Source organism: Cannabis sativa, chromosome 7 (genome assembly GCF_029168945.1).
Source record: "Cannabis sativa cultivar Pink pepper isolate KNU-18-1 chromosome 7, ASM2916894v1, whole genome shotgun sequence".
Classification (NCBI taxonomy): domain Eukaryota; kingdom Viridiplantae; phylum Streptophyta; class Magnoliopsida; order Rosales; family Cannabaceae; genus Cannabis; species Cannabis sativa.
In genome coordinates this window covers 16966999-17039087 of record NC_083607.1, presented here as the reverse complement: position 1 = coordinate 17039087, position 72089 = coordinate 16966999, and the positions used below count along the sequence as shown (strand labels likewise).

At 32.4% G+C, this 72089-nt stretch overlaps 4 protein-coding genes across 10 annotated transcripts; 3 read left to right on the top strand and 1 right to left on the bottom strand.

Annotated features, from left to right (window-relative positions):
- Positions 1-27703: 27703 nt before the first annotated feature.
- LOC115696654 (14-3-3-like protein B) lies at positions 27704-28293 on the bottom strand. The gene is made up of 2 exons (XM_030623545.2): positions 28135-28293; positions 27704-27886 (listed from the first exon to the last, which is right to left on the bottom strand). The coding sequence occupies exons 1-2, from the start codon at positions 28291-28293 to the stop codon at positions 27704-27706; spliced, it is 342 nt and encodes a 113-aa protein (XP_030479405.2).
- Positions 28294-29618: 1325 nt separating this feature from the next.
- Positions 29619-30041, top strand: LOC115696656 (uncharacterized). Its single transcript, XM_030623546.1, has one exon. It carries the CDS (start codon positions 29619-29621, stop codon positions 30039-30041), a length of 423 nt encoding a protein of 140 aa, XP_030479406.1.
- A 14086-nt stretch (positions 30042-44127) lies between these two features.
- On the top strand, positions 44128-48162 carry LOC115697702 (suppressor protein SRP40). 4 transcript variants are annotated; one of them, XM_061101879.1, is made up of 7 exons: positions 44128-44623; positions 44728-45133; positions 45212-45738; positions 46028-46222; positions 46332-46465; positions 47341-47451; positions 47638-48162. In XM_061101879.1, the coding sequence occupies exons 1-7, from the start codon at positions 44459-44461 to the stop codon at positions 47696-47698; spliced, it is 1599 nt and encodes a 532-aa protein (XP_060957862.1). In that variant the 5' UTR covers positions 44128-44458; the 3' UTR covers positions 47699-48162. The 4 variants fall into 4 exon arrangements, with proteins under 4 accessions (XP_060957862.1, XP_030480658.1, XP_030480657.1 ...); XM_030624798.2 differs by having other exon boundaries at positions 46311-46465; XM_030624797.2 differs by having other exon boundaries at positions 44728-45738.
- Positions 48163-49487: 1325 nt separating this feature from the next.
- LOC115697246 (beta-amylase 8) lies at positions 49488-67082 on the top strand. 4 transcript variants are annotated; one of them, XM_030624175.2, is made up of 10 exons: positions 49488-50032; positions 50238-50465; positions 51343-51423; positions 51501-51704; positions 63529-63723; positions 64430-64594; positions 64819-65079; positions 65621-65833; positions 66073-66286; positions 66698-67082. In XM_030624175.2, exons 1-10 carry the CDS (start codon positions 49610-49612, stop codon positions 66724-66726), a joined length of 2013 nt encoding a protein of 670 aa, XP_030480035.1. In that variant the 5' UTR covers positions 49488-49609; the 3' UTR covers positions 66727-67082. The 4 variants fall into 4 exon arrangements, with proteins under 4 accessions (XP_030480035.1, XP_060957861.1, XP_030480034.1 ...); XM_030624174.2 differs by having other exon boundaries at positions 49489-50032; positions 50235-50465; XM_061101878.1 differs by having other exon boundaries at positions 66073-67082.
- Positions 67083-72089: the final 5007 nt, after the last annotated feature.

The window sequence follows — 72089 nt, the reverse complement described above, 5'->3', positions numbered from 1 at the left end:
GGCCGGCCATGGTGTATGTAATGGACCCCACTTGGTTTTGCAGTTTTCACAAATTTTATTTCTATTTTCTCAAAAACGCCAATTTTCCAATTCTAACCATTTAAATGCCAAAACTAATTATTTAATAACTAAAATAGATTATTAAATAATATTGTCATTTAATTTAATTATTAATTAGACATATAAAGTCTATTAATAAATAAATAAACCTAGAATCTCTTTTCTTTATAATTTCGTCCCTGCTTAGTGAAAATTCACAAATTAGACATAGTCTAACTTTAGAATTATAATTGATTAATCACAAATCAATTATTGAGTCTTACAAGCAGTATATTCTCAACTAGAATGGGGACCATGGATCTATATGCTGAGCTTCCAATAAGTGAACTGAATTTACTAAGTAAATTCCTACTTATTAATTCTTCGTTGAATCCACTCTAAGAACTTAGAATTGCACTCTCAGACTTATATAGAGCATATTATATGTTCCACGATATAGATATGCTATCTCATTTAACCATCATTATAATCTTATTGTGATCAAAGATCCTCTATATAGATGATTTACATCGAGATGGGATAATTTTACCGTTCTCACCCCTCAATGTATTTTACCCCTTAAAACGCTTAGCTACCTGTAAATGATGTTTAGTGATCTAACAATTAGTCACTTAAACAAGAGCTCATCCATTTACTTCTATTTGCTAAGCTCGAAGGGAATCATCACTTGACTTCTATACACCAGTAGAAGCTATAGATTCCATATTTATGTTCAGCACTCCCACTCAATCATACTATCATGTTCCCAAAATATACGTATCACCGTGACCCAAAAGTAGGCTTAACTAATAAATCAAAGAACATGAATAGTACTCCTGAGTTAAGCCTAAGCATATAATGATTTAGATTCTTTTAATCTTAAGATCAACTACTGATATTGACTTGGAAAGATATAACGGTAAGTTTATAATATCTTAACTAAGTTGCAATATCGGTCCAGTCCAATGTATACTCCATACATTCAAAACAAGTATACTTTACTAATGTCCTGGAAAGAACATAACACTTACTCCAAGTGTAAGTACACATCATCGCTGATTATCACATTAGTGTAAATCCAAAACACTGATAAAACATGGACTTAGTCTTTTGATTCATATGATCACAATCACATTTCACTGTGTTGACGATACTGTAATTGTGAATAAACATATGATCTGGATTTAACTGATTTTGTGTGTAAATGTAATAAACATATTAAACCATTAGCATGAAAAACTCATGCAATTATAAATCACTTCAAATTTCTTATATTGATAACTAATCAGATTGTAAAGGGTTTTATTTAGGGCACAAAACCCAACAGGTACTTGTTCCAAGAACCTTAAAAATCCATTACACATGCCCTCAGCATATCCTCAAGTATCTGGATAGTCTTTTCAGATTGACCATCGGTTTGAGGATTAAAAGCTGTACTAAATTTTAGTTTGGTACCCATTGCTTGTTGCAAGCTTTCCTAGAATTTGGATGTAAATTTTTGATCTCGATCTGAAACTATCGGCTTTGGGGCACCATGAAGCCGAACTATCTCCTTGATGTACAAATCAGCATATTGATCCACTGTATATGTTGTTCTCACTGGTAAAAAGTGTGCAGACTTCATATATCGATCCACTATCACCCATATAGAGTCATAATACCCTACTATTCGGGGCAATCCCACCACAAAATCCATGGTGTCTTCCCATTTCCATTCAGGAATCTTTAGTGGCTGAATTAAACCTGTCGGCCGCTGATGTTCTGCTTTAATTTGTTGACAGGTTAAGCATCTTGACACATATTCAACAATATCCCTCTTCATACCCGGGCACCAGTATAAAGCTTTCACATCATGATACATTTTGGTTGTCCCTGGGTGTATGGAGTACGGTGTAGTATGAGATTCATCAAGAATCTCATGTCTGATATCCTTGTCAACCGGTATACAAATTCTATTTTTGTATCGTAATAGCCCATCAGATGAAAATGAAAAGTTTTTTGCCAATCCGGCCTCTAACTTCTCCTTATGCACCTGTAACTTAGAATCACTTTGTTGAGCCACTTTAATTCTTTCCAACAAATCAGACTGCAAGGTAATATTGGCAAGTTTTCCAATTACAAATTCAATTCCCGTTGTGGCCATATCCTCAGCCAACTCTGCTGAAATCTTCTTTAGTTCACAAACTTGCCCTGGTCCTTTTCGACTTAGAGCATCTGCTACCACATTTGCTTTACCAGGGTGGTAGAGAATCTCGCAGTCATAATCTTTGACCAGTTCTAACCATCGTCGTTGCCTCATATTTAAATCCTTCTGAGTCAAAAAGTACTTGAGGCTTTTGTGATCAGTATAAATCTCACACTTCTCACCATACAGATAGTGACGCCAAACTTTCAATGCAAAAACAATTGCTGCCAATTAAATATCATGGGTAGGATACTACTGTTCATAGTCTTTCAATTGCCTGGATGCATAAGCAATCACTTTCCCTGACTGCATAAGAACACAACCTAACCCTTGTTTGGACGCATCACAGTATATCACAAACTTTTCATCACTTACCGGTAAGGTTAATACAGGAGCGGTAATCAACCTTTGTTTCAGTTCCTGGAAACTACCTTCACACTTATCGGTCAAGACAAACTTGCAGTTCTTTCGGGTCAATTCTGTTAAGGGCGTAGAAATCTTTGCAAAGCCCTCAACAAATCTCCTATAATACCCTGCCAACCCCAGGAAACTTCTAACTTCAGTTGTTGACTTAGGTCGAGGCCAGTCACGTACTGCTTCAATCTTTACTGGATCCACTAGAATACCATCTTTACTTACCACATGCCCCAAGAAACTCACCTGAGGTAACCAAAATTCACATTTCTTAAACTTGGCATACAACTTATGCTCCCTGAGACGTTGCAATACCATTCGAAGATGTCTTTTGTGAGTTTCTTTTGAATCTAAATAGATTAGAATATCATCAATAAAGACAATAACAAAATCATCCAGAAAGTCCTTAAACACTCGGTTCATCAAGTCCATAAACGCTGCTGGGGCATTTGTTAATTCGAAGGACATTACCAGAAATTCATAGTGTCCATACCGGGTTCGAAAAGCTGTCTTGGGAATATCCTCTTCTCTAATCCTCAACTGGTGATAACCAGATCGAAGATCAATCTTAGAGAAGACGGTCTTCCCCTGAAGCTGATCAAATAAGTCATCTATCCTTGGCAAAGGATACTTATTCTTCACTGTCAACTTGTTTAACTCCCGGTAATCAATGCACATTCGTAAAGTTCCATCCTTCTTTTTCACGAACAAAACTGGTGCACCCCAAGGTGAAGTACTAGGTCTAGTAAATTTTAAATCCATCATCCCTTGTAATTGAACTTTTAACTCTTTCAGCTCCGCAGGTGCCATCCTGTAAGGAGCTCTTGATACAGGTTCTGCTCCTGGTATTAGATCAATTTCAAAATCAATTTCACGTTTTGGTGGTAACCCCGGTAACTCCTCTGGAAACACATCCAAAAATTCTCGAACCACTAGGACATGCTCCGGTCCCGCTTGTGGTTCCCAGGTAATATCCACAACATTTGCTAAAAAACCGATGCACCCTTCACACAACAAATCTCTTGTCCTAAGCACTGAAATTTAGGGAATTCGGGATCCCTACATCTTCCCCACAAATACAAAGGGATCCTCGCCCTCAGGCTGAAAAGTTAACATCTTTCTTTTACAATCAATGGTGGTGTTGTGTTTAGCAAGCCAATCCATCCCCAAAATAACATCAAAATCCTCCAGATTCAATTCTATCAGATCAACTGATAACTCTCTTCCTTCCACAAATACTGGAAGGTATCGAACCCACCTGCTGGAGATAACCAACTCCGCAGTAGGTAGCAAAGTTCTGAAACCTCTAGAAAGCACATCACTAGGTCTATTCAACTTCTCAATTATTCTACTTGAAATATAAGAATGTGTCGCACCAAAATCAATTAGAACAGTCAATAAAGTACCAGCAACAGAAAGCTGACCTGTTACAGTAGAAGGACCAGTATCAGCCTCAGCCTGAGTTAGAGCAAACACTCGGGCAGGAGCATGTGTATCATCCTTCTTTTGCTCTAGTCGTAGCAGCTGTGGGCAATTCCTCTTCATGTGACCCACTATCCCACAATGAAAACAGGCCCTGGCCTGACACTCGCCCTGGTGGCGCTTTTTACATCTCTAACATTCAGGAAAAGTCCCCCAATTTTCGTTCCCACCACAACGAAAGCCTTGGTTACCCTGGAACCTTTTGTTTGAGCCTGCAGCTGATGATTCACTAGGCCTTTTCTTCCCGTCACCGAGATCAATACCCCTACCAGAACCAACACCTGATGTTTGCTTTTACGAATCCCTTCTGGCAATATTTTTCTTCCGTATCTGATCTTCTGCACCCTCAGAAAGTAGGGCCAATTCAACTATCTGGGAATAAGTTCGAGCAACCCCAGGTTGTTTAGAAGCAACAATCACATCCCGTGCGATATGTTCATCCAACCCTCGAATAAACTTTGCTTTTCTAGCAGATTCTGTAGCCAATTCATCTGAAGCAAACTTTGCTAGTCGATCGAATTATTGGCACACTCTGTCCTGTCACGTTGCCCTGAGTCAATCGTATAAACTCTTCTGCCTTTGCTGCCCGAATAGACTCATTATAATACTTCTCATAAAACAAGATACGGAAGGCATCCCAGGTCATGTTATTCAGATCATGACCGTGAGATACAATCTCCCACCAAATACGGGCATCATCTCCCAGCATATAGATACCACACCTGACCCGGTCATTATCTTCGACCCGCATAAAATCAAAAATGGATGTTATCATTGTTGGGAATATTTTACTAAGATCTAGATTTACTAACAAGTATGTTTCATTCACATCCTAATAGGAATTCTAAAACAATGAAATAAACACATATAAAGTTTAGTAAACCTTACATTGGGTGCAGCGGAATATAATAATGACTCCTTCCGTTCAGATCTCTAGCCCTTGATTCCAAACTGTAGCAGAGCATCACCAAGATCTGAACCTGGATCTCTTTCTCTCCTTCCTTGATGCTGATTCTCCTTCTTGTTGATTGGATTCTTCACTATCTTCCACACTATGATTGAGATGCCACTTGATGTGTGTGGGCACTCACCCATTCACTCAAGGTTCGAAATTATTGAAGAAGAAAAGAAGAGAGAATGGTTTCGGCTATAGAGAAAAGAATAGGAGGCTCAACTTTCTGAAGACAAGAAATTTCATCAACTTTAAGTGTGAGCCATCACTATCTATTTATAAGTAACCACCTAGGTTTAGGTTAGAATTATTTGGCATTAAAATAATAGAAAAATAAATGGTAAAATACACTAAGTGTGGCCGGCCATGGATTGTGGATTGGGCCCACTTTGCAATTTTGTCATTTTGTCATTTTTCCTTCCCATTTTCTCAAAAACGCCAATTTTCTAGTTTTACCACTTAAATGTCAATTTAAATTATTTAATAACTAAAAATTAATTATGAAATAATATTGTCATTTAATATATTTATTAATTAGACATATAAAGTCTCTTAATTAACAAATAAAACATAGAACTCTTTTCTTCACAATTTTGCCCTTGCTTAGTGAAAATTCATAAACTAGACATAGTCTAATTTTAGAATTATAATTGATTAATTAAAATCAATTAACTGAGTCTTACAAGGAGTATGGTCTCAACTAATATGGGGACCATGGACCTATATAACCGAGCTTCCAATAAGCAGATCAAGAATTTACCAAGTAAATCCACTGACTTATTAATTCCTTGTTGAATCCACGCATAGAACTTAGAATTGCACTCTCGGTCATATAGAACGCTCTATATGTTCCACGATATAGATACGCTATTAATTATCCATTTTTATAATCCTAATTTGATCAATGATCCTCTAATAGATTATCTACATTGTATAGGGATTAAATTACCGTTACACCCTTTCAATGTATTTTATCCTTAAAACACTTAGCTCTGTATAAATGATATTTCAGCGAAGTGAAATGAGTACTCAACCATTTATCTCTATTTAGTCAAGCTCGAAGGAAGTTATCGTTTCACTTCTAAATACCTATAGAAGTTATAGATTCCATATCTATGTTAGCACTCCCACTCAATTATACTATCATGTTCCCGAAATGTACGTATCATCGTGACCGAAAAGTAGGCTTAACTAACAAATCAAAGAACATGTATAATACTCTTGAGATCAAACCTAACCATATACGGATTAAGATCATTTGATCTAGGATCAACTAGATGATATTGAATTGAATAGTTATTACGGTAAATTTAACATATCTAATCAAAGTTCAATATCGGTCCCTTCCGATGTATACTCCATACATCTGATACTGGTAAACTTTGTCAATACCCTGGAAAGGACATACCACTTATTCAAGGTGTAAGAATACCTATCGCTGGTTATCATGCAAGTCTAAATCCAGTGAACTGACAAATCAGGAAAGTAAACTTTTGAACATATTATCAAGATTATATTCCACTGCGCTGACAACACTATAATCATTAACAAATACATATGTTCTGGACTTAATAGAATTTATAAATTAAATATAATCATGAAATAAATCATGTGAACCATGCAACATAAAATGTTATTTCTGATCTTTATTAACTAGTAAATCTGATTTTATTGAAATGGGTTTTATTTAGGGCACAAAACCCAACAAACTCCCACTTGCACTAATATAAAACAAAAAGTGCATTTCAAATAATCTCAACACCTTGATATACAAATCAAGTGTAGTGTGTAGTATACTCTCTATAACAGGATCTGACAGGTTGTATTAAACCCAACCTTTCCTCCACCTTTACATTTCCTTAATCACAAAAACTTTGATAATGTGAAATTCCTCTCTATATGTCTACTCTCTTGGGATACTGGATTTTTTACTTTTTGGAAACTACTTTTGTGTTAGTCAGGAAGTAACACTTGTAGTTAATTAAATGTTGGAACAATGCCAAAAATGTATAGAACTTTCCTTAGACTGAATAAGTACCTTTTCTGCAACTTTAACATTCAGTCTCTCTCTGGTAGGCCTAGAGACTTCAGATGGGTTTTTACACTTTTCCAAAATCACTACTCCACCCCAAGAGTAATCACCATCTCATCAACAGACTTTCTAGCACTAAGGCAAGTCTAGAAATCTGATTTGGTGTAGTCTAAGAGTATTAAATACACCATTATCGACTAACATATAATTCCTCTTCTTGATCTTAAGATTTACTTGATTGTCTTCCAATGTTCCTTTCCTGGATTAATCTGATACCTACTCATTACTCCCACTCAACAGCAGGTGTCTGGTCTAAGGCATACTAAAGCATATCTGAGAAATCTCACTGTTGATTCAAGGAATTCTTTCATGGCTTTATCTTTTCTAGAATAGTTGAGACTTTTCCTTAGATAAATCAAATCTATGTCTAGAAGTCGAGAAGCTTCTATGGATTTCCATTAGAAAAGAAAATGCTTCAGCATCTTACTAAAGTAAGTTGCTTGCATTGGAGTAAGTAATTAACCAGGTATACCACAAGCCATAGGTTTAGATAAACTCAAACCTATAATACTAGGAACAGGAAGTTTTGTTAAGTCCATGGAATAGACCTACAAACGAAAATTTCCTTTCTTGTCCTTGTAATAGAAAACTTTTGGTTATTCCACATGAATGGTTTTAACCATAGTTATCTTGGCTTTACTTCTTAGTTTCTTATTTTGAAAATCCATTACTTGTTTAAACTCACAATGGATTTTAATCACTAGTGTCTTCCAAGTCATAATAGGGTGAGTTCCTTGAAACTCGCCCACTACGACAAGGTACCGTGAATTATGTCTAAGAAAACTAAATTGTATTGACCTCTTCGGTTGTGTCAAGACAACAGAGGCAGTGGGACCATCTTATAAGAATAAGATGATAGAACACTTATGGAATCAAGAAAAATTATCTCCTTTATTTGCTACTTTGTTTTCACACTTAGTCATTTTCTTAGAAAAGTTGTATTTGTTTAAACAAACACTTTCTTATCTAATGACTATGGGATGGTCCACCCCTAATCACTTAGAATAGCTAACAAACATGCAAACCTCAGTTAACAGTTCTAGCCTTTCTTAAGATTTCGATTAGGTCATCCATGAAACTAGTAATGGTTTACACTAAGTACACAACCATGGCATCATTCTGAAATTTTCCTTTCACTAGGGTATTACCTTAGAAGGACTTAGGCAACGACTAGAAACTAATCATCAATATGCAAATCGAATTTCTAGGGAGGTAAGTTTGGATATAATTCAAAAAATCAACTTAATGATCTTTGAACTGCATATCTATTAACTATTTCTCCACCTCTATCAGTTCGCAAGATCTTTAACCACTTACCTTAATGGTTTTTCACCATTGCTAGAAATTTATGAATTTTTCAAACATTTCAAATTTCTTTTGCATAAGGTAAAATCTAGAGTGATCGTCTTAAGAATGTAAAGAAAACTCATATCCACCCCTGAATGTACATCATCTGCTATTGGGATGATTATACTTTCAGTGGATATAGGCATATTGACTCTTTGCAGAGAATGATCTTGTCAAAACCACTATGAACAAGATACAAATGCCATAAATTTATAAAATATGTGGTTGTGGTCTTATGATGACTTAGGTTTAGTTACATTAAAGAGTTCTTAATATAGTGCAAGTGGATCCTGGTCGCAGAATACTAAACTCATATTCCATACTAACATACAGTTTGAATCCATTGATAGAAAAATGGTTATTAAACACTTGTGAAAGTGTAACTGTATTGTATTCTGAAAATAGAAATATAAAATCTATATTTGGAAACTAAAATTTAAAGTCAAAGACTTAAATTTATACCAATTATAATGAGTAATTCTTCTTTCTTGGACCACCACTACTAATTTAACTCTAAGTTTGCCTAAAGCAAGCATATACAAGTAGGAGATTTCAAAGATTGAGGATTTAAGCTAATTCGAAATAGAATAAGCTAAGAGGAATAAGGATAATTTTGAATTTAAAATAAGAATCCAACGATGCTCTGATTAGCGAGAGTCAAAGTTATTCTTATTTATATAATCTTCTTGTTTCATATTGTAAATACTAGTCTAAGGTGTCATGTATTGATGAACAGCTAAATTTTGCATTTACACTATTTATCTATCGATATTTAACACTATTATGTTTGTTTAATGGATGACAATCCATTAGGGATTTGTCCTATTAAACAACAAGCCAAGTTAGACCAACAATGAAGATTCGAAATTAAAATACGATTAATAACAGAAAATAACATGGTTCAATATAAATTCACACACAATTGAGAAATTATTGAACATATAGCAAGTAGGAATGACAAGTGAAAATACTAAAACATACAATCCTAAATAATTTCCAAGGTCTTCAACAAACTGATATTAGTGTCCCATTTAGGAGAGAGTCAAAGATACCATCCATTGAATAGAGTTGTCAGCTCATCTAAAATGATAAACGTTCTAGCAACCTTTTATTCGATCAAAATCAGAATCCAGCGTTGTCACGTTTAGGCGAGAGTCAAGGCCATTCTTGTTGGAAATATTTTACCAGGATCTAGATTTACTACCATGTATGTTTCATTAACATCCTAATATGAATTTTAAAACAATGAAAATAAACACATACAAAGTTTAGGAAACCTTTATGTTAGCGCTCCCACTCAATTATACTATCATGTTCCCAAAATGTACGTATCACCCTAACCCAAAAGTAGGCTTAACTAACAAATCAAAGAACATGTATAATACTCTTGAGATCAAACTTAACCATATCAGGATTAAGATCATTTGATCTAGGATCAACGGGTGATATTGAATTGAATAGATATTACGATAAATTTTAATATATCTAATCAAAGTTCAATATCGGTCCCTTCCGATGTATACTCCATACACCCGATACTGGTAAACTTTGCCAATGCCCTGGAAAGGACATACCACTTATCCAAGGTGTAAGAATACCTATCGCTGATTATACCATGCCAGTCTAAATCAGTGTTTTGACAAATCAGGGAATAAACTTTCGAACATATAATTAAGATTACATTCCACTGTGCTGACAACACTATAATCATTAACAAATTCATATGTTCTGGACTTAAATAGAATTCATAAATTATGTATATATAATCATGAAATAAATCATGTGAACCATGCAACATTAAATGTTATTTCTGATCTTTATTAATAAGTAAATCTGGTTATATTGAAATGAGTTTTATTTAGGGCACAAAACCCAACAAACTCCCACTTGCACTAATATAAAACAAAATGTGCATTTCAAATAATCTCAACACCTTGATATACAAATCAAGTGTAGTAGTAGTATACTCCTCGTAATAGGATCTGACAGGTTGAATCAAACACAATCTTCTCTCCACCATTACTCTTCCTTAATCACAAAATCTTTGATATTGTGAAATTCCTCTCTATATGCCTACTATCTTGGGATACTGGATTCTATAATTTTGGCAACTACTTTTTGGTTATTCAGGAAGTAACACTAGTAGTTAAGATAAGTTGGAACGGTGCCACAAATGTATAGAACTTTGCTTAGGCTGAATAAGTACATTTCCTGCATCTTTAACATTCAGTCTCTCTCTGGTAGACTAAGAGACTTCAGATAGGTTTTTACACTTCTCCAAAATCACTACTCCACCCCCAGAGTAATCACCATCTTATCAGAAAGATTTTCTAGCATAAAGGCAAGTCTTGAAATCTGATGTGGTGTAGTCTAAGAGTTTTAAATACACCCTTATCGACTAACATATAGTTCCTCTTCTTAATCTTAAGATTTACTTGATTGTCTTCCAATGTTCCTCTCCTGGATTAATCTGATACCTACTCATTACTCCCACTCAACAGCAAGTGTTTGGTCTAAGGCATACTAAAGCATATCTGAGACCTCTCACTGTTAATTGAAGGAATTTTTCATGGCTTTATCTTTTCTGGAATAGTTGAGACTTTTCCTTAGATAAATAAAATCTATGCCTAGAAGTCGAGAAGCTTCTATAGATTGCCATTAGAAAGAAAATGCTTCAGCATCTTACTAAAGTAAGTTGCTTGCATTAGAGTACGTAATTAGCAGGTATACCACAAGCCATAGGTTTAGATAAACTCAAACATATAATACTAGGAACAGGAAGTTTTGTTAAGTCCATTGAATAGACTTATAAACAAAAATTTCCTTTCATGTCCTTGTAACAGAAAACTTTAAGTTATTCCACATGAATGGTTTTAACCATAGTTCTCTTGGCTTTCTTCTTAGTTTCTTATTTTTGACAATCCATTACTTGTTTAAACTTACAATGGATTTTAATCATTAGTGTCTTCCAAGTCATAAGAAGAGTGAGTTCCTTGAAACCTTCCCACTACGACAAGGTACCGTGAATTATGTCTAAGAAAACTAAATGGTATTAACCTCTTCGGTTGTATCAAGACAACAAAGGCAGTGGGATCATCTTGTATCGAATAAGATGATAGAACACTTATGGAATCAAAAAAAAAATATCTCCTTTATTTGTTACTTTATTTTCAGACTTAGTCATTTTCATAGAAAATTAGTATTTGTTTAAACAAACATTTTCTTATCTATTGACTATGGGATGTTCCACCCCTAATCACTTAGAATAGCTAACAAACATGCAAACCATGGTTAACAGTTCTAGCTTTTCTTAAGATTTCGATTAGGCCATCCATGAAGTTAGTAATGGTTTACACTAAGTACACAACCATTGCATCATTCTAAAATTGTATTACCATAGAAGGACTTAGGCAACGATTAGTAACTAATTATCAATATGTAACTCGAATTTATGGGGAGGTAAGTTTGGATATAATTCAAAAATAAATTTAATGATCTTTGAACTACATATCTACTAACTATTTCTCCACCCCTATCAGTTCGCAAGATCTTTAACAACTTATTTTAATGGTTTTTCACCATTGCTAGAAATTCATGAAATTTTTCAAACATTTCAAATTTCTTTGTATAAGGTAAAATCTAGAGTGAAATTTTTAAGAATATAAAGAAAAACTCATATCCACCCCTAAACGTACATCCATCTGCGAATGAGATGAACTTACTTTAAGTGGATATAGGCATATTAACTCTTTGCAGAGATTGATCTTGTCAAAACCACTATGAACAAGATACAAATGCCACAGATTTAAAAAATATGTGGTTGTATCTTTTGATGACTTAGGTTTAGTTACATCAAAGAGTTCTTAGAATAGTGCAAATGGATTCCGGTCACAGAATACTAAACTCATATTCCATACTAACATACAGTTTGAATCCATTGATAGAAAATTGTTATTAAGCACTTGTGAAAGTGTAACTGTATAATGAGTAATTCTTTCTTGGACCACCACTACTAATTTAACTCTAAGTTTGATTTGCCCATAAAAGTAGGAGATTTTTAAGATTGAGGATTTATATCATTTTGGGATAGAATTTTGGGAATATAATCATATGTGTCATTTAATTTCTTAAGAGAAAATATAGAATGACATGAAATGATTTATAGACCATTCATCCAATGATATGTTATTGAGCTAATTCGAAATGAATAAGCTAAGAGGAATTAGGATAATTTCATATTTAAATAAGACTCCAACGATGCTCCGATTAGCGAGAGTCAAAGTAATCTTATTTATACAATCTTCTTGTTTCATATTGTAAATACTAGTCTAAGGTGTCATCAATTGATGAACAGCTAGATGTTGCATTTACAATATTTATCATTCGAGATCTAACACTATTATGTTTGTCTAATGTTGACAATCCATTAGGGATTTGTCCCATTAGAACAACAAACCAAGTTAGACCAACAATGAAGATTCGAAATTAAAGTACAATTTAATAACAGAAAATAACATGGTTCAATATAAATTCATACACAATTCAGAAATTATTAAACATATAGCAAGTAGGAATGACAAGTGCAAATACTAAAACATACAATCCTAAATAATTTCCAAGGTCTTCAACAAACTGATATCAGTGTCCCGTTTAGGCGAGAGTCTGTGACACCTTCCATTGAATAGAGTTGTCAACTCATCTAAAATGATAAACATTCTAGGAACCTTTTATTCGATCAAGATTGGAATCCAGCGTTGTCCCGTTTAGGCGAGAGTCAAGGCTATTCTATCTTATGAGCTTCCACCATTGTTTCATACTTTTGTAAGTCAAATACAGTCGCCACCATTAGGGTGATCAATACTAATATAAAACACTTACAAATAATATTATCTTTCGAGATTCTACGGCGTTAAATTGCTAATGAACGTTCCTCCATTAGGGAGGATTACTCACTAAAACAAGAACTATGTAGAACCAACAATGGAGATCGAATGCCCTAATAATAAAGCTCACTATTTAAAGTGTATTTTCTTCTAATATTTATTTCAATCAATTTATTTTAAATATATATTTATTTAATTAAAATTTTCAATTTAGAATGAAAAATTCTAAATATAAATTTTAATTTAATATTTATAAATTTTACTTAGATGGATATGAAAATAACATGAATTATTTCAATCTTAGTAATAATTTCCAATAAATATTTAGAAAAATATTCAATTTAAGTTGTTTCAAAATTAATTTAAATTAATTTACAACTCAAATTTAATTTTCTATAAATATATATTGCATTTTGAAAAATTGAAGTATTTAAGAATACAATTTTCGAAATTGCTTGTTAAAATAAAATAAAAATAAATCTTGGAAAAAATTATTCTAATTTTATGTTGGCCCAAAATTAATTAATAAAATTATTCTAGGGAAGTTTATTTGGGCTATTATGGATAAGCATGACATTCTTTGGGTCAAATGGGTCAACAACATCTATCTGAAAGGTGCTGAGTTTTGGGATTATGAGTTGAAAGGGGATGTAAGTTGGTATTGGAGGAAACTTTGTCATTTGAGAAGCCATTTCAGCAAGCCTATGGTGACAGCAGCTGTAAGGAAAGGTAAATTTATTGCTGCCAGATTGTATTTGGGGACTATAAAGCTGAATATTGATAGCTATTACAAATCTATTTGGTGTAATCTTTCTCTGCCCAAGCATAGATTCATCTTATGGCAGGTGGTTCATGGACACTTGCTTACTAGAGATAAATTTCATAATTTTCACATCATTTTAGACTCTAGTTTCTGTCCAGTTTGTGGGAGTGAAGAGGAGAGCCACCATCATCTTTTTTTCAACTGTTGTGTCTCTAGGGAGGTTGTGAAGCAGATTTTTGATTGGTGTGGTGTTGTTGCCTGGTCGCTGGACTACAATAGGTGGCGCTGCTAGTTTTCTAGCAAGATTTCTGGTGTGGTTAATTTGCTCTTTGCTGCCACCGTTTACATGATTTGGAAAAATAGAAATTTTTGTGTGCATAATAGTAGTTGTTTAACTATATTGAAGATTGTAAATGAGATTAAAGAAATAGTTAAATACAGGTTGTATAGCTTAAAGAATAGGAAGATTTATCAAGCTGAAAAAGGCATGTTTTTACGCCTTCTGTTGTAGTGGCTGCTTGTTGCAGCTGGGGTTGGTTGGGGCCGGTTAGGTGTGGCCTTGTTGTAGCTTGTTTTGGTCTTTGATTAATGAAATTTTCCAGTTAGTCAAAAAAAAAAAATATAATTTCCCTATTTAATTAAAAATTTAAAATATTTAAGTATCATGATTAAGAATCAACTTAAATATTAAATTTCTATTTAATTAAATACACTAGAAAAAATACTTCAAGCAAAACAGATAATATCTATCTAGACTTTCATTGACTAATTAATTCATTTTCTAATTAAATATATTTTACTTCATTTATTTTAATTAATCATTAAATGAAAAAATCATTGATTTAATTTGGTCCAAAATTAAAACAAATAATTTTCAACTTTAATCTATTTTCAAATAAAATTCGAAATTTCTGCATTTAAGAAATGCAATTTCGAAATTGTGGGAAAAAGATTAATAAAATAAAATAAAATATATTTTGAAAATTATTCAAATTTAAGCTATTCTGAAATAAGATTTCAAACTTAAAATAATTTTCAATTTTAATTAAATAACATGAAAATCATTATATTTAAGTATCATTATGAAAATCAACTTAGATATTTTAATTTTCAATTTAATTAAATGTATTAAGTTCTAGAAATAAATAATTAAGTATAGAGGAGACTTAATTATTAATTCTAGTTTAATACTAGGAAAAATATACTTAACTTAGATTGTACCAAAATTAATTATTAATCAATTAATTTCACAATCTATGATATTTTCCTAATTAAATATTAGAAAAAATAACTAGTTCTAGAAATAACTATCTAGAATATATTTCATTTACTAAGTGTTTTTCTAAAATTAACTTTAAAATATTAAATGAAAAATAAATTTCATATATTTTAAAATTTAATTATGTTGCTAATTCAATTTTAATTAGGTTAGACTAATATAATTAACCTAATACAATTATTTAAATAAGGCAAATGGGCCTTCACAATTATGGTAGTTCATGTGAGGGGGAGCTAGGTTCAGTATGTCGTACCCACTTCTATTGGCCCCCAACTCTCACACAATGCCCAAAAGAGAGGAATTTAACCTTTAAATAAACAATTGTTATTCATTGAATAAGCCCAAATCTAATTGGGCCTAAATAAATTTACTTATGTCAAAATTTATTTTAGCAACCTAGTCCATTTACTTAATAAAACTTAAATGGGCTTCCTATATGCATCTAAGCCCAATAGCAAACATATAGGCTCACACATGTCAAATGATTTGGATGGGCCCTATCATGTTACTAGGTTTACACAGATGAAAGAAATAGCAAAAATTACCTGTTACAAATTATTTATAAGATCTATTGATAATTGAACTATGATTAAAATCAGATCATTGGATCTGTCAACAAGTTAATCATAGCAATTTAGATCAAATAAATAATAGGTTTGAAAAAAAAAATTGAATACATAATAATATAATCAAACAATACAAACCATAACAAGTAACTGATCTGGAATATCTGGAAAGTAAGCTAAAATATCTCAATTTTAAAATTTAAAAAAAAAATAAATTTTAAAATAAATATCTTAACTATAATTCAAATTTAGGTTGTTAGAGAATATTTGAAAAAAATTCAAAATTCAACATACTCCTAAATTATCTAAATTCTAACAAAAAATCAAAAAATATCTAACCAATTTTTCAAATATCAAGTTTATTCAAAATTTAAATTTATTTAAAATTTCTAATAAGATAATATAATAAAATATCTTGAATTTTAAATTTAGATATTTCATTATTATATTCTAAGTCTTATAATTTAATAAATTTAAATATTACATAAATAAACTAATTGGAAAAATAAGATATTTTATATGGTTAGAATATTTTAAAAAAAATAATAATAATAAGTTTGAAAAATTTATGGTTTGAAACCGTAAAATATCTAATCAAACTAAACTAACCAATTTTTCAAATCTTCATGTTATTTTTGCCAAAATATAATTTTAATAAAAAAAAAAGTCTAATAAGATAAAATGTTAAACCTAACATATTCCTAATCTTATAATTTTAATTAATAAAATATATTTCAAAAAATAACAAATTTGAAAAAAAAAATGATATGGTTAGCAAACTTTGAAATTTGAACAAGATTATTTTAAAAGATAATATTTTAATATCAAAGTAAGATCATTCAAATTTAATAAAAAATAATATCTGATCTTATAATTAAAATAAAAAAAAATAATCTAAAATTTCAAAATTAACCATAAGGCTCCTTTGTGAGAAATCAAATTTTCAAAATTTAAAGCCTACTAATATCAGAAACTAATTTTGATTAATTAAAAAAATTAATAAAAATTAATTTTATTCTGACAATTAGGTTTTTGATTGAAAATTCAGATTCTACACAAAATTCTACCAAAAATTGGCTTTTGTTTCAATGAAAAACGATTTTTGAATCAAAAGTTATGACGAAAATAAGTTTGAGTTGCATACCCCTCTGCGCGCAGATTGGGGTGTCTGACCAAGCATCAAGGCTGCATGCAGCCTATCTCACCGAGGGACACGGGCGGGATAAGGGTATGCTTCGGACAAGGCTTTGTCTGAAGGGATTTTGTCCCATGCGCGCGCGAGTGTGCTTTCAAACCCTGATATTTTCGTTCAACTTCAAAAAATCATAACTAATTCATAAAAAATCCAAATTAGGTTCTGTAAGCCTAAATTTATTATTTTTTTTTTTGTCTACTTTCCAGAAAAAATAATTCCAGATCGAAATAAAAAATATTTCAGTAACATATATTGCGATTTCTAAACTATCATCGAATAAGCACATAAACAACATGAAACCATCCAAATCAACATATAACATCGTTTTAATTCATATTTCTTGAAAGTAAATCATTACCATGGCTCTGGTGCCAGTTGTTGGAAATATTTTACTAGGATCTAGATTTACTACCATGTATGTTTCATTAACATCCTAATATGAATTCTAAAACAATGAAAATAAACACATATAAAGTTTAGGAAACCTTACATTGGGTGCAGCGGAATATAATGACTCCTTCCGTTCAGATCTCTAGCCCTTGATTCCTTTCTGTAGCAGAACATAATCAAGATCTGAACCTAGATCTCTTTCTCTCCTTCCTTTGATGCTGATTCTCCTTCTTATTGTTTGGAATCTCCTACAGTCTTACACACTATGATTGAGATACCACTTGATGTGTGTGGGCACTACTCTATCACTCAAGGATTTCGAAATTGAAGAAGAAAAGAAGAGAGAAGGTGGCGGCTAGAAGATTTTCTCTGAAGGAATGAGATGCTTCATCTTTTTCCTGAAGCCATCACTACCTATTTATAGGTAACCATCTAGGTTTAGGTTAGATTTATTTGGCATTAAAATAATAGAAAAAAAAGTGGTAAATGCTTAGTGTGCCCGGCCATAGGATGTTGGATTGGGCAAACTTTGAAATTTTGCCATTTTGTCATTTTTCCATCCCAATTTCTCAAAAACGCCAATTTTCCAATTTAACCATTTAAATGTCAATTCTAATTATTTAATAACTAAAATTAATTATTAAATAATATTGTCATTTAATATATTTATTAATTTAGACATATAAAGTCTCTTAATTAATAAATGAACCTAGAATCTCTTTTCTTTACAATTTCGCCCTTGCTTAGTGAAAATTCAAAAAGTAGACATAGTCTAACTTTAGAATTATAATTGATTAATTAAGATCAATTAACTGAGTCTTACAAGCAGTATGGTCTCAACTAGTATGGGGACTATGGGCCTATATTTCCGAGCTTCCAATAAGACGACCCGAATTTACTAAGTAAATTTCCTAACTTATTAATTCCTTATTGAATCCACACTTAGAACTTGGAATTGCACTCTCAGTCATATAGAACGCTCTATATGTTCCACGATATAGATGCGCTATTAGTTATCCATTGTTATAATCCTAATTTGATCAATAACTCTCTAATATATGATCTACATTGAATAGGCACTAAGTTACCGTTACACCTTCAATGTATTTTATCCTTAAAACACTTAGCTTCATATAAATGATATTTCAGCGAAGTGAAATGAGATCTCCACCATTTATCTCTGTTTAGCCAAGCTCGAAGGATATCATCGTTTCACTTCTAAATTCCTATAGAAGTTATAGACTCCATATTTATGTTAGCGCTCCCACTCAATTTTACTATCATGTTCCCAAAATGTACGTATCACCCTGACCCAAAAGTAGGCTTAACTAACAAATCAAAGAACATGTATAATACTCTTGAGATCGAACCTAACCATATCAGGATTAAGATCATTTGATCTAGGATCAACGAGTGATATTGAATTGAATAGATATTACGGTAAATTTTAATATATCTAATCAAAGTTCAATATCGGTCCCTTCCGATGTATACTCCATACATCCGATACTGGTAAATTTTGCCAATGCCCTGGAAAGGACGTACCACTTATCCAAGGTGTAAGAATACCTATCGCTGATTATACCATGCCAGTCTAAATCAGTGTTCTGACAAATCAGGGAATAAACTTTCGAACATATAATTAAGATTACATTCCACTGTGCTGACAACACTATAATCATTAACAAATTCATATGTTCTAGACTTAAATAGAATTCATAAATTATGTAAATATAATCATGAAATAAATCATGTGAACCATGCAACATTAAATGTTATTTCTGATCTTTATTAATAAGTAAATCTGGTTATATTGAAATGAGTTTTATTTAGGGCACAAAACCCAACAAACTCCCACTTGCACTAATATAAAACAAAATGTGCATTTCAAATAATCTCAACACCTTGATATACAAATCAAGTGTAATAGTAGTATACTCCTCGTAATAGAATCTGACAGGTTGAATCAAACACAACCTTCTCTCCACCATTACTCTTCCTTAATCACAAAATCCTTGATATTGTGAAATTCCTCTCTATATGTCTACTATCTTGGGATACTGGATTCTATAATTTTGGCAACTACTTTTTGGTTATTCAGGAAGTAACACTAGTAGTTAAGATAAGTTGGAACGGTGCCACAAATGTATAGAACTTTGCTTAGGCTGAATAAGTACATTTCCTGCATCTTTAACATTCAGTCTCTCTCTGGTAGACTAAGAGACTTCAGATAGGTTTTTACACTTCTCCAAAATCACTACTCCACCCCCAGAATAATCACCATCTTATCAGCAGACTTTCTAGCACAAAGACAAGTCTTGAAATCTGATGTGGTGTAGTCTAAGAGTTTTAAATACACCCTTATCGACTAACATATAGTTCTTCTTCTTAATCTTAAACTTATAATTTATAAACAATTAAATATTTAACAAAATAACAAACTTTTGAATTTAAAAATATTATGGTTAGAAGATCTATAAAAATATGTAGGTTAATTTCAAATTTATTAATTATTTAATTTGTCATATAAGATAATTTTAATATAATATTTCAAATAAAAAAGATAAAGTTATCTTTTAATTTAAAATATGTTAAATATCAAAATATCTAGTCTTATAATTAAATAAAATATAAATATTAAAGAAATTAACAAATTTTTAAATCTAAACATTATTTAAAAAATAAAATAATCAATTTTAAATTTAAACCTCAAAATATCAAAATTAATAATAATCTGTTTTAAAAAAATAAAATATTATTAATTTAAAATATGATATTTAAGTTCAAATATATTAAAATTAATATTTTATTTTAAATTTGGGGTTTGAAATAGCAAAAATCTTAAATTGGGAAAAAATCCCTAAAAAATTGGATTTTTGGGGTGAGGCAGCTGCTAGGTTGCACGTGCACCCCCAGGAGGCTGCAAAACCAACCTTCCGCGCGCGTATGATGAGGAGGACGCCGAGATACTTCAGCAGATGCAGGGTTCCTGACCGAGAAACCTCGATCAGCTGCAGTGGGGACGCGCGCGGGTGTGTCTGAACGAGGGGCTGCACGTCGAGTTCAGACAGGGGATGTCCGAACACGTGCGCGCGTAGCACCCTTCCTCTACCTAGTTTCAACTCGAAACTTCAAAAAATTATATCTTTTTCAATTTTTTATCGGAATCGAGTTCCGTAAAAACGAAAATTGCTTAATTTTTCACAAGGAATCCAAATAAAATATTTTCAGAAACAGAAAAAAAAAAATATTTTTCATGGAAAAATTTCGTCCAACACATACATTCATCACATAAGCACATAAACCAACATGAAACCAACCAAATCAACACATATCATCGTTTTAATCCATATTTCATGAAAGTAAATCATTACCATGGCTCTGAGGCCAGTTGTTGGGAATATTTTACTAGGATCTAGGTTTACTAACAAGTATGTTTCATTAACATCCTAATATGAATTCTAAAACAATGAAATAAACACATATAAAGTTTAGGAAACCTTACATTGGGTGCAGCGGAATATAATAATGACTCCTTCCGTTCAGATCTCTAGCCCTTGATTCCTTTTTGCAGCAGAACATCACCAAGATCTGAACATGGATCTCTTTCTCTCCTTCCTTGATGCTAATTCTCCTTCTTGTTGATTGGATTCTTCACAATCTTCCACACAATGATTGAGATACCACTTGATGTGTGTGGGCACTCACTCATTCACTCAAGGTTTGAAATTATTGAAGAAGAAAAGAAGAGGGAATGGTTTCGGCTATAGAGAAAAGAATAGGAGGCTCAACTTTCTGAAGACAAGAAATTTCATCAACTTTAAGTGTGAGCCATCACTATCTATTTATAGGTAACCACCTAGGTTTAGGTTAGAATTATTTGGCATTAAAATAATAGAAAAATAAATAGTAAAATACACTAAGTGTGGCCGGCCATGGATTGTGGATTGGGCCCACTTTGTAATTTTGCAATTTTGTCATTTTTCCATCCTATTTTCTCAAAAACGCCAATTTTCCAATTTAACCACTTAAATGCCAATTCCAATTATTTAATAACTAAAAATTAATTATTAAATAATATTTTCATTTAATATATTTATTAATTAGACATATAAAGTCTCTTAATTAACAAATAAAACCTAGAATCTCTTTTCTTCACAATTTTGCCCTTGCTTAGTGAAAATTCATAAACTAGACATAGTCTAATTTTAAAATTATAATTGATTAATTAAAATCAATTAACTGAGTCTTACAAGCAGTATGGTCTCAACTAGTATGGGGACCATGGGCCTATATAACCGAGATTCCAATAACCAGATCAAGAATTTACCAAGTAAATCCACTGACTTATTAATTCCTTGTTGAATCCACGCATAGAACTTAGAATTGCACTCTAATTCATGTAGATATAGTCACTAAAACACTTGCCACCTATAAATGATATTTTAGTGAATAAATATAGTCACTAAAATGAACGTTCTATCATTTATTTCTATTTAGCAAGCTCGAAGGAAATCATCGTTTCACTTCTAAATACCTATAGAAGCTATAGATTCCATATCTATGTTTAGCGCTCCCACTCAATTGCACTATCATGTTCCCAAAATGTACGTATCACCCTGACCCAAAAGTAGGCTTAACTAACAAATCAAAGAACATGTCTAATACTCTTGAGATCGAACCTAACCATATCAGGATTAAGATCATTTGATCTAGGATCAACTAGGTGATATTGAATTGAATAGATATTACGGTAAATTTAACATATCTAATCAAAGTTCAATATCGGTCCCATCCAATGTATACTCCATACATCCGATATTGGTAAACTTTGCCAATGCCCTAGAAAGGACATACCACTTATCCAAGGTGTAAGAATACCTATCACTGATTATCATGCCAGTCTAAATCCAGTGAACTGACAAATCAGGGAATTAAACTTTCGATCATATTATCAAGATTATATTCCACTGTGCTGACAACACTATAATCATTAGCAAATACATATGTTCTGGACTTAATAGAATTTATACATTAAATATAATCATGAAATAAATCATGTGAACCATGCAACATAAAATATTTTTTTTGATCTTTATTAACTAGTAAATCTGATTTTATTGAAATGAGTTTTATTTAGGGCACAAAACCCAACAATCATACTCATCCACTGCTCCGCCTTGAGTGGATCAGCACCACCCTTAAACACTGGCGGATTCTGCTTCCTGAACCGCTCATACAACGGTTCCAAACGATTCCCTGCATCTGGTGGCACTACGAAAGGTGCTGGAGGACCAGGATTAGGGTTTAGAGCAGGCTGAGCTCGTTGCTCCCTTAATTCTCTAATTTGTTCACCCTGCTGCTGGATAGTCTCTTGCATCGCAGCATATAACTCTTCTCAGTTTGGTGGTGGCGGAGGGTTCTCGCCCTCACCAGCAACCCCGAGCCCAGCTAGCTCGCGGTTACCTCTACCAATCCGCCTCGGGTGCATAATCAATACACATGCGGTCACATTCCAGGTAATAACAATACTAGTAAGTATTTTCATATATCTTAGTCCTTCCCACACATTAGTACTAGAAATAACTATCTAGAATATATCTCATTAACTAAGTATTTTTCTACAATTAACTTTAAAATATTCAATGAAAAATAAATTTCATATATTTTAAAAGTTAATTATGTTGTTAATTCAATTTTAATTAGGTTATACTAATATAATTAACCTAATACAATTATTTAAATAAGGCAAATGGGCCTTCACAATTGGGGTGGTTCATGTGAGGGAGGGTTGGGTTCAGTATGTCGTACCCACTGCTATTGGCCCCCTAACTCTCACACAAGGCCCAAAGGAGACGAATTTAACCATTAAATAAATAATTGTTATTCATTATCATAGCATTATCAAGATCTGAACCTGGATCTCTTTCTCTCCTTCCTTGAGCCCGATTCTCCTTCTTGTTAATTGGATTCTTCACAATCTTCCACACAATGATTGAGATACCACTTGATGTGTGTGGGCACTCACTCTATCACTCAAGGTTTGAAATTATGAAGAAGAAAAGAAGAGAAGTGGTTTCCGCCTACAAAGAAAAAAGGCTCAGGAAAAATTTCTGAAAGTGAAATTTCATCAATTTTTAAGTGTGAGCCATCACTATCTATTTATAGGCAACCACTAGGTTTAGGTTAGGAATTAATTAGCATTAAAATAATAGAAAAATTAAGTGTAAATTCCATCTATAGTGGCTGGTCATACTAATGGGCCCCACTAGAGAATTTTTCCACTTTTGACAATTTTCTCTTATTTTCTCAAAAATGCCACTTTCCCAATTCTAACAATTTAAAAGCCAAAACTATTTATTTAATAATTAAAATTAATTATCAAATAAAATTTCCATTTAATATGTTTATTAATTAGACATAGTAAAGTCTTCCAATTAATAAATAAAACCTAGAATCTCTTTTCTTCACAATTAAGCCCTTGCTTAATGAAAATTCATAAACTAGACACAGTCTAATTTTAGAATTATAATTGATTAATTAAAATCAATAATCTGAGTCTTACAAACAATATGGTCTCAACTAGTATGGGGACCATGGACCTATATAACTGAGCTTCCAATAAGCAGATCAAGAATTTACCAAGTAAATCCACTAACTTATTAATTCCTTGTTGCATCCACTTATAGAACTTGGAATTGCAATCTCAGTTACATAGAACGCTCTATATGTTCCACGATATAGATACGCTATTAATTATCCATTGTTATAATCCCAATAATCAATGATCCTCTATAGATGATCTACTTTGCATATGGATAAAATTACCGTTACACCCTTTCAATGTATTTTATCCTTAAAACACTTGCCACCTATAAATGATATTTTAGTGAAATAATATAATCACTAAAATGAGATCTCAATCATTTATCTCTATTTAGCAAGCTCAAAGAAAATCATCGTTTCACTTCTAAATACCTATAGAAGCTATAGATTCCATATCTATGTTTAGCGCTCCCACTCAATTGTACTACCATGTTCCCAAAATGTACGTATCACCCTGACCAAAAAGTAGGCTTAACTAACAAATCAAAGAACACGAATAACACTCTTCAGATCGAACCTAATCATGTCAGGATTAAGATCATTTGATCTAGGATCAACTAGGTGATATTGTATTGAATAGATATTACGGTAAATTTAACATATCTAATCAAAGTTCAATATCGGTCCCTTTCGATGTATACTCCATACATCCGATACTGGTAAACTTTGTCAATACCCTGGAAAGGACATAAACTTATCCAAGGTGTAAGCATACCTATCGCTGATTATCATGCCAGTCTAGATCCAGTGAACTGACACATCAGGGAATTAAACTTTTGAACATATAATCATGATTATATTCCATTGTGTTGACAACACTATAATCATGAACAAATACATATGTTCTGGACCTAATAGAATTTATAATCATGAAATAAATCATGTGAACCGTGCAACATAAAAAGATTTCTGATCTTTATTAACTAGTAAATCTGATTATATTGAAATGAGTTTTATTTAGGGCACAAAACCCAACAGAAAGTAGATGGCTCAATTTTTTTTTTCTGAAGGCAAAAATTTATCTATTTTAAGTGTGAGCCATCACTATCTATTTATAGGTAACCACTAGATTTAGGTTAGGATTTATTGGGCATTAAAATAATGAAAAAATTAATTGGAAAATACTCAATGAGTGGCCGGCCATAGGGCAATGGGCCCCACTTGGGTATTTTTCCAATTTTGACAATTTTCCCTTTATTTTCTCAAAAATGCCACTTTTCCAATTCTAACCATTTAAATGCCAAAACTAATTATTTAATAACTAAAATTAATTATAAAATAAAATTGTCATTTAATATATTTATTAATTAGACATAATAAAGTCTTTCAATTAATAAATAAAACCTAGAATCTCTTTTCTTCACAATTGAGCCCTTGCTTAGTGAAAATTCATAAACTAGACATAGTCTAATTTTAGAATTATAATTGATTAATTAAAATCAATTATCTGAGTCTTACAAGCAGTATGGTCTCAACTAGTATGGAGACCATTGGCCTATATAACTGAGCTTCCAATAAGCAGAACTAGAATTTACCAAGTAAATTCCGTAACTTATTAATTCCTTGTTGCATCCACTCATAGAACTTGGATTTGCACTCTCAGTCATATAGAACGCTCTATATGTTCCACCATATAGATACGCTATCAACATTTAACCATCGTTATAATCTCAATAATCAAAGATCCTCTATAGATGATTTACACCGAGTAGGAATAAATTTACCGTTTCACTCCTCAATGTATTTTATCCTTAAAACACTTAACTTCCTGTAAATGATATTTCTGTGAACTAAAATACAATCACTGAAACAAGAGCCACTACTAGAAAATTGGGTTTTAGTGACACACATTGAGTAACTCTAAAATTGTATAGTGACACTTCAACGCGCGTCACTAATGAGGGTGACTGGAAAGACAATATTTAGTGACACTTCACAAGTGTCACTGAAACCTTTTGCATTCACTTTCTGCGTGTCACTATAGGCGTATAGAGTCAGGTTTTGTCAGACTAAAAAGGTAACAGCCACACACATAAAGTGTCACTATATCCTTTTTTTCTTTTTCTTTTTTCCTTTTTTATTAACATTTTTAGACATATACTGACACACAAAAAGTACCACTATATTAAATATTTTTCTAAAAAGAATAATATTTAATTTGATTTATTAAGAATTTAAATAGGCATAATTATCAATTTAAATTACAAATTATATAAATATTGTTATCCCAATTTTTGCACTCTGACGTGGCATCACAAGAATGGTGACACGTGGAGTCCACTTGGAACATCTGCTTGGGAAGACAGGCTGAGCAAGATGCCTTGCTGGCATATCCAGAGCAAGATATTCAGCGATCCGCGCAGAGCAACCAACACTTAGCGAATTTAGCTTTCGCATCATGAGTCATCAGCACAATCCCTATAACTCAGGGATCAATTTACGTGGATATGGCATACACACGATCCCACTATCAGTGTAGTCAGCCTCAATCCCACGATCCTTGTATTCAGCATTGATCCCGCGATCTTTCTGTTTATACGCATTGTAACGAGAGTGGAAACTCTTCCTCCTCAAGCTTCCTAGCCCTATAAATAGTGATGCATATTCACTGGGCAGCAGTTGAGCTAAGACTATACTATTATATAAGAATTATATATTCAGAGATACTGTTGTAAGAGCTATAAGAAAAGGAATCTTTCTCCTTGATCTTAAGTCAATACAAATAACGAGGATTAGGCTATTACCGAACTGCTCGGGGCTGAACCTCTATAAAATTCCTGTGTCTTATTATTGCTTTATCATATATCTGTTACTATATATCGTTTATCGCTTATAAAATAGACTCATTGTCGTTGGCTAAAAGTGAATTCAACAAATACATTCAGATTTTATGTAAGTAATATAAATACATCTAAATTAATAACAAAAAAAATACACAAAAATAATTATATTATAATTAATAACAATAATATAGAATATGTGATTAAAACAATACAAGTATAATTTAAATAAAATACATAAACAAAATACAATAACAGTAAAAAAAATATGACTACAACCCAGAAATTGGTATGAACAATACAACAACAAAAAACAAATAAAATTATCAAATTTGCCTCCTCAATCTCGGCTAGAACCTGAAATCAAAATTCATTAAACAGACAATATACTCGTGTTTACAATACAATATTAGAACTAAAAAAGCCTAAAAATATTTTAGATTCACTCCGAGCTTCTAACGTGATCACAAAAAGAATCAGTACCACAAATGAGATTCAAACTAACTACACAAGCCAATTGAGCACATATCACGCTAATAATTATTATAGCAAAATTAAGATAGGCAAAGTGGGGGTGACCCAAAAGAATCGTAGCACCCATCCCTTCAAGTCTGAATCTTGTTGTAGCCGAGCCGCATACAATTATTAAAAACACTGAACTTGACCACATATTTGTTTTTTAAAAAAATATATAATAATAATAATTTTATATAAATAATTACATAACATTCTACGCAGTGGCCCAATGAAGCAAACATGTGAAATTATGATTTGAGTTGAAAGAAAGCACCTGTTTGGCCAAGGTGCAAGCTTTATCAGATTGATTGAGAATCTCATAGTAGAACATTGAGAAATTGAGCGCTAGCCCCAACCTAATTGGATGTGTAGATGCAAGATCGGCAATCGCTATATCCTTCGATCACAAAAACAACAACTGAGTTATTATTATTAGAACACAAACCAACTTTTCCTAATCAGTAAACGCAAATAAAACAAGGCAAAAAGAAAAAGCTCACACAAAATCTAAACACAATTGTGAAATTTCTAATTGGATTGTCGATATCATTAAGTATGAGTTGAATTTTAATTCGATTCAATTCGATTTCTATTCAAAATAATTAATTAGTTAAGAACCCTAAAATCAAAGAGAAATTATTGTACCTGAGCAGCCTTGTAAGAGATTATGGTGTCCTCAGCGGCGGTTTTCCTCTCATCACCGACCTTAAACTCAGCCAGGTAACGGTGATAATCGCCCTTCATCTTCAAATAGAAGACCTTCAAATCACTGGAAGAGGCTGAGGGAATTAGGTTAGAGTCCATGAGCTTGAGGATACTGGCGCAGACATCAGAAATCTGTGGAGCTAAGTCGTCGTTCGCCGGAGGAGAGATGAATAGTTGCGGCCCAAAACGAGAAGAAGAAGAGGGAAGATCGAAGAGGGAGAAAGATGAACAGGTGCCTCTCTATTTTCTTGCTAAATGATAGGGTTTCTTTCAATGTAATTAAGCATTTTATCTTTAAAAAAAAAAAAAGCATTTTATATTGTTAGAGAAAAAAAATAAAATTTAATTATTATTATGGTCAGCCCACCTTGGGATGTGGGCTATATTTAATATAAATAAATAAAATAGATAATATTTAAATTTATAAATTAGCTTTAGTGACACCCCATGTATGTTGGGATATGTTTTTGCAGTCCCGCATGGCACGTCTCTATAAGTTAGTATTTTTCATTTAATAAAAATTAAAAATAAATAGATTTTACTCTTTAGTGACACTTCAAATATTTAGTGACCCACATTGTAGGAGATTAACAAAGATTGATTAGAGTCTAATTCTGCATGTCACTAAAAATCACTCTCAACTCTATAGTGACATGCACAAAATTGCATGTCACTAAATCACTCTCAACTCTTCCATTTACCTCTATTAAGCCAAGCTCGAAGGAAATCATCGTTTCACTTCTAAATACCTATAGAAGCTATAGATTCCAAATCTATGTTTAGCGCTCCCACTCAATCATACTACCATGTTCCCAAAATGTACGTATCACCCTGACCAGAAAGTAGGTTTAACTAACAAATCAAAGAACATGAATAGCACTCCTGAGATTGAACCTAAGCATATCAGGATTAAGATATTTTGATCTAAGATCAACTAGTGATATTGACTTAGAAAGATACAACGGTAAGATTATAATATCTTAACCAAGATCAATATCGGTCCAGTCTAATGTATACTCCATACATTCGAAACTAGTATACTTTGCCAATGTTCTGGAAAGAACATAACACTTATGCAAAGCGTAAGTACACTTCATCGCTAATTATCACATCAGTGTAAACCCAATGCACTGATGAAACAGAGACTTTGTCTTTCGAAGCATATAATCACAACCACATTCCACTGTGTTGACATCACTGTAATTATAAATGACTATATGTTCTGGACTTAACAGATTTTGTATATATATTAAACCATAAACATGAAAATAACATGTAAACATAAATGACTTCTAATCTTTTATTGATAACAAATCAGATTAGATTGAAATGGGTTTTATTTAGTGCATAAAATCCCGACACCTACATGGAAAGTATATGTTGACGGAGCGTCAAATGAAAATGGATCGGGGGCCGAAATAGCAATGATCTCTCCTAACAGGCTAAGACTCCAGTCTGCCCTACAGTTCACATTTCTGGCTTCTAACAATGAGGCTGAGTACAAAGCCCTGGTAGCAAAATTAAAATTGGCTAAGGTTGTAGGGGCCAACAGGGTAGAAATGTATAGTGATTCGCAACTGGTGGTCAACCAGGTATTAGGGGAATATCAGACTTGGGGAGAAAAGATGGCTGCTTACATATCGGTTGTTAGGGAATTGCTGCAAGAGTTTAAGGAATACAAAGTGGAACGAATTCCACGAGAAAGAAATGCCCATGCAAACTGTCTGGCTAAGCTAGCCTTAGATAGCGAGATAGAGAAGCTGGGGGTGATACCTGTTGAACACCTTACGGAACCTAGCATTATGACCAAAGAAGTAGTGGCTACTAATGAACAAGGGTCGAGCTAGATGGACCCTATCATTAAGTACATAACAACAGGAGAACTGCCTCAAGAAAGTATCGTGTCCAGAAAGATATAGCACCAAGCTCACCGATACTTAATGATCGACGGTGTTCTCTATCGAAGGGGGCTCAGCATGCCATATTTAAGGTGTGTGTCAGATTCTGAAGCTAGATAGATCATGCAAGAGGTCCATGAGGGATTCTGTGGAGACCACACTGGAGGCCCAAGCCTCTCAAATAAAATATTAAGACAAGGGTATTTTTGGCCCACAATGAAGAAAAACTGTATAGACTACGTCCTTAAGTGTGATCCATATAAGAGGTTTGCAAATATCCCATGAGCCCCGCCCAATGAAATTACTTTAATGACTAGCCCGTGGCCCTTCATTGTGTGGGGAATAGATCTCATGGGGTCTCTCCCCATGGGAAAAGGTGGGGTCAAATATGCCATAGTGGCAGTGGATTATTACACAAAGTGGATGGAGACTGAACCTATTAAGACTATAACTGCCAAGAAAGCCTTGGACTTTGTCATAAAGAACATCGTATGTCGATATAGGTTACCTCACAAAATAGTCCCAGACAATAGAAAGCAATTTGACTGTGATGAATTCACAGACTTCTGCGACAAAGACAGAGTTATCCAAAGTTTCTCTGCGGTCGCGAGGCCACAAACAAATCATAACAAAACATAAATAATAAACAGTAAAGATAGCTTAAACCAATTTATTAGTCAACCAAATGAAAAAAAAAAAAAGCACACACAAAAAAATACTCACAAATATAATCAAAACAATATATAATGCACAACAAAAATATAAAATAAAATATAAGTGTAAAAATCAATTTCAAACCCTGTGAAACCAGTTTTGACTGTATGAAAAATCATAACAAAACTTATGAACTCATACAAAATTATAACAAAACCTTTAAAACCTTTTTCGACCATATAAAAAAATAATAAGACAAACTCAAACTAAAAAAATAGATAAATGATATCTCAATTAATATTATATACACACAAAGTTAACTACCAATAATTAGTATCTTAATTTAGCTTCCCTATCAAGTATATATATAATTTCCAAATTACCTTACGAGTTAACCATAAACATAAAGTGATTTTTACTCTATAGAATCATCTAAAGAGATGACCCAAAATGAGGCTATAATTTAAAAATAACGTCCTTAATTCTGGATTGAATGAATTAAGTTTCTGTTGGATTTTGTGCCCTAAATAAAATCCATTTCAATATAATCAGATTTACTAATTAATAAAGATCAGAAATAACATTTTATGTTGCATGGTTCACATGATTTATTTCATGATTATATTTAATGTATAAATTCTATTAAGTCCAGAACATACGTATTTATTAATGATTATAGTGTTGTCAGCGCAGTGGAATATAATCTTGATTATATGTTCGAAATTTTATTTCCCTGATTTATTAGTTCACTGGATTTAGACTGGCATGATAATCAGCGATAGGTATGCTTACACCTTGGATAAGTTTTATGTCCTTTCCAGGGCATTGAGAAAGTTTACCATTATCGGATGTATGGAGTATACATCGAAAGGGACCGATATTGAACTTTGATTAGATATGTTAAATTTACCGTAATATCTATTTAATTCAATATCACCTAGTTGATCCTAGATCAAATGATCTTAATCCTGATATGGTTAGGTTCGATCTCAAGAGTATTAGACATGTTCTTTGATTTGTTAGTTAAGCCTACTTTTGGGTCAGGGTGATACGTACATTTTGGGAACATGATAGTGCAATTGAGTGGGAGCGCTAAACATAGATATGGAATCTATAGCTTCTATAGGTATTTAGAAGTGAAACGATGATTTCCTTCGAGCTTGCTAAATAGAAATAAATGATAGAACGTTCATTTTAGTGACTATATTTATTCACTAAAATATCATTTATAGGTGGCAAGTGTTTTAAGGATAAAATACAATGAAAGGGTGTAACGGTAATTTTATCCCAATGCAATGTAGATCATCTATAGAGGATCATTGATTATTGGGATTATAACAATGGATAATTTATAGCGTATCTATATCGTGGAACATATAGAGCGTTCTATATGACTGAGAGTGCAATTCCAAGTTCTATGCGTGGATGCAACAAGGAATTAATAAGTCAGTGAATTTACTTGGTAAATTCTTGGTCTGCTTATTGGAAGCTCGGTTATATAGGCCCATGGTCCCCATACTCGTTGAGACCATACTTCTTGTAAGACTCAGTTAATTGATTTTAATTAATCAATTATAATTCTAAAATTAGACTATGTCTAGTTTATGAATTTTCACTAAGCAATGGCAAAATTGTGAAGAAAAGAGATTCTAGGTCTTATTTGTTAATTGAAAGACTTTATTAAGTCTAATTAATAAATATATTAAATGACAATATTATTTAATAATTAATTTTTAGTTATTAAATAATTAGAATTGGCATTTAAGTGGTTAAATTGGAAAATTGGCGTTTTTGAGAAAATGGGATGGAAAAATGACAAAATGGCAAAATTGCAAAGTGGGCCCATTATCCAATCCTAGGGCTGACCACACTAGTGTAATTTACCATTTATTTTTCTATTATTTTAATGCTAATTAATTCTAACCTAAATTAGGTGGTTACCTATAAATAGGTAGTGATGGCTTTAGGAAAAAGATGATGCATCTCATTTCTTCAAAGAAAAATTCTAAGCCTTCTACCTATACCCTAGCCGCCACCCTCTTTCTCTCTTTTCTTCTTCATATTATTCAGCCTTGAGTGATAGAGTGAGTGCCCACACACATCAAGTGATATCTCAATCATAGTGTGGAAGATTGTTAAGAATCCAATCAACAAGAAGGAGAATCGGGCTCAAGAAGGAGAGAAAGAGATTCAAGTTCAGATCTTGATAATGCTCTGCTACAGAAAGGAATCAAGGGTTAGAGATCTAAACAGAAGGAGTCAATATATTCCGCTGTACCCAATGTAAGATTTTCTTAAACCCTTATGTGTTTATTTCATTATTTTAGAATTCATATTAGGATGTTAATGAAGCATACTTGTTAGTAAATCTAGATCCTGGTAAAATATTTCCAACAGTTTCTTCATACACAAAAGTTCTCAAATGTATTTTTATCATTATTCAACCCCATACAATATGTTGCTTATATACAAACCCAAAATATGTCAATTACGTCACACCACACTATTTTTTATTTCTAAACCATCAAAACCAAGAGTATATAAAGAGAGAGAGAACTGAAATTATACAAAATTACCACTAGCTTATAAAATATTATTCTTATTACATTCATCAATCAATTTAAATAAGATTAAGTACAAAAAAAATTAAAAGAACCCTAATGGTGGCAATAAGCATCGGCTACCAACTGCCAAGTCCCCAAGCCTGCTGAAGGTATTTTAGCTCCAGTATTAAGCTCAAAATACAAAATATCATTCTTCACTATATTCATTTTCACTACTCTGAGTATTCTTGTCCCTCTCTCTCGATGGGTATGATTTGTAAGAGAGTAGAGCCGATTGGAGAGAGAGAAAATAGCGTTTAGGGTTCGGATTCTCATTCCTTTTATCTTAAATATGGGATTTGAAATAATCTTTTACCTAAATATGGCATATCCAAACTCATATAAAAGCCCAAAATAGAAAAAATACAATAAAAATTACCCAAACTTAAAACTGCCACATTTAAGTAACAAACTTTTTAAAACCCATATTTCATATAATTTAGGGGAATTTTCATAAATATGAAAATTGAGGATATAGTTTACTATTTGATGGTATAAATAAATAACACTATAGGGTTATGGATTTTTTTTTCATTTTTTTTTACATTTATATGGGTTTTTCTTATGTCATATTTTTGTAAAAAAAGGTGAAAATCCCATATTTGTAAAACAGCAATAAGTTTTACCGAAAAATTCACTGGAAAAATCAATGTTGACGGAAAAGACACAGTCGCCAGAAAGTCACCGGAATAGTCACTGTCGCTGGCAAAGTCACTGGAAAAGTCACCAGAATAAAATGCCTCAGATATAACTAAAAATATAACCAGTTCTATTATGGTACAGAACCGGTTATAATTAAATATAAATAACATAAAATAACTCAAACCAGTTATAATTAAAATAGAATCGCTTCTATAATAGTGTTATAATGAATAAAAACAAATTACACGAAATAACTCAAACCGGTTATAACTAAAATAGAACCGGTTATATAACATAATGAATAAAAACAAGTAACACGCAATAACTCAAACTAATTACAATTAAAAACAAAGAAGAAATCAGTTCCTAAAACACTGAAATATAAATTAAAAATAAAACTAGTTTCACAATAAAATATTTCATAACACATAATACCTCATAAAACCGGTTATTATTTTTTTTTTAAAAGAAGTGGGGAATTGTCTCGGATATAATAAAAATAGAACGAGTTCTATAACATAATGAATAAAAATAAATAGCACAAAATAACGTAAACTGGTTATAATCAGTATATATATATAAAGGAGAGTTTTAGGAGAGTTGATGTGGCATCTTATATGGCCGGCCACTTTTATAGGATTTATCTTCTGATATTTTCATTATTTTAATGCCAAATAATTCAAACCTAACCCTAGTGGAATGCTATAAATAGATAGTGAAGGCTTCAGGAAATTTACACTTAACTTTCTACTTTTTTCTTTAGAGAAAAACCTGAGCCTTCTCTCTCTATACCTAGCCGCCACCTTCTTCTCTTTCTTCCCTCTTCAATTTTGAAATTACTTAGTGTTAGAGTAGTGCCCACACACAGCAAGTGATACCTCAATCATAGTGAGGAAGATCGTGAAGAAAGACTTTCAGCAAGAAGGAGTTTCAGCACTAAAGAAGGAGAGAAAGAGATCCAGGTTCAGATATTGATAATGCTCTGCTACAGAAAGGAATCAAGGGCTAGATATCTGAACGGAAGGAGTCATATTATTCCGCTGCACCCAATGTAAGGTTTACTAAACTTTATATGTGTTTATTTCATCGTTTTAGAAAGTTCATATTTAGGGTGTTAATCAACATACTTGTGAGTAGATCTAAGATTCTGGTAAAATAATTTCCAATAACTGGCCTCAGAGCCATGGTAATTGATTTGCTTGCAAGAAATTTGGACTTAAAACGGTTTGTTTGTGTTTTGGATGATATCATGTTGTTTTGAGTGTTGTTTGATGATTGATTGATGTTTGTGAATTTTCGTAAAAAATAATTGAATATCTGTTTCTGGAATTATTTTTATTAGATAGTATGGAAAAAATTAAGCAATTTACTTTTTTACAGAACTCAATTTCGATTTAATTTGAATTAGTTATGATTTTTTGAAGTTTCGAAAAATTTCGGGATGGTGTCACTGCACCACGCGCGCGCGGAAATCATGCAGCACCCTTGCTGCGCCGTGTTTCCTCGCCCAAGCACTCCCATTCGCGCCCCTGTCCGTACAGCTCGCAATTTTTTCGTTTTTCTTCGATTTTTCATGCTATTTCATGGATTTAACTTCCGATTTTTTGTGTAGTTTTGTATTTAGACATTTACTATTCCTAATTCAATTCTAAATATCATAATTAAATTAATTAATTTTTTTAAAATTAATTCATGATATTAGTGTAATTTGAATTTGAAAATATTATCTATCTTTTTTGCTTAATTATCTATCTTATTTTTAAATTTAATTATATCTTATCTTATTTTTAAATTTAAGGTCAGATATTAAATTTTTAAATTAAATATTTTTTTTTAAATAATTTGACCTTATTTAAATTTAAAATAAGATAACTATAATCATGTAATTTTAAATAGATGTAAGATATTTTGCTAACTTTTAAATTTAGTTATTTTATTTATTTAAATTAAATCATAAAATCTGAAAAAGATATTTATTTATCTTTTTTTAATTTTTATTTATAAAATAACATTAAATTTTAAAAGGAAGTTAGCAAATTTTTGAAATGATATTTAGGTTAGTTGAAACCTAATTTTTTAAAATTGTAGGTTTAATTTTAAATATTATTTTATTAATTTCAAAAATATATATTTTATTATATTATTATTTTTTTCGGAAAATAAATATTTTTTTTTATTATTTAATTATTTTTTCGAAATTTAATTATTTAAAATTAAATAAATCCTACATCCAACTATCCAGCTAACCTTGTTGCAGGAGTATGTGTTTTAGCTTGTTTGTAAGTTTTTAAAACATATTATTGCTTGATTGCAAATAGCCATGGTTAACTTGTTGACAGATCCAATGATCTGATTTTAACTCATGGCTCCCTTGGTCAAGTAAATAATTTGTAACATGTAATTTTCACAAACTTCTTTCATCTGTGTATGACCTAGCAACATGATAGGATCCATCCAAATTGTGTGCCTGTGTGAGCCTATATGTTTAATTTTGTTATAGATGCATATAGGTTGTTGTTGCTAAATAAAATATCATAATTTTTTGATAGATTTTATTTAGGCCCATTTAGTTTTGGGCCTATTCAATTAATAACAGTTGTTCATTTTAAGATTAAATTCCTCTCTTTTGGACCTTGTGTGAGAGTTGGGAGCCATAAAAGTGGGTACGACATACTGAACCCAGCACCCCCTCACATGAACCACCCCAATTGTGAAGGCCCATTTGCTTGATTTGAATAACTGTACTAGGTTAATTAAATTAGTTTAACCTAATAAAATTGATTAGCAACATAAATAATTTCATTTATTTTGAAATTAATTTAAGAAAACCATAGTTTAAAGAATTTTTATTCTAAGCTAAACTATATGTATTTTCTTGTATTTAATTAAATATAGAATTATAACCATCTAGATTCTTTCTGAAGCTTAATTTAAATTTTTCATTAAATATTCCTATTTAAGTTGATATTTAGTTATCTCTAACTAATCAACTTAAATCTGAATATCTTTTGAATTTCAAATTTCAAAATTAAGTTGAGGAATTTTAGGAATTGGTTATTAAGATTCTTTAGATATTTTTTAAGTTGATATTTTTTCAAATATTAACTTAAAATGGAATATTTTCAAATTAAGTGGTTATAACTTAATTTTTGATATTTAGTTAAATTTAAATTTGAAAATATTTAAGTTCTAGATTTTTACAACTTAAATTAGATATTTTTTCAAATTTTGTGAAAAAGATACTTAGTCAAATAAGATATTTTCTAGATAGTTATTTCTAGACTACTTATTATTTCTAATATTAAATAGGAAAATATTATACATTGTGAAATTAATTATTTAAATAATTAATTTTGGTACAATTTATTTTAAGTATATTTTTTCATAGTATTAAACTAGAGATTAATAATTAAGCCTTCTCTGCACTTAATTATTTATTTCTTGAATTTAATACATTTAATTAAATTGAAAATTAAATATCTAAGTTGATTTTCATCATGATACTTAAATATTTATTTTTCATGACACTTAATTAAATAGAAAATTATTTTTTAGTTGAAATTTATTTTTTCAACTTAAATTTAAATAATTTTCAAAATATATATATTTTTTCTTTATTTTATTAATCAATTTTCAAAATTACATTTCATAATGCAAGATGATTTTGAATTTATCTTGAAAAATAGATTAAGTTGTAAATTAATTATTTATTTTAATTAATTCTTGGACCAACTTAAATCAATGATTTTTTCATTTATTGATTAATTTAAAATAAATGAATTAAAGTATATTATTATAAATTGAATTAATTAGTCAAAGGAAAATCTAGATAGGTGATATTTTTGCTTGAAGTATTTTTCTAAGTAATTATTATTTAAGTATTTCGAAAATATAAAGTTTTTATACTTTCTTTTTCAAAATACAATAAATATATTCTCATGAAAATTTATTTTGAGTTGCAAATTAATTTAAATTAATACAACTTAAATAATTTTCTTAATATTTATATTTCAAAATTACTACTGAGATGGAAATAATTCAATTTATTTCAATCACCATCTAAGTATAATTTTATAAATATTAAATTAAATTCTAATTTAGAATTTTAATTCTAAATTCGATATTTAATGAATATATTTTATTATAAATAATAATGAAAATATATTTTAAATAATGAGCTTTATTATTAAGATATTCGATCTCCATTGTTGGTTTTACATCGCGTTTGTTTTAGTGAGTAATCCTCCCTAATGGAGGAACGTTCATTAGCAATTTTGCACCGTTTAATCTCGAAAGATAAGTAGTTTGTAAGTGTTTTATATGGTATGGATCACCCTAATGGTGGCGACCATATTTGACTTGCAAATTATGAAACAATGGTAGAAGCTCATAAGATAGAATAGCCTTGACTCTCGCCTAAACGGGACAACGCTGGATTCCAATCTTGATCGAATAAAAGGTTGCTAGAATGTTTAACATTTTAGATGAGCTAACAACTCTATTCAATGGATGGTAGCTTTGACTCTCGCCTAAACGGGACACTGATATCAGTTTGTTGAAAACCTTGGAAATTATTTAGGATTGTATGTTTTAGTATTTTCACTTGTCATTCCTACTTGCTATATGTTTAATAATTTCTGAATTGTGTATGCATTTATATTGAACCATGTTATTTTCTGTTATTAAGTTGTAGTTTAATTTCGAATCTTCATTGTTGGTCTAACTTGGTTTGTTTATCTAATGAGATAAATCCCTAGTGGATTTTCACCATTAGACATACATAATAGTGTTAGATCTAGAAAGATAAATATTGTATATGCAACATCTAGCTGTTCATCAATTGATGACACCTTAGACTAGTATTTTTACAATATGAAACAAGAAGATTGTATAAATAAGATTACTTTGACTCTCGCTAATCGAAGCATCGTTGGATTCTTATTTATAAACAAAATTATCCTAATTCCTCTTAGCTTATTCATTGCGAATTAGCTCAATAACATATCATTGGATGAATGGTCTATAAATCATTTAATGTCAGAAATTAAATGACACACATGATTATAATCCCGAAATTCTATTCCACAATGATATAAATCCTCAATCTTAAAAATCTCCTACTTGTATGGGCAAATCTGACTTAGAGTTTAAATTAGTAGTGGTGGTCCAAGAAAGAATTACTCATTATATTTGGTATAAATTTAAGTCTTTGACTTTAATTTTAGATTCCAAACAGAAATTTTCTTATATTTCTATTTCCAGAATACAATACAGTTACACTTTCACAAGTGTTTAATATCCATCTTGTATCAATGGATTCAAACTGTATGGAATATGAGTTTAGTATTCTGTGACCAGGATCCACTTGCACTATTCTAATAACTCTTTGATGTAACTAAACCTAAGTCATCAAAAATACACAACCACATTTTTATTTATCTATGGCATTTGTATCTTGTTCATAGTGGTTTTGACAAGATCAATCTCTGCAAAGAGTTAATATGCCTATATCCACTGAAAGTTGTTCATCTCATTCGCAGATGGATGTACATTCAGGGGTGGATATGAGTTTTTCATTGTATTCTTAAAATGATAACTCTAGATTATACCTTATGCAAAGAAATTTGAAATGTTTGAAAAATTTCTGATTTCTAGCAATGGTGGAACACCATTAAGGTAAGTGGTTAAAGATCTTGCGAACTGATAGGGGTGGAGAAATAGTTAGTAGATATGCAGTTCAAAGATCATTAAATTGATTTTTGAATTATATCCAAACTTACCTCCCTAGAAAATTTTGATTTGCATATTGATGATTAGTTACTAGTTGTTGCCTAAATCCTTCTATGGTAATACAATTTTAGAATGATGCAATGGTTGTATACTTAAAGTAAATCATTACTAGATTCATAGATGACCTAATCAAAATCTTAAGAAAAGCTAGAACTGTTAACCATGGTTTGTTAGCTATTCTAAGTGATTAGGGGTGGACCATCCCATAGTCAATAGATAAGACAGTGTTTGTTTAAACAAATACTACTTTTCTAAGAAAATGACTAAGTCTGAAAATAAAGTAGTAAATAAAGGAGATATTTATTTCTTGATTCCAAAAGTGTTCTATCATCTTATTTGACATATGATGATCCCACTGCTTCTGTTGTCTTGTCACAACCGAAGAGATCAATACCATTTAGTTTTTTTTAGACATAATTCACGGTACCTTGTCGTAGTGGGAGAGTTTCTAGGAACTCACTTTCTTATGACTTGGAAGACACTAGTGATTAAAATCCATTGTGAGTTTAAACAAGTAATGGATTGTCAAGATAAGAAACTAAGAAGAAAAGCCAATAGAACTATGGTTTAATCCATTCACATGGAATAACCTAAAGTTTTCTATTACAAGGACATAAAAAAGGAAATTTTCGTTAATAAGTCTATTCAAAGGACTTAACAAGATTTCCTGTTCCTAGTATTATAGGTTTTAGTTTATCTAAACCTATGGCTTGTGGTATACTTGGTAATTACTTACTCTAATGCAAGCAACTTACTTTAGTAGGATGCTGAAGCATTTTTCTTTCTAATGGCAATCTATAGAAGCTTCACAACTTCTTAGACAGATTTTATTTATCTAAGGAAAAGTCTCAACTATTCCAGAAAAGATAAAGCCATGAAAGAATTTCTTAAATCAACAGTGAGAGGTCTTAGATATGCTTTTGTATGCCTTAGACCAGACACCTGCTGTTGAGTGGGAGTAATGAGTAGGTATCAGATTAATCCAGGAGAAGAACATTGGAAGACAATCAAGTAAATCTTAAGATTAAGAAGAGGAACTATATGTTAGTCAATAAGAGTGTGTTTAAAACTCTTAGACTACACCACATTAGATTTTGAGATTTGCCTTTGTGCTAGAAAATCTTTCTGATAAGATGGTGATTACTCTGGGGGTGGAATAGTGATTTTGGAGAAGTGTAAAAACCTATCTGAAGTCTCTAGGTCTACAAGAAAGGGACTGAATGTTAACGTTGCAGGAAAGGTACTGAATGTTAACGTTGTAGGAAAGGTACTTATTCAGTCTAAGGAAAGTTCTATATATCTTTGGCACCATTCCAAATTGCCTAAACTACTAGTGTTATTTCCTGATTAACCAAAAGTAGTTGCCAAAGGTATAGAATCCAGTATCCCAAAAAGAGTAAACATATAGAGAGGAATTTCACATTATCAATGATTTTGTGATTAAGGAAGAGTAATGGTGGAGAAAAGGTTGTGTTTAATTCAACCTTTCAGATCCTATTACGAGGAGTTTACTACTACTACACTTGATTTGTATATGAAGGTGTTGAGATTATTTGAAATGCACATTTTTGTTTTATATTAGTGCAAGTGGGAGTTTGTTGGGTTTTATGCCCTAAATAAAACTCATTTCAATATAATCAGATTTACTTATTAATATAGATCAGAAATAACATTTAATGTTGCATGGTTCACATGATTTAGTTCATGATTATATGTACATAATGTATGAATTCATCTGAAACCCTTTTCACATACTTGATCCTGTTTATTGTGTTGTCAACATATTGGAAAGTAAACATGACTATGTGAATAAAGTTTCCTAGATTTATCAGACACAGGGTTTTACTGATATGATAATCTACAACAAGAGTTTACTTGCATTTGGAGAAATGCTATGTTCTTTACAGAAAATTGGTTAAAGTAAAGCTCAGGTTGGATGCATGGAGTATGCATCGGAAGGGATCGATATTGAACTTTGACTTAGATTTATTAAACTTACCGTAATATCTATTCAAGTCAATATCGCCTAGTTGATCCTAGATCAAATGATCTTAATCCTGTTATGATTAGGCTCAATCTCAAGAGGTTATTCGTGTTCTTTGATTTGTTAGTTAAGCCTACTTTTGGGTCAGGGTGATACGTACATTTGGGAACACGGTAGTGCAATTGAGTGGGAGCGCTAACATAAACATGGAATCTATAGCTTCTATCTGGCGAATAGTAAGTAAAGGATGATCTCATTCGAGCTTGACCAAACGAAAATAAATGGTGGAGTACTCATTTCACATAAGCTGAAATATCATTTATACGGGGTTAAGTGTTTTAAGGATAAAATACATTGTAGGGTGTAACGGTAATCTAATCCCTTTACAGTGTAGATCATTCATATAGAGGATCATTGATCAAATTAGGATTATAACAATGGATAACTAATGATGTGTCTATATGGTGGAACATATAGAGCATTCTATATACTGAGAGTGCAATTCTAAGTTCTATGCGTGGATTCAACGAAGAATTAATAAGTCAGTGAATTTAGGTTATAAATTCTTGATCTGCTTATTGGAAGCTCGGTTATATAGACCCATGGTCCCCCCACTAGTTGAGATAATATTGCTTGTAAGACTCATATAATTGGTTTTGATTAATCAATTATAATTCTCAAATTAGACTATGTCTATTTGTGAATTTTTCACTAAGTAAGGGCGAAATTGTAAAGAAAGAGTTTTAGGGGCATATTTGTTAATTATGATACTTTGTATGGTTCAATTAATAAATATGATAAATGACAATATTATTTAATAATTATTTATAGTTATTAAATAGTTAGAATTGGCATTTAAATGGTTGAATTTGAAAATTGGCGTTTTTTGAGAAAATCAGATGCAGAAATGATAAAACTGCAAAATTGCAAAAAGTGAGGCCCAAATCCATATTGTATAGGGTCGGCCACTTTTATAGGATTTATCTTCTGATATTTTCATTATTTTAATGCCAAATAATTCAAACCTAACCCTAGTAGAATGCTATAAATAGATAGTGAAGGCTTCAGGAAATTTACACTTAACTTTCTACTTTTTTCTTTAGAGAAAAACCTGAGCCTTCTCTCTCTATACCTAGCCGCCACCTTCTTCTCTTTCTTCCCTCTTCAATTTTGAAATTACTTAGTGTTAGAGTAGTGCCAACACACAGCAAGTGATACCTCAATCATAGTGAGGAAGATCGTGAAGAAAGACTTTCAGCAAGAAGGAGTTTCAGCACTAAAGAAGGAGAGAAAGAGATCCAGGTTCAGATATTGATAATGCTCTGCTACAGAAAGGAATCAAGGGCTAGATATCTGAACGGAAGGAGTCATATTATTCCGCTGCACCCAATGTAAGGTTTACTAAACTTTATATGTGTTTATTTCATCGTTTTAGAAAGTTCATATTTAGGGTGTTAATCAACATACTTGTGAGTAGATCTAAGATCCTGGTAAAATAATTTCTAACAATTTATACATACAATTTTTTTCCTTTGAAATTGTTATTAGCTATTTTATTTATTTTAATGTATTGTTGGAGACATAAAATAACTATAATTTATTTTATTTTGTTGCTAGTTATGTGAAAAAAAATTATTTTTTTTACATAATTATTAAATAATTTAAGATTAAAAAGTAACCAATCCAATCCGCACTTTTGCGGATTGGATTGGATTGGATTTGAGCTATTGTGCGGATTGGATTGGATCCAAAAAATGAAATCCGCACTATGAGCAAAATAGTGCAGATTGGATTGGATGAACGACGACTTTTTTTATGTTGGCAATAACTCCGGCGATTTTTCTAACACTGGCAACTACTCCGGCGAATTTTCCGGTACCGACATCAAACTCCAGAATAGTAGTGGGAATTGGCATTGTCACCGGTAAAATTACCGGAAAAATCACCAAGAAACTGGGGTTTCTTTATCAAGAAACTAGTTTCTTGGTAATTTTTCCTGTGATTTTTCCAGCAACAATGCTAATTCTGACGACTTTTTCGGCACTGACAGCAACTCTAGCGACTTTTCCGGCATCGGCAGCTACTCCGATGAATTTTTCGGTGGGCAGCAAACTCCGGTGACTTTTTCGGCACGAGTGACAACTCCAGCGATCACTATAGTTTTATTTGTTTTATTTTTTTAAAAAAATAAATACGAAGGGAATTTTAATATTTTTTATGGTAATTTAATTAAATTTTTATTTTTTATGAATCTTAAATTTAAATTTCTTTTTAATGTTTTATATAATTTTTTTTTAGAAAAAAACCAAATTTTTAATTTGATTTGTTACATAATGCCATCTTTTTTAAAATAGCCCTTATTTATTTATGTTAAACTCTTAAAAGTCAAAGGATTGGGCTTGCGTTCTGGAAGAGAAGCCCAAAATGAGTGATGTAGACTGTAGAGGAGGGAGAGGGAGGGAGGGAGTGAAGTGATTTTGAAGTCCCAGAAATACAGGCTGAGAAAACGCCATTCCATCCTTTCTTGTCTCTCCATCCACTCTCTCTCTCTCTCTCTCTCTCTCTCTCTCTACTTGACTCGCTACTTTCTTTTCTCCTCGATTGCATATCGAAATTCACCCATTGATCCTCCTCATAGATCCAAAATGTGTGCCTTCGTAATGTAATCTGAGGCACCACAAATTTGATTTCAGATGGGAACCGTCGGTAGCAAAGCTTCTGCGTCTGCTTCTTCTTCTTCCTCTTCGTCGTCGTCTTCCTCCGGTGCTCGAAGGGTTCGATCTAAAGCGCACAGAGTATTACACTCCTCCTGCCTCGGTACCACGTCGCGATCTCACGACAGCGACAATGACGATCAGGTCTACTCTCCATTTTCTTTCTTTTTTAAATTGTACTTTGACCTAAATTCGAACTTTCGTTTTATGAAATGAACCAAGATAATAATGTGTGGCTCCTGGTTCAGGTTTGTGATCATCAGAACAAAGAAAATGGTTCCACGAACAACCTTAGTGGGAGTGGGATAGAGTCAAATCAATCCAAAATTGAGTGTTACAGAAAGGTTAAGGTTGGGCGGTCTGGTGAAATACCATGTATATCTTCAAATGCTAATACTTCTGCTTCTACAAACGGTAGTAGCTCCGCTCCAGCATCTTCTATTACCCAAAACCTATCAAGTCGTTTTCTTTCTCGTTTTAGTTTCATTCCTGGAAATATGAGCTTCAGGCTGAGCAGGGCCAACAGTTTAGGATCATCCAGGTCTTATCCTGTATCTTCCACAAGTCTTGGATTGATGAACAATGAAGAGGACGCTCATCTACCTAGGGGTTCTCCCAATGTTGTTGTTGTTGATACTGATCAAAATCAGCAAGGTACGCCAACACTTTGTTGTCAAGACACTTCAAGTAGTTTACATTTGAATACTCAACCTGGTTTTTCTGAAAACCTAGGAGATGACCGAACAACTTCTTTTACCGAAGATAATGCCATGAATACTAGCAGTAGCGGTTCAATAGTGGGGGCTGATTTAAACTTGTGCTCGCCTAGAAATCATTCTGAAATGGATAGTGCTGGAATAAGACTGTCTGATAGACATGCTGTAGCTCGAGAACCTATCGAGAGAAATGTTCGGTTCAGCAGAACTCTAAGTGTCGGAAGACTTCGTGATAGAGTTCTTCGTCGATCATCATTATCTGACATATCCTTTTGTCCTGTACAACAAGTAGGAGAAGATAGAGATACCAATTCTGGTAGTGGGATGCGGGCTTGGGGGGATCAAAATAGGACATTGGCATCTGAAAGTACTTCTGCAGTCTCCCCAAATGCCTCTGGTTATTCTTCATCCAATCTGTCAAGCTCATTGTTCAGCATCCAAGATTATGAGGTGGAAACATCTCGGGCAAGAGAAGCCAGGTATCGTGATCTTTTGGAGCATAGATCAAATTTCCTTGAAAGGAGGAGAAGAATACGATCACAGGTCTGTATATATGCACATTATTTAAAGTTTAGCAGTTGGTGTAAGTTCTAATGAGCAATGGGCAAGGGTAGTATCAAACATCGCCTAGAGACTTTCTTTGTTTATGTTATAAAAAATTCTAGAGACCATGCTTCCTAACTCTTCCCTAGAGCAATTTTGTTTGTGTGCACAATATTTGTTACTCTTTAGCTGGTTGTAATATGATACTTGCTGTGTTCGACTAAAATATTCTTTAAAAAAAGTCAAGTCTATGCTTCCTGCAAAAAATGACATTTGAAAAATGTTGTAGGTCCGTGCTCTTCAGCGATTGGGGAGTCGTTTTGAAAACCTTTCTAGACATGAGAGGTCATGTATCATGTCTGGTCAACATAGAACTGGGCGTTGTACATGTCGGTCTACCAACCGGGATGAACATCTAAATGATGACACAAGTGCCAGGGCTAGCATATCCAGAATTGTCATGTTGGCTGAGGCATTGTTTGAGGTAATGCTTTTATTTTGTAAACTTTTGTAACAGTATGCTCTTGAATACTTTTAATATGAGTTAAATATTTTGAACTTAATTTAATTAGGTTCTGGATGAAATTCACCAGCAATCTGTGGTTTTATCCTCCCGACCTTCTGTATCTTCAATTGGATCTGTTCCCGCACCTAATGAAGTTGTCGAATCTTTGCCTGTGAAGTTGTATACCAAGTTGCACAAACACCAAAGTGAGGAAGTTGCTCAGTAAGTATCCATGTTTATATGCTTTTGCATCTATTTTCCAGTAAAAGTAATTTAGTTGTATCTTTGTTTGGGTATACCGTATACAAATAATAGTTGTATATTAACTTACCTTGTGCTATTTTGCTATTTTCATGTGTGATATTAGGACCTGTAGGAAGTATATGTAAAGGATTTGGCTGTTATTCACCAATATCTTTACTTGATTAGTTTATTTAAACACTAGTATCAGTTGCTAGATCGAAGAGGTTAGCTCAAGTAGTTTGCTCAAATGAGTTCTGCCTAGCAGTTTGCTAGAATTTTCTACCTCTTAATGACTGCATGGCTTAGCAGGAAGATCATTGAATGACCAAAATAGGATCCTTGGCTAATTTATCGTTGGATCCTGGCCTTTTTCTTCTTTATGGTGCATAATTAATGCGTGGTGCTTGTACTCTTGGACCTGTAAATAGTTTTTGGGATGATAATGGAAATTTTTAAATTTTTTGTAAACTAGAGTTCCCACAATATCCCTACAATAAGTTAAAAGTTAATGCTGTAGCTCTGGGTTTTTAGCAACTTGAGGAACTGGGAATCTGATTATAGAGTCTGGCTGTCTGTTGAAATGGATTATATCTAGTGGTATATTTGACACCATGTTTACTAAGTGTTTTGTTGTTTGATATGCACTCTCTGATTAAAAGGCACTAATGGCTTAGAAGATGCATTGTCCATTGGGTGTGTATGATGTGCTATTGTCACGAAATTACATAGTTTTCTCTTTTAACCCCCTGAGACGTTGTGGGACATTGTTATGGAGGTTTATTTTCACATTTAAAACAATATGCTATATCAATAAACTCTTATGTACTCTAGATGGTTTTCAATTTTTTATCCAGATGTTACATATGCCTTGTGGAGTACGAGGAAGGTGACAGAATGAGGATATTGCCTTGTCAACATGATTTCCATAAAACATGTGTTGACAAATGGTTAAAGGAGATTCACAGGTGAATAAATTTAAAAACTTTTGTTAAAACTTCGTAATTTGACAGTCTGAGCAATTCATTGACGAAAACCAATCACTATTTCATTAATTAATAGAATCATGCATTGTGAAGATCATTCTGAAAAGAAAAAGCAAGTTAATAGGCTTTTCGAGTTCCTTTTGTGCTGATTTGTGTGTGGTATGCCAGGGTGTGTCCACTTTGCCGAGGTGATATATGCAGATCCAATTCATTACCTGCAGAAAACTAAGATGGGCAGGATTTGCCTTTCCAATGACCAAGGCATAATTTAGAAATGACAAACATCTCTTCTTTGTATATGATGCTCTAGAAGTTCAGTCCGTTTCTTCTAGTGTTTTCTTCAATTCTTTTGATCCTGCCTTGATTTATGTTGGTAGAAATGGACTGAACTACTGGAAAGTTGATTGAGAGAGAGCTTTTTCAAGTTATGACGACGAAGATGTTGTGAATATGATGAGCCTCCCCAAAAATAGTTCTATTTTGTATCACTTAAGATAGCCAGGCCAGTATTTTCCATTGAAAAAGAACCTTCTGTGGCAAAGCATTGCTAAACACTTGGCATTTTGTAAATTGAGGAGGAAGACTCCCCTTAATAGAAAGGTGTTGACCGTCCTAAGTTGAAAGTTGAAAGTGGAAACAGCTGAGCCAATATTTTAAGTGTATGGAAAAGCAATTTGGTTTTTTTCCCCTCGACTCTTGTGTATTGTTTCCACGTTTTCACTGGGATCCTATTCCTTTAGCAGAAAGAAGGATTTTTCTTTTTGTATAATTGTCTCTGAAAATCGAAATACAATAGCCTCATTCCCAACTAAGAGCCTGCACCATGCTCAACTTGTTTGCTAACAAACTAATAACGCCCTCAATATGTAGATATCTTGCAAAAGCAAGGGTAAATACAAATTAGTAGGGGTGTTCACAAAGTATCCGATCCAATCCAATCCGCACGATCCAATTCAATCCAATCTGCAAAATGCGGATATCCGCATTTGTGCGGATTGGATTGGATTGAAAAATCCAAAATCCCCACTTGTGCGGATTGGATGTTGTTTGACCTCAAAAAGTAACCGATCCAATCCAATCCGCACTTAATTATACATATTTTTAAAAAATTATAATATATAATATATATATTAATCAAAAAAAAAAAAAAAAAACACAAACTTCTTTTAGTAACATATTGAGTTGGTGTATTTCATTTATTTTATAATAAAAAACACAAGAAAAATAATTCTTATTCACATAGCCACATACACATAAATTTAAATATATGTATACTAGCTTAATTATTTTAGTAAGAGATACATATATATTTTAGTGTAAATCTAAATATAAGTACATATATATTGATATATATATGTATATTGGTTTGATTTCTATATAAATAGAGATGGAAATAGATTATTATTGGAGATTAAGAAACAATAGTCTTTTTTTGATTTTTTTTCTATGAAATATTAAATAATTTATTATTAAAAAAATAACTGATCCAAAATAACCGATCCAATCCGCACTATTGCGGATTGGATTGGATTGGATTTAAACTCTTATGCGGATTGGATTGGATCCAAAATATGAAATCCGCACTTAGTGCGGATTGGATGTTGTTTGACCAAAAAAGTGCGGATTGGATCGGATGAACACCCCTACAAATTAGGACTTTGTGTTTTGTAAAAGTTATTAATTGGACCTTTTATTCCACTAAATGACAAAATGGATATTGTATTTTTTAAAATAATACAAATAAGATCTTGAACTAACTTTTTGTCAAAATAAAAATTAATAATAATTTAATCTATATGTGTTATGACAAATCTGTTTATATTTTCTGTTTGTATTAGGAATTGTCTTCAAGTTGATTATATTAAAAAAAAGTTAAAAAATACAAGATTTATTTTGCTATTTAACAAAAATAGAGAATCTAATTTGTAACTTTTGCAAAACAAATTATCCAAAATGGTTTGTAACACTAGTGTTAGAATTAGTTATATGTTTAGTTAAAAAGCACGGACACTTTATGGCTGAAGAAATAAAAAAAATAGTAGGGCAGGGCAGAGGCAGGCTTGTAGGCTGGTATTCGAGGAGTGAGTGAGTGAATGTGATGTGAGGCTGGTGAGTGGTGTGGCCTCTGGAGAGATTCAACATGAATGACGATCTGGACCCCCAAAGCGACCACAGCTCCGACTACTTGTCTCACTTTCAGCCCCAAACCCAAGCCCAAGCCCAGCCCCGCCGTCCCAGGGGGTTCGCAGCCACTGCGGCTGCGGCTGCTGCTGCAACCAATTCAGCAGGCGCCGTTCCTTCCACTGCTGCTGCCGCTGCTAGTTCAGGGCCTGCCAAGGGTAAGAGAGAAAGGGAGAAAGAAAAGGAGAGGACGAAGCTGCGGGAGCGGCACCGGCGAGCCATCACCAGCCGTATGCTGGCTGGGCTTCGTCAGTACGGAAATTTTCCTCTCCCAGCGCGTGCCGACATGAACGACGTCCTTGCTGCTCTTGCAAGGGAAGCTGGTTGGGTGGTGGAGACGGATGGCACCACTTACAGACACTCTCCTCCTCCATCTCAATTGGTCCGTACGCTTTATTATTATTTTTTTTTTTTGTCTTTTACAATTTCGTGTTCATTTTTCTAGCGAATTATATTATACTATACCCAGTTTGTTGGCTTCTAAATTAGACTGAGCTTGATTCATATATGTTCCTATAATAGAATTTTGAATTTCTGGTGATACACTGACAATTGCATTTGTATTTATTTACTTTTATTATAAGCAGTTAGCGTATCCTATGAGGTCAGTTGACAGCCCTCTTTCGACCACTTCTTTAAAAAATTCTTCTGTGAAAGGAACATTAGATTCTCAACCACCTTCGGCTCTTAGAATTGATGAGAGCTTGTCTCCAACATCTCTTGATTCTGTTGTAATAGCAGAGAAGGAGACCAAGAATGAGAAATACTCTAGTACCAGCCCAATAAATTCAGCTGAATGCTTAGAGGCTGATCAGGTAATGTTCACTTTTTATATTCATTATGCATAGTATAGTATGAGTAGTATGACGATGCAAGATACTAGCAGTTTAGTTTCACAAACAAAGTTAATTTGTGCACCATAAGCTAGTAAAGCTGCCATAGCCCTGTTATTGAATCTTTTCCCTTTTAAGCTTGCAATGATGTCTCAGTTGCTTTCTTTTGATTGTGGACCACATTATTGAAACAAATTATGTTACAAATGTTCTAGAATGGAATGAGAGAATTAGGGGCAAAAGTTTTACGACTTTTTTTTTACCACTCTTCCTAATTGTCATTATTAGATACCACAACACCTGTTTGGTAATTGTGCTTTATGTCGGATTATCCTATAATCTACTGTTACTAGTTAAAATGAAGTTAGAAATTATTTAAGGTTTTTAGTGATACCAAATAGGTCCATTGACTCCAAATCAATCAGTGCATATTCTTCTTTTTTACTTTGTTTGGATCATCTCTAAGTTCTCTCATACATGGGTTATGCCTTGACATTAATAGATTCTGATATCAAAATCTGTCAGGATAATAGATGTATTGACAATAGAAAAACAAAATGTAGCTGAGTCTTCCAAGTAGAGCCTGGGGCTACCAATTATCTATTGGAATTTATTTAATCTCCTAACAGATGTTCAATAACAATTTAACAATGGTCAAGTCATAGGCATTTTATTATCTTTGAGATGTATACTTTTCTTTTAGTTTGTGTGTATCACTAAATGTCCTTTTCTTTTTTCGCTTCAAATAAATGTTCATTTTGAAATTGTTAGTCTCTTGCTTCCTTTTTTTTCTCTTTCCTTTTTTGTTTCAAGAAATTATATTGCAAACTTCTTCTGATTAAGCGCTTGACTTTTACAGCTTATACAAGATTTTCGCTCTACAAATAATGGGAACGATTTTACAGGCACGCCATATGTTCCTGTATATGTCATACTTGCTGTAAGTGTTTGTTATTTTTACTTCTTTAAAAGTTTCATTAAGCAGGAATTTACCTTTTTTTTCCTTCCCTCTGGTAGACTAGCACCGTCAACCAATTTTGTCAGCTGGTTGATCCTGAAGGTGTTAGACAAGAGTTAAGCCATTTGCAGTCTCTGAATGTTGACGGGGTTGTAGTTGAATGCTGGTGGGGTATTATTGAAGGCTGGAGCCCACAAAAATACATTTGGTCTGGTTATCGAGATCTTTTCAACATAATTCGAGAGTTTAAACTAAAGTTGCAGGTAATTTTGCAGCATTATTTTACACTTATGCTTTGTTTATGTGAGCATTCTCATAGAGTTAATCTTAGTGGATTGCAGTTATGTACAAGTAATTTGGCTTTAAATCATTGTGCTTTAAAATTCAAAACCCAGAAATCCCTCAAATTCACTTGATGGGCCCAAGTTTGAAAACTGGGGCTACCTTCCTAACCCAATAATATTTGAGGAGTAGAAAATTATATCAATTGTTAAGTAGGTGTCTGATACAAAGTTACAAACAAGGTGAGTAGAAAAGTTTTCTTGAATCTTTATTAATAAAAGAACAAAAAATACAGCTCCAGGAATTCGAGAACTTGGAAATCTCCCACTAAGTTTTCACTAATTTACACAAACTAATCCGATGCCTGAGTGAGGAATTAACATCTATATCTATTGATATGTATCTAGGAGAGACTTAGGCCTAACTAAAAATAAAGCACAGCCCATAGCAATAGGCTGAGTTGGACATTTGAATTAACAAAATACCATATCAGCAATATATTTAATTAAGCCTAAAAATAACAGAAACTAACTTAGAAACACTTGATAAAAATTACTAAGCTAAGCTTCTGCTTCCTAGAATAGGTTAGGCGAATTTCAGGTCTAAAAATGCTTAGGAAAGACTCAAACATGAGACTTTGAAAGAGTAAACCACGGGATTGATCGTTTGAGCTACCCGAGCTACCCTCAAACTTACTATTTGATGGGGATTGTTGTGAGAGTAAACACATGATTGACCATTTGACCTATGATACACAATTTTTACCTCATGCGTACAACGTTGTTATAGCAAAGTTTTAATTCTAAAAAGATTGTCGAACCCATAAGGATTGGTTGTTAAATTTCACTAACTACTATACTTTTTAGTTTTATGCTTTAATTAGAGAATTCAAAGTAAATAATGATCAAGAATGAAATAATAAAATAACTGAAAAGTAAACAAATAAACAACGATTTTAATTAGAAAGTAAAGACCTAAAGCATTGATTTTCTTATTTCAAATTATGAATTTCAATTTACCAATTATCTCAATTTAAATTATCATTTGTAGTTTCAAAAATCCTAGTGTAATCTATTAACCTCTCTCGAGTGATGATAGAATTTACTTAATTAACCAACAAGATATCTCTATTCAATGTTAATCAATTAAGCAATACTAAACCAATATGATTCTCTTTAAATGAAACTCATTGAATTAGTGGAATCTCTCAATCTCACATTTTTTTTATGTCTTGCAATTCTAAGTCCAATTTTATATTACCTGTCAAGTACAAAATTTAAAATCTTTATACTAATTAATGATGATCAAGCATTAACAAGATGATAATTAATACAAAAATTGCATAAACAAATAGTAAGAACAGATATTGGAATAATCTAAAATAGTTCCATCAACACTTAGTTCATAATTATAAACATAATAACCACAATAATCATGTTCATAATTAAATAACTAAACAAAAGAATAAAGTAGAAGAAGAAAAGGACACTAATGATGATAGTTGATGATAATTGCTTCGAATCTCTTCTCTCTTGCTCGTTAATGTGTTTTCTAATTTCAAAGTTGCTTGTTTGTAATTTTTCAATTGTCCCAAAAGTCGAACTACATTATTTTTTATATAGGCCCAAAAAGATGACGTTTTAAAATAAGATTAATGTTGAATTGTAAGGACGGTGCTATAGCGCCATGCAATACTCCTTGAGGTTTCGTTTTAGTGCAAAATTCAATTTTTTCCCGATTCGGCGCTATAGCGCCACAAGCCATTTTTTTGTCGCTATTATACTGCTTCAACCTTGCTCTGTAAATCATGCATAACTTTCGCATCCGAACTCCAAATGAGATGATTTAACATGTTTTGAAAAGCTAGGAACGAGCTCTATCATTTTGGGTTTCATAAGCTCTTCGAAAAAATGAAGAAAACATTGTCAAAAATTAGCTCAAAAATCTCAATGCATCACAAAATTATCTTTTAAGTGCAAACCTACACACTTAGAGAAAACACATCAAATCTATACAAAAATAAATGCTAATCCATTTACTAATTGACTAAAAAATGAGTTTACAAATGTGCACTCATCACATCCCCAAACTTAAATTATTGCTTGTTTTCAAGCAATGAAAAAGAATAAAACTAAAACTAAAAGCTAAAAAGAAAACTAACAAGTCAATTATTGGATGAAAAATTAAGAAACTTTGACCAAATGTAATTTATCTCAAAATACCAAACTCTCTTTCCATTATTCAATATGCATTTCAAACAAATGACTAGAATTTTAACCCATTTAAACTTAAATTCCAATATTGCACTTTTATTAAAAATGTTTATATGTTAGTTCTACTAACTTTATATACATGTAAACATTCAATATAACCACAGACTTGCATAACCAATTCATCTCCACTAATGTAACCTAGAGTCATGTAGATCAAAAGGACTTTATAGGCATGTAACGTTAGACTTAGGTAAATGGTGGATAAGAATGTCATTTAGGTTAGTTTCACATTATAAACTTACAAATCTAATCAAAATACAAAACCTTTATTATAAATTTCCTTTTCCCCCAACAATATTTTTTTTCATTCGATACCTCCTTGTTCACACAATTAAAGTTATACTCCTATCAAATTTATCTCTTGCTATTATTTTTTATTCCTTAATATGAATTTTTTTCCTTAAAGCTATTTTTTTTAATAATAACAAGAGATCTTTTTAACGTAATATACTTGGATTATAACTCTCTATGCGCATAAATCTTTTTCAAACATAATTCTCAGAATTTTTTTCCATCTCACTTACATCATATTTTTCATTTAGTACACAACAACCTATGTTTATGGTGCAAAATCGGATACGGATAATTTATTCAAGTTCATGACTCATAATCAAAAATAAATATGCATTTTGTTTTTAACAAAGGAAAAAAATTGGAAAAATTAGGCTCAAAATAAGACAACAAAGGATAATGTATTAAGATTAGCTTTTAGGCTCAAACGATTCAAAGAAAATTGCTTTAATCTCGACACAACAAGATTTAGGATTTTGCCTCAATAAATTAATCACACAAGTTTTAGTTATTTTAATATCAACCAAATCAAACTAAGTCTACATATGCACATAAAATTACAATATATATATTGAATAAATAGAATGATACATAACTCATATAATAATATCAAAAGCAAGCATAACAGGTCAAACACACAATACACAAGTTTTTTCACCGATACTAAATAATATCAAAGAGTTTTGCGTAAGTTCACCATCGAATTCCATAGGTCACAAGTCAATGTTCATACAGTAATCTAATAAAATCTTAAATCTACCCATAAAAACTAACATAATAATAAATAAAACCTTAAATCTACCCATAAAAACTAATATAATAATTAAAAAAACAAAAAATTAAAAACATGAATTTTGCCTTCCCATCTCCAAATTAAAATAAACAGTGTTCTCACTGTGCAATAAAATCAAAGGAGAGAACAAACCAGAGCAGCTAGGACAATGGGTCAATCGCCGAAGTGTCATGGGCTCACCTTTTCAAGCAGCGGAACACCCGTGCGGCACATTGACTTCTCTAAGCCAAGGTCAGCCTTCCAACTATCTGAGTAACAATGGGCTCCTTTTTCACACGACCGTGTGCCTCGTGCACAAATCCGTCTCTCGAACAACTCCCGCCGAGTCATGCTCATAAGCATCCATGAGTGCATCCATGCATCGAGGCTTTCTAGCCAAGATACTCGCACTGTCCTTAGATTCCCACTATAATAAGAAAATCCCAACACCGTCGCTCACCTAGTCACTCGTAATCAAGGTAGCATGTGTGGCAAGATGTCAATACTAAACTAACGTGCCAACGCTTCTAGTCATTCCCCATTTGATACTGTCTGAGCAGTCTTCCTCATCGCCCAAGACCTCCTATTGAAGATCACAATGAAGTTGTGGTACATGGAGACCAAATTGAAGATCTATTCCCTCATATATTTTAACAAGGCCTTTTCCCACAATAGGTGCGAGAGTTCCATTGACTATCCTAACTTTTTTATTACCTGAACATGGGATATAGGATTCAATTGAATTAGAAGAATTTGTTATGTGGTCAGAAGCTCTAGAATCAATTATCCATGGAGTAGAAGTTAAAAAGGAATGAAGAGCATATTTTTAAATACCTGTTTGTGCCACAGATGCAACAGAAATACTTGATGATTGTGAATTGGATTTGAGCAGCTCATGAAGATGAACCATCAGCTTTTTTGTAAAAAAAAAGAGAGCTTCAACCTCATTAGCAATAGCATTATGCCCATATTTCTCTTGTGGTTTCCAGTTTTTCGGTTTCCCATGAATGCGCTGGCATGTCTCACATGTGTGACGAGGCTTGTTGCAAAAATCACGCCAGACCCGTGGCTTTTCAGCAGATTTATTCTAGGTGGATCTACTGTAGCCTCCTCCAATAGTAGTAGCTAAAGTTGATCCTTCAACAGTTGCTCCAACAACCTTTCCCAACATAACATTCTTTCAACTCTCTTCTCTTCTAACCTCCAAGAAGACTTCAACAATAGGTGGCAGAGGTGGGCGGTCAATGATTCTTCCCCTCACTTATCAAACTTAACACTAAGACCAGCCAAAAACTTGTGACTCTAATTGTCCTCGATAGTCTTTTTATGATGTTTACCATCTTTAACAGATTCCTTTTATGTAAATCTGATTAAAGGGAATTGATTATCAAGAAACTTTTGCTCCTGTTGGGAAAATAAATTCCATTCGGGTTTTACTTTCTCTTGTTGTTAATTCTAGTTGGCTTTTATACCTATTAGATGTTAAAAATGCTTTTCTTAATGGTGATCTAGAAGGAGTGTTTATGAGTCCTCCATCTGATTTTGAAAAAGGTGTTGGTTTTGGAAAAGTTTGCAAACTTCAAAAAATCTTGTATGGGCTTAAGCAATCTCCTAGAGCCTGGTTTGAGCACTTTGGTAGAGTTTTTGAGGCGCCATGGTTATACTTGGAGTCAAGTAGATCACACCATGTTCTAAAACATTCAAAGGAAGGAAACGTAGCTATCTTAATAGTGTATGTTGATGATATTGTTTTAACTGGAGATGATCGTGGTGAACTTGATGAGTTGAAAAAGAGACTTGCTCAAGAGTTTGAGATCAAAGACTTGGGTACTTTAAAATATTTCTTAGGATCTTCAAATAGTTTCCCATTACGTGTAACATGCACAACTGGATTCATTGGAGCATTACAAGTAGAGGTGTTCGCAGTGCGGGTGGTGCGGGTTTAATCTATTTTTTCAAACTAAACCGCATATGCAGTTTTTACAATTTTTTCAAACTAGAACCGCACCGCAAGACCTTAAAATCGCGAAAACCACACCGCAAAAATGCAGTGTGGTGTGGTTTACACTATATATCAAACATTGAAATAATAAAGATTAGTCTTATAATTTTCAACAATTAAAAAGAAAAAACATTTTATTAAACTTTTAACATCATAACATATATACTAATCAAGTTATTATATTAAATGGTCACTTAAAAATAATACAATATACATATATTACATATTACATATATTAATAATAATATGAACAATAAGAAGTTAGAAAAAGTAAAAAATGAGAATAACATATGTGGATGTTCCTTAAATTTAATTGTATGGCTTAGGCTTTGTACTAAGTTCCAATGATGAAACCCTCTAGCCTTCATGCAAACTCTAGCACTCCTGTTGACCTTTGAAGGCTCACATGACTACTAAGTCTCACTGGCATAACCCTCTGGCCTCCAATCAAACTCTAGCGCTATCTTTACACTTGCGCTCAGTCTTCTTAGCCCTGTTGGCTTCTCTGACGAATTCATTCCATAACTTCGCATCTCTATCGATACTTTTGTGTGACTTACGCCCATTGGCGCTTTTACAAGCCAACACATCCCACTCGACTGTCTCTGTGCTTCTCATATGGATCAAATAAAAGTCACATGCAAACGCCTCCCTGTACGATCATCCTATAACGATTGCGGCATCTGCCCCCCTGGTCTCCATGTGTGTCCCTCTTGACACATATGTAGCAACTGAAGCATTCTATGCCTATCCCAATTTGAACCATCTCGGTCATCGACTCTCGACCACTATCGTGACTAACAAGAATCTGACGACCCCTACAATACTTCCATACCCATGCCAACAAGTTTCCTTTTCAACAAAAGCGCCTCTTGTGGCTTACGATGTCACTCAAGAAAACTCGGCCTAATGTACCAAGTATACAGTATGAACTACCCAATCAAACCTTGTGCTACGCCAACGAGTTACTAACATTTTGTTGCACCTTTCTACAATCGCACGTGGTAGTTGTCTTTCTAGCATCTTTAAACTTAATTCGAAGCAACCATCACTATCTCCTCTCTAGGGTGTCCAGTAATTCTATGAAGAAAATAACCTCAACTCCATATCGGTCTACTGATCCACTTTAGGAAACTAACTGGCTCAACGACATCTTGTTCCAGCATACAGACTATCTCGATCCTTCCACATGCCTACATCCCCTCTAGGATAGGCCAACCAGGTTCACCTTCACTGAGATGAACTTGACTCTAATACTAACTGTCACGGGCTCACCTTTTCAGGCAGCAGAACACTCGTGCGGCACCTTGACTTCTCTAAGCCAAGGCTAGCCTTCCAACTATCTGAATAACAATGGACTTATTTTTCGGGCCTCGTGCACACTTCCGTCTCTCGAACAACTCATGCCGAGTCATGCTCAAGTGTCTATTAGTGCATCCATGCATCGAGGCTCTCTAGCCAAGATACTTGCACTGTCTATAGGTTCCCACTATGATAAGGCAAATCCCAACACCATCGCTCACCTAGTCACTCGTGACCAAGGTAGCATGTGTAGCAAGATGCCAACGCCAAGCTGACGTGCTAACGCTTCTAATCATGCCTCATTCGATACTGTTTGAACCATCTACCTCATCGCCCAAGGACTTCCATACGTCTATGGTCCAATCCTCAAGACACCATGCCTCCACGCATGTTGGCAGGCCCTCGAGACAAGCCACTAAACTAGTAGCATACGTTAGATCTTTGTCTTTTTTCAGCATGATGCATCCGTCCCATGTGCATATGCAAACTAGCCCACGGATGACTACCCGTGTCATCTCGTGTTGAGATTCGTGGCCAAGGAGCACCACAACGTCTTTTGGAGGTTTAGGCCACGCCCCGTGCAAGCAGCATACCGGCAAGCCAATGGAAACGTTCTTGCTAACCTCTAGCAGCATTCTTAGATGCACTAGCCCGTCGGCTCGATAGTGTCCATGAGTATTCCAACTCATGGAGACATGAGTCCCCTCATGGTTCTCATATGCCCGCCCTACTAGTCCCACTGACTAGTAGTAGCTCACTTAGCACCAAGGTGCCAGGGGGTGGTGGAGAGCTGACATCAAGTACTCCCCTCTTAAAGAACATTCTAAGTTTTTAGCCTTCTACCAGGAACGTATATAATTTTTACTTTGTAGACATATGGTCATCACCATATACCAAATTACAGGGTTTCTCATATTCGATTGCGCCATTGTATTCATAGACCCAAATAAATGGCTAATACTAAGTCTCGTCCCGTTCCGGACAATATTGAAGATTTTTGTGAAAATGACACTACTATACAAACTAAGCATTTGCATGCCACCACCATGCACACCAACATGCGCCACCCCTTGATCACCAGTTAGCCAACTTGTGGGCATCACCTAGCTTGTAACGTGCCATTTTGGCTCTCACGTTACACACGTGCGGTTTGGCGAAAATGCAAATTGCATTCGCATCGCAAAAAATTTCAAACTGCATTTTTTGTGTAGTGTAGTGTGGTGTGGTGCCGGTAGTTTGTGCAGTGTGGGCCATTTGATGAACATCCTTAATTACAAGGTTTTGCTTCCAATTTTCCTGTCTCAGTTAACAAACTAAGTACATACTTTGAGACAGAAAAATCCTTGTTTACAGTAACATCAACACTTAAGAAATATTTGAGCACCCATAAATTTTTCGTATGAAACGGGGTATGAATGAAAGATTTAAGGGATGAGATGCCTTTGGTATCATTTCTAGTAATAACGATGTCATCAACAGACACCACTAACAAAATGATACCAACAGTTGATCTTTTATAGAACATAGAATGATCTCGGTATGAATGAATGAAAATGGGTATGAATGAAAGATTTAAGAGATGAGATGCCTTTGGTATCATTTCTTGTAATAACAATGTCATCAACAGACACCACTAACAAAGATTTAAGGGATGAAACTAGGTATGAATGAAAGATTTAGGGGGTGAGATGCTTTCGGTATCATTTCTAGTAATAGCGATATCATCAACAGACACCTCTAACAAAATGATATCAATAGTTGATCTTTTATAGAACATAGAATGATCTGACTTACTTTTCAATAAACTAAATTTCTCAACAGCCTAACCAAATTTATCGAATTAAGCACGAGGACTTTGTTTCAATTTATGTAAAGATTTGCGAAGACGACAAACTCGTCTTGACTCTTCCTAAGCAATAAATCCAAAAGGTTGCTCCATATATACTTCTTACCCAAGATCTCTAGGAAGAAATTTTTTTTTAATATCAAGTTAATGCAAAAGCCAATGATGAGTAGCTGCCATGGAACTGAACAGTCGAACAAATGTGAATTTAGTAACATGAGAAAAAATATCACAATAGTCCACTTTATAGGTTTGAGTATAACCCTTGGCAACAAAGCAGGCCTTTAAGCGAACAATTGTTCCATCTTGATTGAATTTAACCGTAAATACCCATTTGCACCCTATAGCCCATTTTCCTGAAGGTAAAGTAACCAAGCCGTAAGTACCATTTGCAACTAAGGCATTCATCTCTTCTATCATTGCAGCAACCCAAGTAGGATGTGACATTGCTTTACGAACAATTTTAAGAATAGTGATAGAATAAAGAGAATCAATAAAAAAAAGTAAGAAGAACAGGAGAGATGATTATAAGAAACAAAAGAAGAAATAGGATATGTACATTGGCGTTTACCTTTACGTAGTGCAATGGGAAGATCATCTTTGAGTTGTGAATCTGATGACGAAGATGCAGGTGCAGGACATGAAACGAGAAGTGGACGCCTGGTGTACACTATAGGAGGCCTAAGAAGTGGCGGAGGTGGTGGAGGTGTAGGCATTATGGGAGCCATGACCGAAGTAGGTGAAGGAACAAGAGACTCAACAAAATATGTATCAGGTGCAGAGGATGTGACAGAACATATCAATAAATCATCATCCTCCCCTAACAAGTAGGAGCGAGTGAAGACAAAAAATAAGGTGTATTTTCCATAGAAATTACATCGATAAAAACAAAATATTTGTTAAGATTGGGACAATAACACATACCCTTTTTGAAGACAAGAATAACCAAGAAATTCACACTTCAAACTTGGGATCTAATGTAATTACCTGTGGACAAACATCACGAACAAAGCAAGTGGTACTAAAAATTCTTGGCTCAATAGGAAATAATGGTTTATTGGGAAAAAGAATTTTATAAAGGATTTCACCATGAAAAACAGAAGACAGCATGTGGTTAATCAAAAACATGCAGTAGAAACCGCATCAGCCCAAAATGATTTAGGAACATGCGTTTGAAATACGAGAGCTCTAGCTGTTTCAAGGAGATGTCTATTTTTTTTCGTTCTGCTACACTATTTTGAGATGGAGTATCAACACAAGAAGTTTCATGGAGCATGCCGTTTTGAGCCATATAAGATTAAAATACACTAGATTGTACTCTTTTGCATTATCACTTCTCAAAGTACGAATAGACACATTAAATTGATTTTGAATTTCAGCACAAATGGCATAAAAAATAGAGAACAATTCTGAACGATTCTTCACCAAAAACAAGCAAGTGACACGAGAATAATCATCCACAAAAGTAACAAAATAACGAAAATTAGGTTTAGACAAGATGGGAGAAGGACCTCAAACATTAGAATGGACTAATTCAAAAGGAACACTAGCACGTTTATTGAATTTAGGACTTGAACTAAGGCGATGATGTTTAGCAAACTGACATGATTCACAATCTAACGAAGGCAACTTACTATATTGTAGATACCATATTAGAATTTGGTAAGGTATATGGATAAGGTGCATGAGGTTCCATCTCAAAACCAATTGACAATGGGAGGAGTAGAGTCCATTCATCTTATATGGTATTTTATTTTCACACATTAGCAATGTAGGACTAATTCTAATACACCCTCCTTACGTTTGGGCTTGAAAAGTGTGGGTATAACGAACGACTTTTAAGAGACCAAAGGGTCGGACTTGACAATTGAAAGAATCCCACAAAGTCAATTATCGGGATATTTATGGGTGTACACGTCGAGAAATTTGTGGATTTTGAAACTGGTCAAAAATTCCAACACTTAAAACTGGCACACATTGGCCGAAAGGTCCCAAATAGAAGATAAAAGGGTGACAACGGAAGTTTTTAGTTTGACTCTGATACCATGTAGAAAATGGTGAATAAATTGTATATTGTATTCTATAGATTAGTATATGTTTATATACAAAGCTAGAAGATTAAATAAAAAACTACTAAATACAAATAGGAAACTAGTAAATATAATTTACCTTAATTTTTACAACTAATATTCAGCTAATATTCTAACACTACAATCTGCCACAATGTGGCCATAACCATTACAGGATTTACATTTTAGAGGCAACCACTCATACTCAACCCTTTGCTCAACAAGTTGGTCATGCTCGTTTAAGTAGTCGGTGATCTGTGGTGGTTCTTCTGTAATGTCCATCTCCACAAGAACCCGAGTAAACTTCACCATTGATCTCTCTCTTGTCACCTTGTCAGCCATAATTGGCTTACCAATCGTGCTAACCACAACACTAAGGCAACTATTTCCCCAATAGTGTATACCTAAGTCCTGTAATTGGATCCATAAATGGACCGATTTAATAAGACATAAAGTTGTAAGATCAGTTGTCCAAGGTCTAACTATTATAGATTTTCGATCGAATTGCAGAATTCCCTCCTCTAGATTCAAATTGCGAGTAACATCATCATTGAATTTTACAATTGTATATCTACCATTCATTCGAACAATCTGCACTATCCCTAATGTCCCCCATGTGTGTTTAATGAACCCTTCAAACACTGAAAACGAAGGATTTGCTCCCAATACCATGCACACAACTGCTGAGCTCCAATTTGCAGCTTGGATTTTGACCTCTTCCACATCCATCTGAGTAATTTTCTTCACATCTTTCATAATTGGTTTTAAGTCAATTTTGCTTCCTAAAAGATTTCTTACCTTCTGTGAATTTTTTCCATTGCTGCTGTGAATTCAATTGGAAATCATTTAGCTCAATCTCCTCAGCCCAACTCTGTTTCGCCTCTCTAATCTCCTTCTCATCACACTTCTCTTCCACCAATTCTTGATCAGTACAAATAACATCTCCCGATTGTACAACTTGATTTATCAAATCGAGCCATTCAACAGTCTCCTTTGGTTCCTCCAATTCATCACTCGATTAGATTGAAGGGGAATCCACGAGATTATGTGGAAAATCAGCATTATTCATTCTGGGTCTCTTTCTATTGTCCATAATCAACTAATGTCTTCAGTCAACTGATCGAGATTCTGATAGGTTGTAGGAGGAATTCATATTACTTGCAATGTCAATACTTAGAGGGCTTATGTTCAATTGGATTTGTTTTTTTTTAATTTTTTAATTTTTTGTTTTTTTTAATGTTTCGACCCTGTAGGTTGTAATGGCATTCCATGAGTATGGAGGAAGTGAATCTGGTGACACAATGATCACTCTTCCTCGGTGGGTTCTGGAGATTGGAAAGGAAAATCAAGACATATTCTTCACTGATCGTGAAGGGAGGAGGAATACTGAGTGTTTATCATGGGGGATTGACAAAGAACGGGTTTTGCATGGAAGAACTGGTATTGAGGTATTAAACAATCATTTCTTAATTAGATTTTATATTTATTATGCAAAACTATGACAAATTCCTGCACATCATTTGGACGATTGTCATTTCTCTATTTTCTCCAAATTATAGGTATTGTAGACTTTTTCCTTCGTACTTTTTCTTTTGTTATTGCATCTATCTCTTATTGAACTTATTCTGTACACGCTGTTCTCCAACAAATAAAAATTAGGGCATAATGCATTTTTTCATGGAAGTGCTTGCGGGGACTTTCTTTTTCTATGGATGAGGAAAGTAAACAACTTAAATTAAACAATCATTTTCCTGAAAACTCTCATCTGCCTCTTCATGAATGTGGGACCTAGTGTGTTTTGTTTTTGAAAATTAAAATAAGAGGAATCACCCTAATAATTTCACTGTGTCTCAGTTTGACAAGCTTTATTATGGTACCTATTTCTCTTTTGCTTAAGAGACATTGATTTTTTATGTCGAGTTTCCCTACTTTCTCTGGAATTTATTTGATTTTTTGTGAAGTTGTATGCAGACCTTTTATGTAATGAGGATAAATTTCACTAAAAATTAATTATTGATTGGTGATAAAACCATGATCAGGAAAGGAATGAAATTTGTATGTTGGGTATACGTCTCTAACATTGACTGAGCCTGGTTATACATCGTACACATATGTAGGTTTATCTTAGCTAAGTGACTGGCATTTTATTTGCAGGTTTATTTTGATCTAATGAGAAGCTTTCGAACTGAGTTTGATGACTTGTTTTCTGAGGGCATCATTTGTGCTTTAGAAATTGGACTTGGGGCATCTGGGGAGCTTAAGTATCCATCTTTTCCAGAGAGAATGGGATGGAGATATCCCGGTGTCGGTGAGTTCCAGGTATCTGTTAGAACCCCATTTGTGTACATGACACTCATCCCATGCTTTTTATTGTTAGAAGACAATTGTTGAACGTTAGTCATCACATTTGCAGATGAACTTACCATATATATGTGTGTACACGTATCTCATGGAAACATTGAAAAGTTTGTTGACAATAGGATTTTTGTATGCTTGTATTGCTATTCGTGCATTAAAAATATATGTTAATTCTTTGTGTACAGTGTTATGATAAATACCTACTACAAAGTCTGCGGAAAGCAGCTAAATTGCGAGGACATTCATTATGGGCTAGGGGACCTGATAATGCTGGTCATTATAATTCTAGGCCACATGAAACTGGCTTCTTTTGTGAAAGAGGTGACTACGATAGCTATTATGGGCGCTTTTTCCTCCATTGGTATGGCCAAATGTTAATAGACCACGTAGACAATGTTTTGTCTCTTGCCAGCCTTGCATTTGAGGAAACAAACATCATTGTTAAGGTATGCTTGTCAGATATATTTTTACCTGCATCTTGTTTTCTCTACAATCTATAATTGTTTGTTCATGTCATTAATCCCTTGTCATGCACAGTAGATATGTCTTTATTCAGTTAACCAAATTACTCCATGGTTAGAATATTCACTTAAATATTTTTGTAGCAGTTGATTTGGGAGATTCCTGGAACTAGTATTCTATAGAATTAGAGCCTATATTTCTCTTTAAAACTTGTTCGTTGTCAAACTCTACCTTTTTAAAAAGTTATTTTGAAATCTGTAAAACTAGCAACCTCAACAATGATACAACAGATTTCCTTACAAAACTATGTTGTTCCTTGTAAGGTGGTCTATCTCTTGTCTAAAATTATTAATATTATTATAAACAATTCTTTGATATAAGATTTTCAATCGGAACTTCCAATTAGGCAAACATGAATTTTAAGCCGAACTGGCTATCACTTGTGATCAACTTGATTTTTTAATAAGGGATCTTATAGGATCACTGACATGCCACTGAAAGTAATTAAAAGATGCCATTGTGTAGGTTCCTGCAGTTTATTGGTGGTACAGAACACCTAGTCATGCAGCGGAGCTAACTTCGGGATACTATAACCCTACAAACCAGGATGGATACTCTCCAGTTTTTGAGGTTCTGAAGAAATATTCAGTGACAGTGAAGTTCGTTTGCTCCGGTTTGCATATGTCTAGCCAAGATATTGATGAAGCCTTCGCTGATCCAGAAGGTCTGTGCTGGCAGGTGATGGTCCTAATTTCTCATATTTTTTTACCTCTAATGTTAGGTGTTATTTTCTTGACATTCGTAGGCCTCCATTCTAATTGAATCGTGGAGGGTTATTTTATTTATTTATTTATTTATTTTGTGTGTTCATTTGCATGATATTGATTATCTATTTGTTAATGCGTAGGAGGTTAAAAAGTAGAAGTTTCACTAAAAACAAAATCCTTAATATATTATAATGTGGATTGGGTAATTAGGTTTTTAATTCTGCTTGGGATCGAGGATTGGCTATAGCTGGAGAAAATACAGAGACTTGTCACAGAGAAGGGCACATGAAATTAGTTGAGATGGCAAAACCAAGAAATGATCCTGATCGTCGCCAATTCTCGTTCTTTGTATATCGGCAGCCTTCTCTAGTTCAAGGAACAATGTGCTTTTCGGAGTTGGATGACTTAATCAAGTCCATGCATGGTAATGCCTCTTTAGTTTCTTATTATACAAACAATACATTATATAGTTTTTCATATGCAGGTTTGACTGGTTATACCGTTATAGCTATAAATATATTGGCACAAATACAATACAACATTGACATGCTCACATTGGTTTATTTGATATGTGAGTGGATGGTTTTTAGTCCCCATTAATAAAAGTGGTTAAAGATGATAAGAGAAGAGGTGCAAATTTCTGGATCTTCATTACCCAGATGAACATGAATGACAAAAAGAATGTGTAGAGTAAACATGCTAACTATTGTTGCTGTTAACTCTTGTTTCATGTATTCCGCCAACAAGAATTTTGTATCTTGAAGCTTCAATGACACAAGTACTAGGGGCAATGTTTGAAATAATAATTTCTGATGCTCATTTCAAACTTTTGCAGGTGAAATAGTTGGTGATCTAGTTTCATAATATTGGAAATTTTGTATTTATGAGAGGACACATTTATCACTGGTAACTGCAGATTTTGCGGCCCATCGCCTTCAATGGAGTCACATGAAGACATTTGAGTTTTGCCTGCAAAGGAGGGTTCATGAATATAGTTTCCCTATCATTATGGTCAAAGCTACTTTAATCTTTGTATGTCATAAACCATCTCTCCTTTGGAATGCGAGGAGTTGGTAAGTTTATGACGAAAGTTTCTGTGGTCTAATTTATATAGAAGGTATAGATACCATGAGAACTTTCATTATATCTGTATAGATCATGAAAAACGTTTTCTTGTGGAAAAATTCCAAATATGAAGTAAAAATAGTGTTATTTAGTAATTTTATTTAGTTGAGATTTTATTAAATTACCATCAACCTGAGAAAGAAGAGATGTCTGAAAAATTCCAAATTAAGTTCTATAAACTTTGAATAACGAGCACCTTTAGCAAAAATTGGTACAATTTGCATTATAAGATGAGTAATGCTACAGACGAAAATTGCACTCAATTTTCACACAGTCATGTATATATTATTTATTTATTTTTGCTTAACTACAGTGATGTATATTTTATTTTTACTATAGATAATTATATTTGAGGATTTTATTATTTTTAATTGTGTTAGTTGTGTGGTTATGATTAATTATACATTATTGTATATATATAGTGTATATAATTTAAGTGTAACACAATTATTATTCGAAACCAATATAAGACATTTGAATCAAAAGATAACCCAATAATTTGTCCAAAAATATATATACTAAATATTAAAAAAAACAAATAACCTATATTAAATCTTTCAGCACAAATTCTTGATGAAAAGAAAATAATTTTTATTTAATTTTAATATTTAGTTGCATTTAAAAGTAATGTTGAATATTTGATCTAATTTAATATTTTTTTATTTATTTGATCCAATTCAATTAGTAATTGAATTTGAAAAAGCATCATTCGATCCAATTTTAATTAGACTTCAAAATTCAATCTAATCTATCTGATCAAATTACTAATTGGATTAGATCGATTTTTTAAGAGATATTTACACAGGGTACTTTTTTTTTTTTTTTAATATAAAAGTTTTTTTTTTTACTGTTATACGCATATATTTTCTTTTTTACTGTATAATCTACATATTGTATACTGAATTAGTATAAAGTTTTTTCTCTTTTATACTTTTTGTCACTTGAAGATATGTGTTTTTTTTTAAAAAAAAAAAATTAATAAAGGTTGATGGGAAAATTGACTATACATATATTTTTTTAAAAAAAACTAATTATGAAAGCTTTTATTGTATTAAATAGTGAAAAAGTTTTGATGTGATGGTGTTGTCATTTTGTGAATTTTTTTTTTTTTTTTAAAAAAAACTAATCATGAAGAGCTTAATATACATCTTCCTCTAGTTTTTACACGTTATCTTTTTTTTCTTTTTAAGGTATAATAGCTTTTATTATTTATTTTTCATTGTATTTGAGCTCTCTCTCTACTATTCACCTTCTTTTTTTTTTTTTCCAAATCTATAACATTACCCAAATAAAAGTTAAGTCTCTCCTTTTGTAGTAGGTAACTAAATAAAAACAGCATGTGAAGGAGGAAGAAAAAGAAGAATGAGAAAGATGAGAGTGTGGTTGTGTGTGTGAGAGAGAGATGGAGAGCTTGCTCTATGATGAACTTCTTGTAGAAATCTTTTAGAAACTCCCACTAAGTTCATGTCATTCAGTCTCTTTGGTCTCAAAGCGTTGACTCCATCTCTACCGTACTTCTAAGGCCACCATCTTTCTCCAACTTACCATTTTCTGTTACTGGTTTATTTTGGCATTGTTTTATTATTATTTTAAGGTTGTTTTAATGTTGTTTTCTTTTATTTTTCTTATCATATTTTCCAAATATTATTGTACTGCTCTATTTTTAATAGTAATAGGAAAATAATGAAATTTGTATGTAAGTTATTTTATTCAGTATTATATGCTCCAATATATGTTCAGTTTTCCTCTATTGTTTCAGTGTTGTTTTTTAGTTGTTCTGCTTCTTTTCACTTTTGATGTCTTCTCCTGTATGTTCTCTTGTTGTGCCCTAGCTCTCTACATTTGTTGTATTTGTTTTGTTGTTTATTTTCCCAGTCAGCTTCCATCCTCTTTTTTTTTTTTGGTCTTCTAGATTTCACCATTTCAATGGAAGGTAAGACTATTACTGTCCATAATTCTTTCATTCTAGTTACCCTCAAACAAATATTTAGTGGTTGGTTTAACCTGTGTAATTTGAAACTAACATTTGTCAAACATACGAAACAACAGTGGAACAACCCAAAAACAATATTAGAAAAACTATGACAACCTCAATATTAATAGTTGTAATATTTCTGCTTCATGTCACCATATTTAATGGTTGTTTTTCGGATGTTTTGGTGTTGCTGTTGTGGTTCTGTCTGTTGGTGTGGAAGATGGAGACCTCATTTTTATTTTTGGTATTTACAATAAAAGAAAAAAAAAAGTCCCAAGGAAGTATAAAAGTTATTTTTGCAGTATGACAGTATTTTTGTAAAGATTGGGTCAAAATTCAGTATTTTTGTAAGTTTCCCTTTTTAAATTGGATATATAATTACACCTAATTTTTAATATTTAACTTAAAAATATGAAGAAAAATACGTAAAAGTTAAATATCATTATATATTTAACTTTAATACTCCATAAAAATATTATCGTTACAAGTGTAATGTAACTAAAAGTTTGAAATAACTAAAATAATAATATTATCAAGTAATAATAAAATTGAACAAACATCATGAGAATAATCAAGTGTTACAAATTCAATTAAAAAAAGCCACTAAAAATATAACTAATATATATATATATTTTTAATTTATTACTTTTTATAATATAAATCAATACAAATAATTTTTTAATGTATATAAATATAATTGGATTGGATCAATTATCAATTGGATTTTGATATTGAAATCCAATAACCAATCCAATTCAATTAGAATCCAGCTTTTATCATCTAACCCAGTCCAATCTCAATGTGCCAGGCCATAGTAGTGAGTTGTTAAATGCTAAAATATTACATATTTCTTGGTGTAAATATACAAAGTTAATTGAATTTTAAAAAATATATTTATGAAATTAAAGTTATATATTTGTATGTTGAAAATATTTTATTTAAATTTAATTTTATCTTTGTTTATAAATAATAATTAGTATTTATGGCATAATGGAGAAAAAGCTATAAAAATTAAGAAAATGTATTATTTTTATTAAAAGAATTACAATTTAATTAGATTTTAAATAAATATTTTTAATGAATTAATGTGATGTATTTCATGTTGAAAATATTTTGTTGAGGAAATTACACTACATACCTCTTTTAACTTGATGCTTTTAATTTTTACCCTCACTTTCAAAATTTATTATGTTTATCTATTTTTTCAATCATTCTACTAATTTTACCCCTATCACTTCACAATAATTTTCATTCTTCTCTAATCAAAAATTTGCCCAAACTTTCACACAAACCCACATTGAAATTATGTCTTAGTTATGTGAGTGTGTGAGGATAATTTGGGTAAAATACTCATAAAAAGAGGTATATTTAAATTAAATTTTGTTAATGTATAAAAAAAAATGGGGTATCTCGCTATTTTGTTTGTATTTAATATTGTTTGTGTTTGATTGAGATAATAGTATTTGTAAAAAGAAAGAAAAGATATTAAAAAGGAGTAAGTTAAAAAATACCACTTTTATTAATCAATTAATCAAATTTACCTCTAATTTTGTATTTAATTGAAACATACCTCTTTTTATATGTATTATACCTAAAATACCCTGACATAAGAGAATTACATGGAGAGTATCTTGAAGTGACAGAGGCAAAATTGATACAATGTTTAAAAAAAGAGGTAAAAATGATAGACTTTAATAAAAAAGAGGGTAACAATAAAAGAGAACAATATAAAAAAGGGCCAAGATGCAAAATGGCCCTAAATCTAACAATTAAGTTAGTAAATGTCTCTTTTTAAAAAAAATTAACAAAATGTCCATTCTGTTAAAAGTTTGATAATGAAATTACAATTATAACTTTGAATAATTAAGTGTTTGGTATAGTTATTTTGCACAATAATATATCATTTTTGTGTGCAATAATATATTAAAAAAAACTGAAAGGTATTATATATATACATATATTTTTTTAAATAACTGAAAGGTAGTATATTAGTTTAAGATTGTAGTATATTAATATTTTAATGTGCTATGGTATATAATGAACGAAAGACGGAAATTAAAAAATATGGAATATTAATTTAAGTTTGAGGTATAGTTATATTTCACTAGGAAATATTGTCTTTATGTTCATTAGTATATCATGAAGGAAAGAAAAAGAAAAAAAAACATGTGGAATATTAAATTAAGTTTTTGGTATATATATATATTTTTTCCCACTATACTGGTGGTATATTAATTTTTCACTATAGTATTTATACTTATGATGCAGAATATAGTTTTTATATGCTATTGTATATCGTGGAAAAAAAATCATTTAATAGTATATTAGTTTAAGTTTATGGTATATTTATATTGGTCTAAGGTATATCGTTTGTATATGATATGTATATCGTGAAGGATAGAAAGGAAAAAAAAAATATTAAATATTAATTTAAGTATGAGGTATAGTTATATTTGACTAAGGTATATTGATTTTATGTTCATTGGTATTTCATGAAGGAAAGAACAAGAGAAAAAACTTGTGGAATATTAAATTAAGTTTTTTGTATAATTTTTTTTTACTATGCTGGTGGTATATTAATTTTTGACTATGATATATTTACTTATGATTGTGGTATAAGTTTTTGTATACTACTGTATATTGTGGAAAACAATTCATTTTATAGTATATTAATTTAAGTTTGTGATATATGTATATTGGTTTAAGGTATATTGTTTGTATATCATACGATATATTAATAAAAAAAATAATTATATGCTTAGATAACATATTAGACCGCTACAACAACAGCAAAATCTAAAAGAATAAAACATATAATACCTTTTGTGCGATGGTTGCGCGATAGTTGCCCAGGAAGCACGGATCCTGGGTTGAAGGTGTGTGTAAGTAGTATTTGTGTAATTTATTTTATTTGGACTGTATATTTGTTTATTTGGCCAATTGAAAGTATTTTTGTAATATTGTTGCTTTTATTGGTTAAAACTGAAAAAAAAACCCTTTATAATTTTGTCTTTATTTGTGTATATATATTAATATTAGTATTTATATTTCTATTTAATATATATTATTTATTTATTTCTATTCTATTTAAATTCAGTCTTTATTTACGCACTTATATAGTAGGCAT

Coding starts and splice junctions, on each gene's coding strand:
- LOC115696654 (XM_030623545.2), bottom strand. CDS start 28,293: ATGGACTCTAACCTAATTCCCTCAGCCTCTTCCAGTGATTTGAAGGTC. Junction 27,887..28,134: donor TCTCTTACAAGGCTGCTCAG/GTACAATAATTT, acceptor TTGTGATCGAAG/GATATAGCGATTGCCGATCT.
- LOC115696656 (XM_030623546.1), top strand. CDS start 29,619: ATGATCTCTCCTAACAGGCTAAGACTCCAGTCTGCCCTACAGTTCACA.
- LOC115697702 (XM_030624796.2), top strand. CDS start 44,459: ATGGGAACCGTCGGTAGCAAAGCTTCTGCGTCTGCTTCTTCTTCTTCC. Junction 46,223..46,310: donor TGGCTGAGGCATTGTTTGAG/GTAATGCTTTTA, acceptor TAATTTAATTAG/GTTCTGGATGAAATTCACCA. Junction 47,452..47,637: donor TGGTTAAAGGAGATTCACAG/GTGAATAAATTT, acceptor GTGGTATGCCAG/GGTGTGTCCACTTTGCCGAG.
- LOC115697246 (XM_061101877.1), top strand. CDS start 49,610: ATGAATGACGATCTGGACCCCCAAAGCGACCACAGCTCCGACTACTTG. Junction 63,724..64,429: donor ATGGAAGAACTGGTATTGAG/GTATTAAACAAT, acceptor TTTTATTTGCAG/GTTTATTTTGATCTAATGAG. Junction 65,834..66,072: donor CAGAAGGTCTGTGCTGGCAG/GTGATGGTCCTA, acceptor TTGGGTAATTAG/GTTTTTAATTCTGCTTGGGA.